Source organism: Erythranthe guttata, chromosome 3, assembly GCF_056151865.1.
Source record: "Erythranthe guttata isolate IM_541 chromosome 3, IM_541, whole genome shotgun sequence".
NCBI classification, from domain to species: Eukaryota; Viridiplantae; Streptophyta; class Magnoliopsida; order Lamiales; family Phrymaceae; genus Erythranthe; species Erythranthe guttata.
In genome coordinates this window covers 13,544,349-13,616,437 of record NC_142535.1, presented here as the reverse complement: position 1 = coordinate 13,616,437, position 72,089 = coordinate 13,544,349, and the positions used below count along the sequence as shown (strand labels likewise).

Genomic DNA, 72,089 nt, shown 5'->3' with positions numbered 1-72,089 from the left:
GTCAAATTTAATCAACTAAACAATTAAACTAATTATGACGCAAATAAATACGAGAAACTATCAATATAAAAACGGATCTTAACGGCCGCAGTTTCCAATCCTGCTAATAGTTTAGCGCATTCTTTATTGTTACTATGGGGTCCTGAAGCACAAGGAGATTTTACTCGTTGGTGTCAATTAGGTGGTCTGTGGACTTTTGTTGCTCTGCATGGTGCGTTCGGACTAATAGGTTTCATGTTACGTCAATTTGAGCTTGCTCGATCTGTTCAATTGCGACCTTATAATGCAATCGCATTTTCTGGTCCAATTGTTGTTTTTGTTTATGTATTCCTGATTTATCCACTAGGCCAGTCTGGTTGGTTCTTTGCACTTAGTTTTGGTGTAGCAGCTATATTTCGATTCATCCTCTTTTTTCAAGGATTTCATAATTGGACGCTGAACCCATTTCATATGATGGGAGTTGCCGGTGTATTGGGGGCTGCTTTGCTATGCGCTATTCATGGTGCTACCGTAGAAAATACTTTATTTGAAGATGGTGATGGTGCAAATACATTCCGTGCTCACTACGCCAAAATGCATTTCAGGCGACGAAAATTTGCGACAAAAAAATCTTATTCGCGACGAAAAAAATAATTTTGCGACGAAAGGTTTGCGACGAAAGAAACGCAAAAAAAGTTCAAAAAAGTGCCCGTCGCAAATTTTTGCGACGAAACATAAAAAGGGTCGCATGGTTTGCGACCTTTCCAGAGAAACGTCGCAAAGATTTTATTTTTTCGTTAGCTGAAATATTGCGACGAAACCTTTGGGAATCGTCGCAAAATCAATGATAAAGTTGCGACTAAAATAAAATGTCGCTCTTTGATGCGACGTTTATTTGTAATTAATTTCGTCGCAAAATTTAAATTAAGTACCATAACTCAATAAAATTATACGAAAATCCTCGTAAAAAGGTACATATTGAGTGTAAAATATACACTCAACAACAACCGACACAAAATGAAGCCTCCACCCAAACTAGGGGTGGTAAACGAGCCGAGCCGGCTCGCGAACTCGACGAGCCGGCTCGAACTCGAGCTCGGGTTTTTCGAGCTCGAGCTCACGAGCTCGAGCTTCGGACGAGCTCGAGCTCGAGCCCAAATCTAGTTGTTCGACAGCTCGCGAGCCGGCTCGCGAGCTGCCTTCCTTTTTTTTTTTAATTATATATATATATATATATATATATATATATATATATATATATATATATATATATATATATATATATATATATATATATATATATATTATTCTTATTATTATTATTATTAACTTAAATAGTAAATAGTCTATAATAATAAATATTTCTAGTACTTAAATAGAAACAAATCTATATTACTTAAAAAATTCATAATAATATAAAATATTATAATAATAATAATAATAATAATAATAATAATAATAATAATAATAATAATAGAAAAATTAAAAAAAAATATATAACTAGAGTTCATTATTTATTTTATAATTTTTTTTTATTTTCCTATAAATTATTTTTAATAAAAAATTAAATGATTTTAATAAAAAATTAAATAATTTTAATAAAAAAATTAAAAAATTAAAAATAAATAAATAAATAAATAATTAAATGAGCTCGAGCTCGAGCCAAAAAAAATTGGCTCGATGAGCTCGAGCTCGGCAACATGGACTCGAGCTCGAGCTCGAGCTGGCCAAAAGGGCCGAGCTCGGCTCGTTCCCACCCCTACCCCAAACAGTTCCAAACAACCACCTCCGCCTAGATATAACCACCGGTTTGGTTAAAACCAGAACCGGAACCGTGGTCAACAGTTTTTTAACCGAACCGGAACCAGTTTGACCATAACCGGAACCGAAACTAGAAAAATCAGTTTGGTTCCAGTTCCCCATTTGTGTAACCACTAACCTTTGAGAAAAAAATTAAATATTGATTATAACTACAACAAATTCCTAAAGTCTGCAAAATCTACTGTTTGACCCCTACTTTTTTTAAGGTTTGCAATTTGATCCTCAAAGTTTCAGAATCTATTAAAATTATTTAAAATTTTATGATATCTCGGTTGGATATACAAACAAAACTATTTCATAAGTTTTCGTTTTTCTAGCTCTGTCGAACCGGAATCTATATATATCGACTTTTCAATTCTTAAAAAAAATTGAAACTGTATTTCTGATTCAATCCGACCAACTTTGAGTGCTACTACAAATATTGATTGATATATACACCCCCTGAGCTATGGTCAAATTACGAAAACCCCCCTCCTGTTTGGGTAATTACATCCACCCCCCTCAACTATGTATTTATCTTACGAAAAGACTCCTCCAGAGGTAAATTTAGAGATGTTAATTCGGTAAAATCGGACCAAAATTTTGGTACGCCAACATTTCATACCGTTTACCGAACAAAATATACAATTTGGTTCGATAAATAACCGAATTACATAAATTTTACGTAAAAATATTTAAAAGGAGGGGGGTGGCTGTAATTACCCAAACAAGAGGGGGTTTTTTGTAATTACATCCACCCTTGTAATTTGTAGATTTATTATATTAACACTCATGTGTAGGCGGTAAATGTAAGAAACATACAAACTGAAAGGGCTGCATGTAATTTCTAAATAATGAGGGAGGTTTTCGTAAATAGACTTTACTTCAGGGAGGTGGTTGTAATTAGGGGTGGTAAACGAGCCGAGCCGGCTTGCGAACTCGACGAGCCGGCTTGAAAAAAGCTCGAACTCGAGCTCGGGTTTTTCGAGCTCGAGCTCGAGCTTCAGACGAGCCGGCTTGCGAGCTGCCTTCTTTTTTTTTTTTTTTTTTCTTTTTACATATATATATATATATATATATATATATTATTCTTGTTCTTATTATTATTATTATTATTACTATTATTATTATTATTATTAACTAAATAGTAAATAGTCTATAATAATAAATATATCTAGTATTTAAATAGAAACAAATCTATATTACTTAAATAATTCATACTAATATAAAATATTATTATAATAATAATAATAATAATAATAATAGAAAAAATAAAAAATATGTATAACTAGAGTTCATAATAAAAAATATAATAATAATAATAATAATAGAAATAATATTAATAAAAAAATAAAATGATTTTAATAAAAAAATTAAATAATAAAAAAAAATTAAATAAGCTTGAGCTCGAGCTTGCCAAAATTGGCTCGAGCTCGAGCTCGAGCCAAAAAAAATTGGCTCGATGAGCTCGAGCTCGGCAACATGGACTCGAGCTCAAGCTCGAGCTGGCCAAAAGAGCCGAGCTCGGCTCGTTCCCACCCCCAGTTGTAATTTACCATAAAATAGATAACATACCAATCTAATTCTTGTTGGATCTTATAGAATTGAAAAGCTATTAATCTTTTATTGGACAAAATTTTGAAAGATAATATATATGGGATAATAATACTTTTGGTTCATGTACTTGCCACCTAAAATGATTTTAGTCCTCAAACTTATAAATTCACAAAAAAAGTCCTCACTCTTACCAATTTTTAATAATTTTGCTTTGTCGTCAATGTTTCCTGTTAAGTTGGATGGGACGGTCATGTGAGCCTCACGTAACGTCCACTTCGCACCCTAAAAATGAGCTGGAATTAAACTTCACATCTTCTTATCCAAATATTTAATGCCTAATTTTCTTTCAAACTTAAAATATGTCATTTCCTCCATCACCTCCCGTCGTCTTCCACCTCTCCACCACTCTCCTCCGTCAAAAAACATAACAAGAAAATCAACATCTGCAAAACTGGAAAAAGAAAAAAAAAATGGCGCCCATTGATCCTCCCTCACTCCCAGACTTAACTCACCCACAATCCTGACCTTCGTGTCACGGACTTGTTCCCTTAACAAAGAACCGTGCGGCCTTAGCTCCTTCTCGCCCCTCGCGATAGCTAAGTCAGCCTCTCCCGAATGTGTTGCGAATACTTAAGTGATGGAAACGAAGAAAGAAATTAAGAAGATAAGAGAGCTGGTAAGAAAGTACTTTATTGCTTGAGTGCTTATTGTATTTGTTGGATATGTTGGATATGTTGGATGATTACAAATGAGGACCCTACCTCTATTTATACAAGACCACCTCCTCAATGGACGGTGGAGATCGATATGATCTAACGGTCGGGAGTGGAACACTCCAAAGAATCCCTAAAATGTCTCTACCTACCTCTATACATATGGGCCAACTTGGGCCTAACCCTATTTGGGCTAAGTCTTGGTCTTCCTAACCTCCCCAACCCAAGGGAAACTGGCAAGGGGTTGGGTCAAAATTAGCGGGCCGTGACATCCTCCCCCGCCTAATCCGGCGACGTCCTCGTTGCCTCGAACAAGTGGAGACGATCATGAAGTTGCCACAAGTCTTCCTTCGTCTCCCATGTTGCCTCAGACTCGGGTAATCCCTTCCATTTAATGAGGTATTGAATACTCGGTGGAACTCCCCTACGTCGCTTCAATTGTCGGCTGAGCACTTCCTCGATCTCCTTATCGTATGACTTAGTCATGATGGGTGGTGCTCGGTGCGACTCTCCTCGGCTCGGGTCTTCCTTGTCTCCGTGATAAGGCTTCAACATACTCACATGGAAGACCGGGTGAATTTTCAAAGAACTTGGAAGTTATAGACGATACGAAACTTTACCGACCTTGGCGATCACCGGGAATGGTCTTTCGTACCTTCGCACAAGTCCCTTGTGCATGCTCCTCAACGCCTTGAATTGTTGGGGCAATAGTTTCACCATCACTTGGGCCCCAACGTCGAATTCCCGTGGTCGTCGTTTGTCGTCCGCCCATTTCTTCATTCGTCGTCTGGCCTTCTCAAGGCATGCCCGGGCTAAGTCGGCTTGTTCCTCCCACGACTTAGCCATCTTCAATGCTCCGGGACTCCTTCCATCGGTTGCCGTAGCCAAAGTATGCGGCGTAAGCGGTTGTTGTCCCGTTGCGAGCTCGAATGGACTCCTCCCCGTGGCTTCACTCCGCTGCAAGTTGTACGAGAATTGAGCCATGTCGAGGAGCTTCGCGCAATCTTTTTGATTGGCTCCCACGAAGTGCCGCAAGTAGCACTCGAGTAGGGCGTTCACTCTCTCCGTTTGCCCGTCGGTTTGGGGGTGAAAACTCGTCGAGAAGCAAAGTTCGGACCCTAAAAGTTTGAAAAGCTCCGTCCATAATCGCCCCGTGAAGCGTGGGTCTCGATCGCTTATGATGTTCCTCGGTAGTCCCCAATACTTGACGACGTTCTTGAAAAAGAACCGGGCTGCCTCCTCCGCGGTGCAATCCCTCGGGCAAGCTATGAACGTCCCGTACTTTAAAAAGCAATCTACCACCACCATGATAGATCCGGCCCCCTCAGACTTCGGCAAGGCACTAATGAAGTCCATTGAGATCGACTCCATTGGTCGCTCGGGGATTGGGAGTGGCTCAAGTAACCCTGCCGGCTGCTTATTCTCCACCTTGTCTTGTTGGCACACCAGACAAGTCTTCACATATGCGTCGACACTGTCCCGCATGTGAGGCCAAAAGTAGGCCGTCTCGAGTAACGCCATTGTCCGCCCTTGGCCCGGATGCCCCGCCCACTTGGTGTCGTGGCATTCCCTTATGAGGTCCTTCCTCAAGCTGCCCCACTTCGGAACGAAGAGTCGCTGTCCCTTCGTGTAGAGTAGGCCGTCTTCTACCCAAAATTGCCTCGTCTTGCCCTCCTTGACGAGTCGGATTAGCTCCTTGGCCATGGGATCATGTTCGAGCCCTTCTCGGATCATGTCGGCCAATTTCCCCCTTGTCGAGCTAATGGCTACGAGTTCGGCTTTTCTATTCAAAGTATCGGCCACAACGTTCACCTTTCCCCGTTTGTACTCCTTTAAAGCGGCTAAAAATGTCGGCTCGCCCCGTCGAACTCCCTTGGCAACTTGCGTGGCCGACAGTTGCCTTGGTTGCGTGCTTTCTTCCTTAGTGGTGCCGTTGATGGCCGGCACCATGCAAGGTGTCCCCTTCTCTAAGATGCAAACCGAATTGAAACAAGGCATCGGGATAGCCATTACCTTGCGGAAGAAGTCCATGCCTAGCACCACCTTGAAGTCATCCATCGGTGCTACCGAAAAATCCACTTGTCCCTTCCAAGTGCCTAAGTGTAGCTCCGCGTCTCGTGCTACACCGTTGAGCGGTTGTGCCTTAGCGTTAACGGCCTTGAGCCTCGTCTGGTCCACCATAGGCCAACCCTCTTGGCCTCGTCCTCGGTGATAAAGTTGTGGGTTGCTCCCGTGTCCACCATCACCTTTGCTGGGGTATGGTTGATGCGGGCCTCCACGTACATCAGCCTCTTGCTTGATGTTGCCGGCATCGGATTAGCCTTTAAGGCGTTCAGAAGTTGGAGCGATCCCATGTTGGCTAGCCCCTCGTTTGTGCCTTGCTCGGCCTCTTGTTGTAAGAGTGCCGACAATGACCCCATCTTGGGACATTGACTCATCGCGTGCGGCCCCTTGCACACGAAGCATCCTCCCTTAGGCACAAACGACCTCTTCTTTTCTTCAAGTTGATGGCGTGAGGATGGCTTGTCTCCTCCCCTCGAGGTTGACGCTCGCCTTGGGTCTCGGTTGTCTCGATAGTCCCGTCACTCTTCTCCACCTTTAGTCGGGTTCCACTTCTCTTTTCGCAACGGCTCTCTCGGTTGATATTCGGTTAAAGACTCGGCGGCGGCAATAGCTTCATCGACGGATTTGATGTCTCGTCGGTGGAGTTCTTGCTTGGCCCAGCCTTGTAACCCATCGGTGAAGTGGAAAAGGAGATCCTCCTCGGAAAGGTTGGGAATTTGAAGGGTGAGGGTGGTGAACTCCTTCACGTATTCGCGGATTGAACTTCGTTGCTTGAGTTCCCTCAACTTCCTTCGAGCCTCATAGACGACGTTCTCCGGGTAGAAGTGTCGCTTGAGTTCCCTCTTGAACTCTTCCCAAGTATCGATTCGGCAAACGCCTTTCTCGATATCGGCGTGCTTTCTACGCCACCATAACATAGCTGTATCGGAAAGATAAAGGGAAGCAGTTCTTACCTTAGTCGTCTCGTCGACTAGACCGATACCCTCGAAATATTGCTCCATCCTCCATAGGAAGTTCTCGACTTCCTTGGCGTCCCTTACGCCGTTGAATCCCGTTGGCTTCGGGCAGTTCACCCTTGGACTCGAAGCAACACCAGTGCTCCCGTTAGCGGCGGCCTTTTTGCACAAGGCCAAGTCGTCGCGCATCCCCTCGATGCTCTCTTGGAGGGATTGGATGATGGCCTCCAATCGATCCAACCGTTCCTCCCGCAACGCCTCATTGTCTCTAGACAAATCGAGTTGCTCGGCGACGTGATTCTCCAACACTTCCGTATCGTGCTCAAGCTTCTCGAATCGTTCACTAAGCTCCGCTATGGCGACGTTATTCTCGAGCCTCTCGAGTCTTTCGCCATGATCCATTAGCACAGCCTCATTAACGGTACTCTCCCCACGAGCCTTGCTGTGGTCCCTCTTCTTCTTGTTGTTTACTTGGGCCTCCCTGCCACGTCCCTCGGTTACGTACGAAATATCTTCAACATTCGCCATCGTTGAGGATTCGATCAACACAAAGCCCTTAGCCGGGCTCTGATACCACTTGTCACGGACTTGTTCAGTTAACAAAGAACCGTGCGGCCTTAGCTCCTTCTCGCCCCTCGCGATAGCTAAGTCAGCCTCTCCCGAATGTGTTGCGAATACTTAAGTGATGGAAACGAAGAAAGAAATTAAGAAGATAAGAGAGTTGGTAAGAAAGTACTTTATTGCTTGAGTGCTTATTGTATTTGTTAGATATGTTGGATATGTTGGATGATTACAAATGAGTACCCTACCTCTATTTATACAAGACTACCTCCTCAATGGACGGTGGATATCGATATGATCTAACGGTCGGGAGTGGAACACTCCAAAGAATCCCTAAAATGTCTCTACCTACCACCACCTACCTCTACCTACCTCTATACATATGGGCCAACTTGGGCCTAACCCTATTTGGGCTAAGTCTTGGTCTTCCTAACCTCCCCAACCCAAGTGAAACTGGCAAGGGGTTGGGTCAAAATTAGCGGGCCGTGACATTCAGCTCCAATTCAATTGAAATGAAATCAAAGGGAATTAGGGATTTGAGAATATAAATTGGGGAAAGCTGCCAAATGGATTGAGTGTATTCCAGTTGGATTTTTTACTGCCCCTTAGACGTCACTTCAGGCGCACATGACATTACTGTCCAAGTTAACTCGGAAAGTTGACAACCGAGTCAAAAGTATCAAAATGTGGTAAGATTGATGACAAATTTCGTGAACTTCAAAATTTAAAGACTAATAAAATCGTTTTAGGTGGCAAGTATAGGGACCAAAAGTGTAATTATCCCATATATATATATATATATATATATATATATATATATATATATATATATATATATATATATATATATATATATATATATATATATATATATAAAATTATGTGTGATAAGATGTTTTAAGAAATTAATGAACTTATATAATATATATTTAAATGGGCAAATGGCAAAAAGGCCCATCACATGGGACTTAAATGCGTTTTGGTCCACAAAAAAACCAGTCTCTCAATTAAGCCCATCCCCATGTCTTTAGTCTAAAATACCCTCAATAATATAATTCTTATCAATTCCACCCATTATACTCTAACTTTCTTAATATTACACATTGACCCCGAATTTAAACAAATATATCACATTAACCCCCAAAACTTTATTTTTTTCAGAAAATAATTTTTTTTCTGAAATGTTTTTTTCCGGACAGATTCCGGCCAGATTCCGGCGTTGACTTTTTTTTTTTTTTGAATTGTTTTTCTTAGAAAAAAAAATATTTTAATTAATATTACTGTCTTGGCTACTAAATTACTGTCTCAGACAGTAATATTACTGTTTGGGACAGTAATATTATGAATATTATTTTTCCGAACAGTAATATTATTAATATTATTGTCTAAGACAGTTAAATTACTGTTGGAGACAGTAATTTAACATCCAAGGCAGTAATATTAATTAAAATAATTTTTTTAAGGAAAAAACAAAGTCAATGAACAGTTAAATTACTGTCTCCGACAGTTAAATAACTGCCGGAGATAGTAATTTAGCAACGAATATAGTAATATTAATTAAAAATATTTTTTTAAGAATAAAAAAGTCAATTAATAGTTAAATTACTGTCTCCGACATTTAAATAACTGCTGGAGACAATAATTTCGCAACGAATACAGTAATATTAATTAAAATATTTTTGAAGAAAAAAATAAAAAAACAAAAGAGTCAATTAACAGTTAAATTACTGTCTCCGACAGTTAAATAACTGTCGGAGACAGTAATTTAGCAGCCAAGACAGTAATATTAATTAAAATATTTTTTTTAAGAAAAAACAAAATTATAAAAAAAAAAAAAAAAAAGTCAACGGGTCTTTATAACGGCCAGTCAAAGGGTTTGACTAACGGATTCAAGAAAAAAGTTAACGGCAGGGGGGTATTTGATTTTTTTCATACAGCAGGGGGGTAAACGATACCTTTCTCATAATACAGGGGTGCAAAGTGAATTTTACCCTTTTTTTAATAAGGGGGATCCAGACATATTTTCAATATTAGTAAAAAACTCACTATTTTAATGATTCCCTAAAACAACCTTCTGGAAACACACACAAAATCCGGAAATTTGATATCCCTACAATCGTGTGTGATTGATTATATCCCAAACAAATTGATTCTCAGATCTTTCCCTAAACCCATCTGCAAACTATATTTTTTTTTATATACAATTTAAATAAATTTAAATTTTCCTTTTTTTATTATTTTATTTAAAAACTAACAATAATAGCTTTAAAAAAATATTTTTCTTTTAATATTTTATTTAAAAAATATTTTAATTTTTTTTTAATTTTTTAATTTCATGTTTTTTCGGAATCAACTATAAAGATTATGAAACCAACTATAATATTTCCGAAATCGACTATAATTTCGATTTTTTATTTTAATTCTTAATTTTAATTTTCAATTATTTTGGCATTTTTTCCAGAAAACAACTATTTTTTGCCATTTTTTTTTAATAAAAAACAACTATAAATTGTAAAACAACTATTTGAAAAAACAAAAACCTATCGAAAACAACTAAAAATAACTGAATAACGAAAACAACTAAAACAAATAGCAGAATAACAAAATAAACTATAAAAATAGGAGAATAGCAAAAACAACTATTTTCTAGGAAAGATACTCAACATCAAAAGCATCACAAAAAAATTAAAAAGAAAACGGTGGCGGGGCAGAGGTGGAAGGGGCAAGATGCGGCGGCGTCGGCTGGGTCACCAGATCCGGCGGCGAAGACGGGGGGTAGAGGTAGATAGGGATTTATGAGTTATTGTTCTTGTCTTGTACAACTATATCGAAAATTATAGCAATTGTGGCAACGGCAACGACATCGAGATCTCCAGATCCGACAGTGAAGACGAGATATTTTTTAGAATGTTTCGTCATCGGAGTGCTGGGTAGATGGAGTGAATTTTTCACCATCACGGTGTTGAAGAGCTGCTTTTGGCGGTGTTGGTCGGATATGGCGACAATGAGATTTTCCACTCATTAAACTTATTTTGGGCGGTCTGATTAGTTTCTCGGAGGAGCGGCTCAAAGGACTTCGGCAGTAGAGAGGCGGCGGCGAGCGGAGGAAGAAGGGAGAACTTGGCGGCATCGGAGCTGATGTGGAAGGGGGAGATCGCAGCGACGGGGCTGAGATGGAAGGGGCGAGATGACGGCATAGAGAGCAAAAAAAGAATAGAAAAAGAAATACAATTGGAATGTGATAGAGTTTGGCAATTTGAGAAATAATAAATCTGAAATAATATAAGTAAATTATAATTTTAAAATAAAATAGTCTTACCGTATAAGATTTTATTAATATCAATCTTAAATGACAAGTGAGGGGGTATGACTAATAATACAAAAATGGTTGGATCCAACATAATATAAGTAAAAGACTTGGAGTTTTTCACTAATTATCCCAATAAATTACACACACATATATATATATATATATATATATATATAGACACACACATGACAGTACAATACACTTCAGCTTCCTAATAATTTCATATATATATGAGTTGTTTGATCAATTTATTAAAAGAATGGTGCAATTTCATTAGTTACATTTTATTGACTTAGGTAATTTTCTGCCACAAATAATCCATGGATTCCATCAGGTACCCTCCCAGGTAATTTAACAGCAGCAACAATTTCAAGTGTGGGTGATTTTGCATCCATAATCAAGAACTTTGACTCTTGACTTATCTCATCATATACGTATGTGATTAGAAAACCATCATCTTCGCCGTCCGCCGGATTATTTGCGACGAAAAAGGGTTCACCGCCCGTGCAGCCCGGCTCGTACATACGGCTACCCACTACACAGTCATCTGAAGATAATGATACATCCAGTTTCACGAGCCCTACTATCTTCATCGGCATCTCTACTACCGGGGAGTAGACGTACCTACACATATAAGACGGGAAAAAAATCTGATTATTTCCATTCTCGCGCATTTTCGCGGCGAGAGTTGGTACCTAGCCTGAAATATTTGGTTTTGAATAATGGAAGTTATGCAATCAGGTGGAAATTGGAACGGAATTTCTAAATTCTGTCGTGAAATTCTAATCAGGATGTTTCCTATTCGGAACAAAAAGTTTCATTCCATTTTCCAAAAAAAAAAATTGAATGGAAATTAGAATACATATTAAATTTTGATTTTCGATCCGACTTTTATTTCCGAAGAAGAAGAGTTTTTAATATTATAATGTTTTTTATAATTTAGGTTACTAAAATTTGGAAACTCCGAATTATGCAGACCCGATCCGAAAATTTCCAATTTTGGAATAACTTCTTTCAAAACAATTTCCAAGATTCGGATTTTCAATTTTTTGAACGGAACTGGAATTCATTTTTCACTAAAAAAAATTGAATTTTTTCTTCCAAAAAATTGAATTTTTTGTACTTTCTTCGTCTTCAAACATACTCTGATTTCCTCCATTCTCGTCTCCACTAAATCTAAGCTCTCAAAAACCATTTCTATTCTCTCATTATTCGCCGCCACCATCACCACCGTATCGCCGCCGTCTTCTTCCCACGCGTTCACCGCGTGCGATATGTTCACCCCGGGAGCATCCACCCACACCATTCCACTGTCATCCTCAGCGTACTTCTCGATCACTCCAATCCTCGGAATCTTCCCTCCGTCCACCCGAACCGGCCGCCGCCCCCTCAGTATCTCCGCCGGGGTTATCACCATCTGCCCCTCGTTGAACACCGCGTAGTTCTCCGTCACGGCGCAATCGTGGAACACCGTCGCCGTCTTAACGGCGTGGATAGCCACGTTAGCCTGCTTTCTTCCGTCGGAACCGATCCTGAAAAACGTTAAAAACGGAGCAAGTCCGGAGTATCGGAATGCAAAGGTCTCCCCGGTGACTGGATCCACTTTCGGGTGGGCGGCCATGTTGAAGAAACCGCCGCCGCCGCCGAAGTCACGGCGGCCGACCGTGGCTATATCTCCGTCGGGCGTCACCCGTATCTCGTACGGAAGATCCGATTCGGTGAGAGCGTAGAGCTTCCCGGCGATGAGTGCCACGCTGACGTTCGCCGTGCCGAACCCGTTCGCCGCTGGCTTGAACTCTCCGGCGAGCACACGCGCGGCAGCAACAAACACACGCGCCATGGAAGCCATGCCTCCGTTGAACGACGACAAAACGCTCGGGATAACGGCGTACCCCAATTCACGCTCCGTCAAGTATTTGTAAGTCTTGATATAACGCCGGCAAAACGTGGCTCCGCCGTCGGATATTCTAACCATCTGAATCATCCCGTCGCCGTCCAATAGGTGGTGCGGGCCCCGCGGCAAGAACTGCGGATTAGGACCGTTTCGTAAATACACACCATTCAAACATCTCGGAATATTCGAGTAGCCCTCCACCAACTCGCATGCCGTCGGAGGAAGCTCGTGGTCGACCGGCGCGTAGTTGCCCGAGAGCACGTGGTGCGGGTCGATAGACGGAGGAAGGGGGGGCGATAGTGAGTCGAGAGAGTTGCATGTAAAATCATCTATGGACTTGAACAACGTCGTCAGAAACGGAACGGTATTCGGTTTGGTCTTATTGATCAACTTGAATTTGATTTTTTCGGCCGTTTTCGAAATAAGTTTCGATAAATGGTCGTTGAATATCGTGAAGGAGTGACTGCGAATAATATTTGTTCGACGGCTGATCTTCGGAGTCGATGCAAAGGATGTGTTGGATTGAGAATATTTGGGAAGGAAGGAAGAAGAGAGGGCATCCATCTTAATTTTTATATACCTTGCTTCTCTACTCGGGTTATTTATAAGTGAACATTTCGTGTCACGGTTGACGGAAATATTGCAATATATAGTTGTATATCTTCTCAAATCTGACTGGAAATATTTTATTTATTGGATTTATAATTAAATGTTGTTGATTCGCGTGTAACTTATTTAATTCATAAATGAATCAGAAAATATTAGTTGGCCTTCTGCTAGTTGTCGTTCACATATAAATATATAATAATGCATATAATAAATCACCAGTCATATATATTATATTCAGGTTATTTGCAGATTGAAGCAAGTTAGCATGGACGATCTTATTCTCATGTCAGGTTTGCACATATATTTGTTTTATTAAATTTATCACAGGTGTTTCCACGTTTCAAACGTCATGGCACCTGTTGGAAATGTTTCGAGGACGTTTCTAGTAATAACGAAAAAAATTGGAAACACGTTTCCACCTAAAACAAATCAACAACCTATTTTAAATAAAAAAACTCGGAATTGTATAAGCTTAAAAAAGTTCCGGGGATGTTTTTAGTAATAAAGAAAAAATGGAAACACTTTTCCACCCAAAAATAATCAAAAATCTATTTTAAATAAAAACTCGAAATTGTATACACATAAAAAAAATCTTAAATCTCATGTCTAATTTTAACTTCTAATGGTGTTCTAATATTTTTTGTGGGTGCTAATTCCATACTAGCATAAATAATGTAATTTGTGGAATAATAATTCATATTGGAATCTCTTAAAATTATATATAAATTGTAGATGTAATTTGTAGATATAATATGTAACTGACTATGTATATAAGTTAAAAAATGAAGTTTCCCCATTTTGCAGTGTCCGCGCCTGTGTTCGTGCTACATAGTTTATATATAATCCAAAAACTCGTGCCCAATAAGGGTAGTGGGTGACAAAACTGGTTATGCATATTCATATTTGATATATTTTATCTTAGCGTTTCATTCTATGATTGTAAATTTGTGACTGTGTGAATGTGATAAATTAAAGGGGTAAGTACAGTTGATTCCTCTGGACTATAGGCTCCGACCCAAAATGCCTCCTAAACAACAAATTGGGACAGTTTATACTCTTCCGTAACTCATTCAACGTATATCTGCCAAAAGCATTAACGCCTGTCTTCCGTTATAACCAAACACGTGGACAAAAAAAAAACGTTTCTATTCCACAAGCGCCTTCCTCCACCAGTACGATTTCGTCGCTATTTACTTTTTATATTCTATCATCTAATTAAAACGTTTTAATTGTTATTCATACCTAAATTTTACTATTATTGTAGCTGGTTCATACAACTTCTGAGTCGAAGAAATCAGCTCAGCTCTACAATTGCCACCGAATTCGACTGATTCTCTTAAGTCACTACAAAAGTCAAAGCAGACCCCGGCGGTGTTGCGGTCACCTCTGGCCGTGGCGGCGGTTGAATTGCCGCCTAAACCACCTCTTCCTCTCCCAATATTCGAATTGAAATCAGGCACTAAGTCATCTCGAAAGTTCAGCAACAAAGCCCCAAGGTTGTCTCGCTGACAGCAGCGCTACAACTGTTGGGCTAAATATCTAACATGCAAGTGCACGTATCGCAAATAAGTAGTAAAAGTGGAGTCGGATGTCTATCCCACAGGGAATACTCAAATTATCTAATCCTAAGTATCAAATTCTAACAATTATGATTTTTATCCAGCCTACGCAAGGTTGTCAAATTTAATCAACTAAACAATTAAACTAATTATGACGCAAATAAATACGAGAAACTATCAATATAGAAACGGATCTTAACGGCCGCAGTTTCCAATCCTGCTAATAGTTTAGCGCATTCTTTATTGTTACTATGGGGTCCTGAAGCACAAGGAGATTTTACTCGTTGGTGTCAATTAGGTGGTCTGTGGACTTTTGTTGCTCTGCATGGTGCGTTCGGACTAATAGGTTTCATGTTACGTCAATTTGAGCTTGCTCGATCTGTTCAATTGCGACCTTATAATGCAATCGCATTTTCTGGTCCAATTGTTGTTTTTGTTTATGTATTCCTGATTTATCCACTAGGCCAGTCTGGTTGGTTCTTTGCACTTAGTTTTGGTGTAGCAGCTATATTTCGATTCATCCTCTTTTTTCAAGGATTTCATAATTGGACGCTGAACCCATTTCATATGATGGGAGTTGCCGGTGTATTGGGGGCTGCTTTGCTATGCGCTATTCATGGTGCTACCGTAGAAAATACTTTATTTGAAGATGGTGATGGTGCAAATACATTCCGTGCTCACTACGCCAAAATGCATTTCAGGCGACGAAAATTTGCGACAAAAAAATCTTATTCGCAACGAAAAAAATAATTTTGCGACGAAAGGTTTGCGACGAAAGAAACGCAAAAAAAGTTCAAAAAAGTGCCCGTCGCAAATTTTTGCGACGAAACATAAAAAGGGTCGCATGGTTTGCGACCTTTCCAGAGAAACGTCGCAAAGATTTTATTTTTTCGTTAGCTGAAATATTGCGACGAAACCTTTGGGAATCGTCGCAAAATCAATGATAAAGTTGCGACTAAAATAAAATGTCGCTCTTTGATGCGACGTTTATTTGTAATTAATTTCGTCGCAAAATTTAAATTAAGTACCATAACTCAATAAAATTATACGAAAATCCTCGTAAAAAGGTACATATTGAGTGTAAAATATACACTCAACAACAACCGACACAAAATGAAGCCTCCACCCAAACTAGGGGTGGTAAACGAGCCGAGCCGGCTCGCGTACTCGACGAGCCGGCTCGAACTCGAGCTCGGGTTTTTCGAGCTCGAGCTCACGAGCTCGAGCTTCGGACGAGCTCGAGCTCGAGCCCAAATCTAGTTGTTCGACAGCTCGCGAGCCGGCTCGCGAGCTGCCTTCCTTTTTTTTTTTTAATTATATATATATATATATATATATATATATATATATATATATATATATATATATATATATATATATATATATATATATATATATATATATATATATATATATATATATTATTCTTATTCTTATTATTATTATTATTAACTTAAATAGTAAGTAGTCTATAATAATAAATATTTCTAGTACTTAAATAGAAACAAATCTATATTACTTAAAAAATTCATAATAATATAAAATATTATAATAATAATAATAATAATAATAATAATAATAATAATAGAAAAATTAAAAAAAAAATATATAACTAGAGTTCATTATTTATTTTATAATTTTTTTTTATTTTCCTATAAATTATTTTTAATAAAAAATTAAATGATTTTAATAAAAAATTAAATAATTTTAATAAAAAAATTAAAAAATTAAAAATAAATAAATAAATAAATAATTAAATGAGCTCGAGCTCGAGCCAAAAAAAATTGGCTCGATGAGCTCGAGCTCGGCAACATGGACTCGAGCTCGAGCTCGAGCTGGCCAAAAGGGCCGAGCTCGGCTCGTTCCCACCCCTACCCCAAACAGTTCCAAACAACCACCTCCGCCTAGATATAACCACCGGTTTGGTTAAAACCAGAACCGGAACCGTGGTCAACAGTTTTTTAACCGAACCGGAACCAGTTTGACCATAACCGGAACCGAAACTAGAAAAATCAGTTTGGTTCCAGTTCCCCATTTGTGTAACCACTAACCTTTGAGAAAAAAATTAAATATTGATTATAACTACAACAAATTCCTAAAGTCTGCAAAATCTACTGTTTGACCCCTACTTTTTTTAAGGTTTGCAATTTGATCCTCAAAGTTTCAGAATCTATTAAAATTATTTAAAATTTTATGATATCTCGGTTGGATATACAAACAAAACTATTTCATAAGTTTTCGTTTTTCTAGCTCTGTCGAACCGGAATCTATATATATCGACTTTTCAATTCTTAAAAAAAATTGAAACTGTATTTCTGATTCAATCCGACCAACTTTGAGTGCTACTACAAATATTGATTGATATATACACCCCCTGAGCTATGGTCAAATTACGAAAACCCCCCTCCTGTTTGGGTAATTACATCCACCCCCCTCAACTATGTATTTATCTTACGAAAAGACTCCTCCAGAGGTAAATTTAGAGATGTTAATTCGGTAAAATCGGACCAAAATTTTGGTACGCCAACATTTCATACCGTTTACCGAACAAAATATACAATTTGGTTCGATAAATAACCGAATTACATAAATTTTACGTAAAAATATTTAAAAGGAGGGGGGTGGCTGTAATTACCCAAACAAGAGGGGGTTTTTTGTAATTACATCCACCCTTGTAATTTGTAGATTTATTATATTAACACTCATGTGTAGGCGGTAAATGTAAGAAACATACAAACTGAAAGGGCTGCATGTAATTTCTAAATAATGAGGGAGGTTTTCGTAAATAGACTTTACTTCAGGGAGGTGGTTGTAATTAGGGGTGGTAAACGAGCCGAGCCGGCTTGCGAACTCGACGAGCCGGCTTGAAAAAAGCTCGAACTCGAGCTCGGGTTTTTCGAGCTCGAGCTCGAGCTTCAGACGAGCCGGCTTGCGAGCTGCCTTCTTTTTTTTTTTTTTTTTCTTTTTACATATATATATATATATATATATATATATATATATATATATATATATATATTTATATATATATATATATATATATATATATATATATATATATATATATATATATATATATATATATATATATATATATATATATATATATATATATATTATTCTTGTTCTTGTTCTTATTATTATTATTATTATTACTATTATTATTATTATTATTAACTAAATAGTAAATAGTCTATAATAATAAATATATCTAGTATTTAAATAGAAACAAATCTATATTACTTAAATAATTCATACTAATATAAAATATTATTATAATAATAATAATAATAATAATAGAAAAAATAAAAAATATATATAACTAGAGTTCATAATAAAAAATATAATAATAATAATAATAATAGAAATAATATTAATAAAAAAATAAAATGATTTTAATAAAAAAATTAAATAATAAAAAAAAAATTAAATAAGCTTGAGCTCGAGCTTGCCAAAATTGGCTCGAGCTCGAGCTCGAGCCAAAAAAAATTGGCTCGATGAGCTCGAGCTCGGCAACATGGACTCGAGCTCAAGCTCGAGCTGGCCAAAAGAGCCGAGCTCGGCTCGTTCCCACCCCCAGTTGTAATTTACCATAAAATAGATAACATACCAATCTAATTCTTGTTGGATCTTATAGAATTGAAAAGCTACTAATCTTTTATTGGACAAAATTTTGAAAGATAATATATATGGGATAATAATACTTTTGGTTCATGTACTTGCCACCTAAAATGATTTTAGTCCTCAAACTTATAAATTCACAAAAAAAGTCCTCACTCTTACCAATTTTTAATAATTTTGCTTTGTCGTCAATGTTTCCTGTTAAGTTGGATGGGACGGTCATGTGAGCCTCACGTAACGTCCACTTCGCACCCTAAAAATGAGCTGGAATTAAACTTCACATCTTCTTATCCAAATATTTAATGCCTAATTTTCTTTCAAACTTAAAATATGTCATTTCCTCCATCACCTCCCGTCGTCTTCCACCTCTCCACCACTCTCCTCCGTCAAAAAACATAACAAGAAAATCAACATCTGCAAAACTGGAAAAAGAAAAAAAAAATGGCGCCCATTGATCCTCCCTCACTCCCAGACTTAACTCACCCACAATCCTGACCTTCGTGTCACGGACTTGTTCCCTTAACAAAGAACCGTGCGGCCTTAGCTCCTTCTCGCCCCTCGCGATAGCTAAGTCAGCCTCTCCCGAATGTGTTGCGAATACTTAAGTGATGGAAACGAAGAAAGAAATTAAGAAGATAAGAGAGCTGGTAAGAAAGTACTTTATTGCTTGAGTGTTTATTGTATTTGTTGGATATGTTGGATATGTTGGATGATTACAAATGAGGACCCTACCTCTATTTATACAAGACCACCTCCTCAATGGACGGTGGAGATCGATATGATCTAACGGTCGGGAGTGGAACACTCCAAAGAATCCCTAAAATGTCTCTACCTACCTCTATACATATGGGCCAACTTGGGCCTAACCCTATTTGGGCTAAGTCTTGGTCTTCCTAACCTCCCCAACCCAAGGGAAACTGGCAAGGGGTTGGGTCAAAATTAGCGGGCCGTGACATCCTCCCCCGCCTAATCCGGCGACGTCCTCGTTGCCTCGAACAAGTGGAGACGATCATGAAGTTGCCACAAGTCTTCCTTCGTCTCCCATGTTGCCTCAGACTCGGGTAATCCCTTCCATTTAATGAGGTATTGAATACTCGGTGGAACTCCCCTACGTCGCTTCAATTGTCGGCTGAGCACTTCCTCGATCTCCTTATCGTATGACTTAGTCATGATGGGTGGTGCTCGGTGCGACTCTCCTCGGCTCGTGTCTTCCTTGTCTCCGTGATAAGGCTTCAACATACTCACATGGAAGACCGGGTGAATTTTCAAAGAACTTGGAAGTTATAGACGATACGAAACTTTACCGACCTTGGCGATCACCGGGAATGGTCTTTCGTACCTTCGCACAAGTCCCTTGTGCATGCTCCTCAACGCCTTGAATTGTTGGGGCAATAGTTTCACCATCACTTGGGCCCCAACGTCGAATTCCCGTGGTCGTCGTTTGTCGTCCGCCCATTTCTTCATTCGTCGTCTGGCCTTCTCAAGGCATGCCCGGGCTAAGTCGGCTTGTTCCTCCCACGACTTAGCCATCTTCAATGCTCCGGGACTCCTTCCATCGGTTGCCGTAGCCAAAGTATGCGGCGTAAGCGGTTGTTGTCCCGTTGCGAGCTCGAATGGACTCCTCCCCGTGGCTTCACTCCGCTGCAAGTTGTACGAGAATTGAGCCATGTCGAGGAGCTTCGCGCAATCTTTTTGATTGGCTCCCACGAAGTGCCGCAAGTAGCACTCGAGTAGGGCGTTCACTCTCTCCGTTTGCCCGTCGGTTTGGGGGTGAAAACTCATCGAGAAGCAAAGTTCGGACCCTAAAAGTTTGAAAAGCTCCGTCCATAATCGCCCCGTGAAGCGTGGGTCTCGATCGCTTATGATGTTCCTCGGTAGTCCCCAATACTTGACGACGTTCTTGAAAAAGAACCGGGCTGCCTCCTCCGCGGTGCAATCCCTCGGGCAAGCTATGAACGTCCCGTACTTTAAAAAGCAATCTACCACCACCATGATAGATCCGGCCCCCTCGGACTTCGGCAAGGCACTAATGAAGTCCATTGAGATCGACTCCATTGGTCGCTCGGGGATTGGGAGTGGCTCAAGTAACCCTGCCGGCTGCTTATTCTCCACCTTGTCTTGTTGGCACACCAGACAAGTCTTCACATATGCGTCGACACTGTCCCGCATGTGAGGCCAAAAGTAGGCCGTCTCGAGTAACGCCATTGTCCGCCCTTGGCCCGGATGCCCCGCCCACTTGGTGTCGTGGCATTCCCTTATGAGGTCCTTCCTCAAGCTGCCCCACTTCGGAACGAAGAGTCGCTGTCCCTTCGTGTAGAGTAGGCCGTCTTCTACCCAAAATTGCCTCGTCTTGCCCTCCTTGACGAGTCGGATTAGCTCCTTGGCCATGGGATCATGTTCGAGCCCTTCTCGGATCATGTCGGCCAATTTCCCCCTTGTCGAGCTAATGGCTACGAGTTCGGATTTTCTATTCAAAGTATCGGCCACAACGTTCACCTTTCCCCGTTTGTACTCCTTTAAAGCGGCTAAAAATGTCGGCTCGCCCCGTCGAACTCCCTTGGCAACTTGCGTGGCCGACAGTTGCCTTGGTTGCGTGCTTTCTTCCTTAGTGGTGCCGTTGATGGCCGGCACCATGCAAGGTGTCCCCTTCTCTAAGATGCAAACCGAATTGAAACAAGGCATCGGGATAGCCATTACCTTGCGGAAGAAGTCCATGCCTAGCACCACCTTGAAGTCATCCATCGGTGCTACCAAAAAATCCACTTGGCCCTTCCAAGTGCCTAAGTGTAGCTCCGCGTCTCGTGCTACACCGTTGAGCGGTTGTGCCTTAGCGTTAACGGCCTTGAGCCTCGTCTGGTCCACCATAGGCCAACCCTCTTGGCCTCGTCCTCGGTGATAAAGTTGTGGGTTGCTCCCGTGTCTACCATCACCTTTGCTGGGGTATGGTTGATGCGGGCCTCCACGTACATCAGCCTCTTGCTTGATGTTGCCGGCATCGGATTAGCCTTTAAGGCGTTCAGAAGTTGGAGCGATCCCATGTTGGCTAGCCCCTCGTTTGTGCCTTGCTCGGCCTCTTGTTGTAAGAGTGCCGACAATGACCCCATCTTGGGACATTGACTCATCGCGTGCGGCCCCTTGCACACGAAGCATCCTCCCTTAGGCACAAACGACCTCTTCTTTTCTTCAAGTTGATGGCGTGAGGATGGCTTGTCTCCTCCCCTCGAGGTTGACGCTCGCCTTGGGTCTCGGTTGTCTCGATAGTCCCGTCTCTCTTCTCCACCTTTAGTCGGGTTCCACTTCTCTTTTCGCAACGGCTCTCTCGGTTGATATTCGGTTAAAGACTCGGCGGCGGCAATAGCTTCATCGACGGATTTGATGTCTCGTCGGTGGAGTTCTTGCTTGGCCCAGCCTTGTAACCCATCGGTGAAGTGGAAAAGGAGATCCTCCTCGGAAAGGTTGGGAATTTGAAGGGTGAGGGTGGTGAACTCCTTCACGTATTCGCGGATTGAACTTCGTTGCTTGAGTTCCCTCAACTTCCTTCGAGCCTCATAGACGACGTTCTCCGGGTAGAAGTGTCGCTTGAGTTCCCTCTTGAACTCTTCCCAAGTATCGATTCGGCAAACGCCTTTCTCGATATCGGCGTGCTTTCTACGCCACCATAACATAGCTGTATTGGAAAGATAAAGGGAAGCAGTTCTTACCTTAGTCGTCTCGTCGACTAGACCGATACCCTCGAAATATTGCTCCATCCTCCATAGGAAGTTCTCGACTTCCTTGGCGTCCCTTACGCCGTTGAATCCCGTTGGCTTCGGGCAGTTCACCCTTGGACTCGAAGCAACACCAGTGCTCCCGTTAGCGGCGGCCTTTTTGCACAAGGCCAAGTCGTCGCGCATCCCCTCGATGCTCTCTTGGAGGGATTGGATGATGGCCTCCAATCGATCCAACCGTTCCTCCCGCAACGCCTCATTGTCTCTAGACAAATCGAGTTGCTCGGCGACGTGATTCTCCAACACTTCCGTATCGTGCTCAAGCTTCTCGAATCGTTCACTAAGCTCCGCTATGGCGACGTTATTCTCGAGCCTCTCGAGTCTTTCGCCATGATCCATTAGCACAACCTCATTAACGGTACTCTCCCCACGAGCCTTGCTGTGGTCCCTCTTCTTCTTGTTGTTTACTTGGGCCTCCCTGCCACGTCCCTCGGTTACGTACGAAATATCTTCAACATTCGCCATCGTTGAGGATTCGATCAACACAAAGCCCTTAGCCGGGCTCTGATACCACTTGTCACGGACTTGTTCAGTTAACAAAGAACCGTGCGGCCTTAGCTCCTTCTCGCCCCTCGCGATAGCTAAGTCAGCCTCTCCCGAATGTGTTGCGAATACTTAAGTGATGGAAACGAAGAAAGAAATTAAGAAGATAAGAGAGTTGGTAAGAAAGTACTTTATTGCTTGAGTGCTTATTGTATTTGTTAGATATGTTGGATATGTTGGATGATTACAAATGAGTACCCTACCTCTATTTATACAAGACCACCTCCTCAATGGACGGTGGATATCGATATGATCTAACGGTCGGGAGTGGAACACTCCAAAGAATCCCTAAAATGTCTCTACCTACCACCACCTACCTCTACCTACCTCTATACATATGGGCCAACTTGGGCCTAACCCTATTTGGGCTAAGTCTTGGTCTTCCTAACCTCCCCAACCCAAGTGAAACTGGCAAGGGGTTGGGTCAAAATTAGCGGGCCGTGACATTCAGCTCCAATTCAATTGAAATGAAATCAAAGGGAATTAGGGATTTGAGAATATAAATTGGGGAAAGCTGCCAAATGGATTGAGTGTATTCCAGTTGGATTTTTTACTGCCCCTTAGACGTCACTTCAGGCGCACATGACATTACTGTCCAAGTTAACTCGGAAAGTTGACAACCGAGTCAAAAGTATCAAAATGTGGTAAGATTGATGACAAATTTCGTGAACTTCAAAATTTAAAGACTAATAAAATCGTTTTAGGTGGCAAGTATAGGGACCAAAAGTGTAATTATCCCATATATATATATATATATATATATATATATATATATATATATATAAAATTATGTGTGATAAGATGTTTTAAGAAATTAATGAACTTATATAATATATATTTAAATGGGCAAATGGCAAAAAGGCCCATCACATGGGACTTAAATGCGTTTTGGTCCACAAAAAAACCAGTCTCTCAATTAAGCCCATCCCCATGTCTTTAGTCTAAAATACCCCCAATAATATAATTCTTATCAATTCCACCCATTATACTCTAACTTTCTTAATATTACACATTGACCCCGAATTTAAACAAATATATCACATTAACCCCCAAAACTTTATTTTTTTCAGAAAATAATTTTTTTTCTGAAATGTTTTTTTCCGGACAGATTCCGGCCAGATTCCGGCGTTGACTTTTTTTTTTTTGAATTGTTTTTCTTAGAAAAAAAAATGTTTTAATTAATATTACTGTCTTGGCTACTAAATTACTGTCTCAGACAGTAATATTACTGTTTGGGACAGTAATATTATGAATATTATTTTTCCGAACAGTAATATTATTAATATTATTGTCTAAGACAGTTAAATTACTGTTGGAGACAGTAATTTAACATCCAAGGCAGTAATATTAATTAAAATAATTTTTTTAAGGAAAAAACAAAGTCAATGAACAGTTAAATTACTGTCTCCGACAGTTAAATAACTGCCGGAGATAGTAATTTAGCAACGAATATAGTAATATTAATTAAAAATATTTTTTTAAGAATAAAAAAGTCAATTAATAGTTAAATTACTGTCTCCGACATTTAAATAACTGCTGGAGACAATAATTTCGCAACGAATACAGTAATATTAATTAAAATATTTTTGAAGAAAAAAATAAAAAAACAAAAGAGTCAATTAACAGTTAAATTACTGTCTCCGACAGTTAAATAACTGTCGGAGACAGTAATTTAGCAGCCAAGACAGTAATATTAATTAAAATATTTTTTTTAAGAAAAAACAAAATTATAAAAAAAAAAAAAAAAAGTCAACGGGTCTTTATAACGGCCAGTCAAAGGGTTTGACTAACGGATTCAAGAAAAAAGTTAACGGCAGGGGGGTATTTGATTTTTTTCATACAGCAGGGGGGTAAACGATACCTTTCTCATAATACAGGGGTGCAAAGTGAATTTTACCCTTTTTTTAATAAGGGGGATCCAGTCATATTTTCAATATTAGTAAAAAACTCACTATTTTAATGATTCCCTAAAACAACCTTCTGGAAACACACACAAAATCCGGAAATTTGATATCCCTACAATCGTGTGTGATTGATTATATCCCAAACAAATTGATTCTCAGATCTTTCCCTAAACCCATCTGCAAACTATATTTTTTTTTATATACAATTTAAATAAATTTAAATTTTCCTTTTTTTATTATTTTATTTAAAAACTAACAATAATAGCTTTAAAAAAATATTTTTCTTTTAATATTTTATTTAAAAAATATTTTAATTTTTTTTTTAATTTTTTAATTTCATGTTTTTTCGGAATCAACTATAAAGATTATGAAACCAACTATAATATTTCCGAAATCGACTATAATTTCGATTTTTTATTTTAATTCTTAATTTTAATTTTCAATTATTTTGGCATTTTTTCCAGAAAACAACTATTTTTTGCCATTTTTTTTAATAAAAAACATCTATAAATTGTAAAACAACTATTTGAAAAAACAAAAACCTATCGAAAACAACTAAAAATAACTGAATAACGAAAACAACTAAAACAAATAGCAGAATAACAAAATAAACTATAAAAATAGGAGAATAGCAAAAACAACTATTTTCTAGGAAAGATACTCAACATCAAAAGCATCACAAAAAAATTAAAAAGAAAACGGTGGCGGGGCAGAGGTGGAAGGGGCAAGATGCGGCGGCGTCGGCTGGGTCACCAGATCCGGCGGCGAAGACGGGGGGTAGAGGTAGATAGGGATTTATGAGTTATTGTTCTTGTCTTGTACAACTATATCGAAAATTATAGCAATTGTGGCAACGGCAACGACATCGAGATCTCCAGATCCGACAGTGAAGACGAGATATTTTTTAGAATGTTTCGTCATCGGAGTGCTGGGTAGATGGAGTGAATTTTTCACCATCACGGTGTTGAAGAGCTGCTTTTGGCGGTGTTGGTCGGATATGGCGACAATGAGATTTTCCACTCATTAAACTTATTTTGGGCGGTCTGATTAGTTTCTCGGAGGAGCGGCTCAAAGGACTTCGGCAGTAGAGAGGCGGCGGCGAGCGGAGGAAGAAGGGAGAACTTGGCGGCATCGGAGCTGATGTGGAAGGGGGAGATCGCAGCGACGGGGCTGAGATGGAAGGGGCGAGATGACGGCATAGAGAGCAAAAAAAGAATAGAAAAAGAAATACAATTGGAATGTGATAGAGTTTGGCAATTTGAGAAATAATAAATCTGAAATAATATAAGTAAATTATAATTTTAAAATAAAATAGTCTTACCGTATAAGATTTTATTAATATCAATCTTAAATGACAAGTGAGGGGGTATGACTAATAATACAAAAATGGTTGGATCCAACATAATATAAGTAAAAGACTTGGAGTTTTTCACTAATTATCCCAATAAATTACACACACATATATATATATATATATATATATATATATATATATATATATATATATATATATATATATATATATATATATATATATATATATATATATATATATATATATACACACACACATGACAGTACAATACACTTCAGCTTCCTAATACTTTCATATATATGAGTTGTTTGATCAATTTATTAAAAGAATGGTGCAATTTCATTAGTTACATTTTATTGACTTAGGTAATTTTCTGCCACAAATAATCCATGGATTCCATCAGGTACCCTCCCAGGTAATTTAACAGCAGCAACAATTTCAAGTGTGGGTGATTTTGCATCCATAATCAAGAACTTTGACTCTTGACTTATCTCATCATATACGTATGTGATTAGAAAACCATCATCTTCGCCGTCCGCCGGATTATTTGCGACGAAAAAGGGTTCACCGCCCGTGCAGCCCGGCTCGTACATATGGCTACCCACTACACAGTCATCTGAAGATAATGATACATCCAGTTTCACGAGCCCTACTATCTTCATCGGCATCTCTACTACCGGGGAGTAGACGTACCTACACATATATATAAGACGGAAAAAAAATCTGATTATTTCCATTCTCGCGCATTTTTTGCGGCGAGAGTTGGTACCTAGCCTGAAAATTTGGTTTTGAATAATGGAAGTTATGCAATCAGGTGGAAATCAGAACGGAATTTCTAAATTATGTCGTGAAATTCTAATCGGGATGTTTCCTATTCGGAACAAAAAGTTTCATTCCATTTTCCAAAAAAAAAATTGAATGGAAATTAGAATACATATCAGATTTTAATTTTCGATCCGACTTTTATTTCCGAAGGAGAAGAGTTTTTAATATTATAATGTTTTTTATAATTTAGGTTACTAAAATTTGGAAACTCCGAATTATGCATACCCCGATCCGAAAATTTCCAATTTGGAATAACTTCTTTCACTACAATTTCAAACATTCGGATTTTCAATTTTTTGAACGGAACTGGAATTCATTTTTCACTAAAAAAAAAATTGATTTTTTTCTTCCAAAAGTTTTAAATCAGATTCGTTCGATATCCACCCATAGTTAGTTTTGCAACTAAGGGCCAAAAGAAGTTCATGAATGAGATTAAATGTTAGAAATAATTCAATCTCTTCTTCAATACTAGTGATTATGTAAGTGATAAACTTCACTAGTGTAATTAAGGTTGTAATTAAGATTGTAATTACCTGTTCTTTTTTCCGAGGTAAGCCGGATTAATGGCGGCGAGATCAAGAAATTGATCGGACAACAAACGCCTCTGTACTTTCTTCGTCTTCAAACATACTCTGATTTCCTCCATTCTCGTCTCCACTAAATCTAAGCTCTCAAAAACCATTTCTATTCTCTCATTATTCGCCGCCACCATCACCACCGTATCGCCGCCGTCTTCTTCCCACGCGTTCACCGCGTGCGATATGTTCACCCCGGGAGCATCCACCCACACCATTCCACTGTCATCCTCAGCGTACTTCTCGATCACTCCAATCCTCGGAATCTTCCCTCCGTCCACCCGAACCGGCCGCCGCCCCCTCAGTATCTCCGCCGGGGTTATCACCATCTGCCCCTCGTTGAACACCGCGTAGTTCTCCGTCACGGCGAAATCGTGGAACACCGTCGCCGTCTTAACGGCGTGGATAGCCACGTTAGCCTGCTTTCTTCCATCGGAACCGATCCTGAAATACGTTAAAAACGGAGCAACTCCGGAGTATCGGAATGCAAAGGTTTCCCCGGTGACTGGATCCACTTTCGGGTGGGCCGTCATGTTGAAGAAACCGCCGCCGCCGCCGAAATCACGGCGGCCGACCGTGGCTATATCTCCGTCGGGCGTCACCTGTATCTCGTACGGAAGATCCGATTCCGTGAGAGCGTAGAGCTTCCCGGCGATGAGTGCCAAGCTGAGGTTCGCCGTGCCGAACCCGTTCGCCGCCGGCTTGAACTCTCCGGCGAGCACACGTGCGGCAGCAACAAACACACGCGCCATGGAAGCCATGCCGCCATTGAACGACGACAAAACGCTCGGGATAACGGCGTACCCCAATTCCCGCTCCGTCAAGTATTTGTAAGTCTTGATATAACGCCGGCAAAACGTGGCTCCGCCGTCGGATATTCTAACCATCTGAATCATCCCGTCGCCGTCCAATAGGTGGTGCGGGCCCCGCGGCAAGAACTGCGGATTAGGGCCGTTTCGTAAATACACACCATTCAAACATCTCGGAATATTCGAGTAGCCCTCCACCAACTCGCATGCCGTTGGAGGAAGCTCGTGGTCGACCGGCGCGTAGTTGCCCGAGAGCACATGGTGCGGGTCGATAGACGGAGGAAGGGGGGGCGATAGTGAGTCGAGAGAGTTGCATGTAAAATCATCTATGGACTTGAACAACGTCGTCAGAAACGGAACGGTATTCGGTTTGGTCTTATTGATCAACTTGAATTTGATTTTTTCGGCCGTTTTCGAAATAAGTTTCGATAAATGGTCGTTGAATATCGTGAAGGAGTGACTGCGAATAATATTTGTTCGACGGCTAATCTTCGGAGTCGCAGCAAAGGATGTGTTGGATTGAGAATATTTGGGAAGGAAGGAAGAAGAGAGGGCATCCATCTTAATTTTTATATACCTTGCTTCTCTACTCGGGTTATTTATAAGTGAACTTTTTGTGTTATTTACACGGTTGACGGAGATTCCTACTTGGCCGATTTGGTGTGGAAATTGGAATGAAAATTTCAATTTCTGCCCACGTGAGATTCCAATTTTAAATTCTAGTTTTAACAGAAACTTAAACTTATAATATCAATATCATTAAGAATTGGAATGTGATAAATATCGTTTCAGTTTTAATAATGTTGTTTTGATTTCAAATGTGATTTTGACCATTTTTAAGTTTGAATTGGGCAAAATTCAGAACATGAAATTTGTAGTTCTTTGAGTTAGCTATCTAATCTAACTTAAATTGCGAATATTGGATGTCGGTTGAAAAAATTATGCATAAATCAATGAACACTGCCCACAACTTTATCACCCTACATCCAATCTAGCTGATTCAAGTTGGAATACAAAGCTAACTGAAAGGACTACAGTTTTTGTCTTTTGAATTTTGCCAAATTCAAACTAGAGAAGGGTCAAAATCACGTTCTAAGTCAAAACGGTATTAGTAGAATTGAAATAACATTTAACATTTCAGTTAAGCATTTTATGTTAGATGACTACTAATTTGGAATAATTTTCAAATTCAGCCGATTACGATATGGAAATTTTTTATTTATGAACGAGTTTTGTGTTCCATTTTTTTTTTCTAATAGATATGTTTGAACTTATAGAACATTCACAAATATAACATGTTCGATTGATAAGATTGATACTTACTCAAACACGCTACAAAAATTAAAGGCCGCTATTAAATACTGTTATTTCATCCTTCAAACTACATATTAATTTTGTTAAATAAAAGATTTTATAGACGAATCACATATAATAATAGAATTTAACTGATTTCATACAATATCTAATCCAATGAAGAACCGAACATTTACTAACTAAATAATTAGTTAGTTAGTAGAGAATTAATCTAGTCTCATCTAATTCAAACTAATCCGAGAAATGTCCTAGAAAACGAGCTATTAATGCAATCTTGATTCAATGAAGTTGACAAGTTCAAATTGATTGCTATGTGAGAGTGAAATTTCGGATTCCACCAATTTTGTTCCAAAAATTTCAAGTTTAGAAAAATGTAAGCTGTGTGATTCACACTCAAGATTTTTTCATTTGGAGGGGCTCTAATACCATATCAATCAAAAACTTAAGTTAAGAGTAAAATGTATCATTTTATGTTAGAGATTAAATTCTGAGCGGATCAGCCGATATTTAATATAAATCGGATTCCACTAATTTTTTGACATGCGACACTTTTAAGTATTAACTCTTAATAACTCACGCTGATTATAATTAGGGTTAGAGGGGTTACGGGTTATGCTGAGTTTTTTTTTTTTTTTCAATTATTAGAATCATAATTATATTTTTATTAAAACTATCCACGTGTCAATCATTCTATGACATCCGATTTTCTTATTAAAACAGGTCATTCGATCTAAGTTTGCACTCTTAATATTAATTAATATCTCCAATAAAATTTCATCTACAATTCTTGATATTTAATTTAATCCAATTTATTTATAGATAAGACAAAAACTCTACTCCTCAAATTCTGGATTCTTCCTATGCAGAGATGTTTGCAGAATATACCCATAAGCGTTGAAATCTGGAGAGATCAATCTTCAGAAAATTAGATGGAATAAAAAAAAAAAATATATATATATATATATATATATATATATATATATATATATATATATATATATATATATATATATATATATATATATATATATATATATATATTCAGATATTCAAATATCGTTTTGGATCTGTTAGAACGTGCTGTGCCAACTGTATTATTAAAATTTATTAAAAATTATAAAACAAAAAGAGTGTACTTTTTTAATTACATTGAATTGTTACTAATTATTTTGAACTCATAAATGATGATCTCGCAATGGCCTTACGCAAAATGTGCATATTTTTACTCCAAAATTTGAATTTTTTTAATGTGAACTAGGTAGCGGGTATAACCCATCAACCCACCCATTCCGGAATCAAGTACTCGGTTACCAACCATCAACTGACCCACAAAGATTGGGTCGACAATGGTTTTCAAATTTGACCAAAATTTGTTTTGTCGGATGGGTCAGTTATTAGGCTGGTAATCGACCGACCCAACCAGTCACAGCCCTAATATATATTATAGTACAGTGAGAACATATAAAATATAAATTGCTTAAACTCGTGAATAAAAAAAATTAAAGGCCGGCTAAAACAAAGATTAAAACTTTATGAGTATAACATCTCTTAGTTGAAGACCATATTTCACCATATTTTGTTCAAATATTTTCTTAATTTAATATCTTAATGTACAAAAATACCCTTCAATGATATACAAATTATATAGGAAAAGAAAAAATAATTTCCTCATTTTTCTCTGTTGAAGACCAAATTTCTATAGAAAATAAAATTAGAAAAACCCTCCCTCAAACCTCCAAACTCGTCGGTCGCACCACCGCCATACCACCACAGCATCACCGCCGATGCAGTCGTCCCTGCCGCGAGACTCATCATCCTTGCCACCATCATTGTTGGAAGATCAAGACTAAACCTCAAACAAACAAAGATATAATTTATTTCTTAATTTGTTTTTTAATTCTTTGAAATTGCTTCCAAAACTTGTTAAATTAGGTAATATAGGATGATTAGTCGCAAAATATGTATGTTGAGCATTAAATGTTGGTTAATTGTTGCTAGGTTGCATTGATTTGGTCGTTTTGAGGTTTGAGGTTTCGCAGAGGTTTTTCGAGGCTAATTCGACACTTATTTGTCAAATTTTCCTAAAAAAATTGACAACTTATCGGAAATAGGCCGTTCAATTTATTTTTTCCAATTGTTTTGTTTGTGTATTGATTTTTTTCCAATTTTCGACACTAAAATGTCGATTTTGTTGAAATCCTCCACACCTGCATGTCGAAAAATAAATAAAAGCGACATGTACTCTAAAATCGACTTTCAAGCACAAAAAAGACATGGATACATAATTTAATGAATTCTCCTCCATATAAATTACTATTTTATTATCTTGTGACTCCATTTTATAGGTTTTGTGAGATTTTGATTTCTTTGAATTCTGATATTGTTTGGAGGGCTTCCGAACAAGAAGAAGAAGGGTGTGAGGGTTTTGTGTGTGGTTTTAAACAAATAAAAATGATATTTTTTAAATTTTTTTGGTATTAATTTTCATTAGGAATATTAAATGTCATTACCTTTTTTTTAATATAATTAAAATGAGAAATAATTGGTCTTTATTTTAAGTGCTCATAGAAACGTTGACATTAGCTGGTTCTGATATTGCAATATATAGTTGTATATCTTCTCAAATCTGACTGGAAATATTTTATTTATTGGATTTATAATTAAATGTTGTTGATTCGCGTGTAACTTATTTAATTCATAAATGAATCAGAAAATATTAGTTGGCCTTCTGCTAGTTGTCGTTCACATATAAATATATAATAATGCATATAATAAATCACCAGTCATATATATTATATTCAGGTTATTTGCAGATTGAAGCAAGTTAGCATGGACGATCTTATTCTCATGTCAGGTTTGCACATATATTTGTTTTATTAAATTTATCACAGGTGTTTCCACGTTTCAAACGTCATGGCACCTGTTGGAAATGTTTCGAGGACGTTTCTAGTAATAACGAAAAAAATTGGAAACACGTTTCCACCTAAAACAAATCAACAACCTATTTTAAATAAAAAAACTCGGAATTGTATAAGCTTAAAAAAGTTCCGGGGATGTTTTTAGTAATAAAGAAAAAATGGAAACACTTTTCCACCCAAAAATAATCAAAAATCTATTTTAAATAAAAACTCGAAATTGTATACACATAAAAAAAATCTTAAATCTCATGTCTAATTTTAACTTCTAATGGTGTTCTAATATTTTTTGTGGGTGCTAATTCCATACTAGCATAAATAATGTAATTTGTGGAATAATAATTCATATTGGAATCTCTTAAAATTATATATAAATTGTAGATATAATTTGTAGATATAATATGTAACTGACGATGTATATAAGTTAAACAATATTATTTCAATGAGAGTTGGTTCATTGTGGGTACCAAGTCCGGGTTCGCTACCCTAACGGACTATTGAGTTACCATGATTTACATTCCTCCATCAAATACTTGTCGGGCCAAGGAATGGGGGTCCTGGGGCGAGGGATTTCGCCTATTGGTACAAATTAAACAATATTATAATATTTTCAGAAATTATGAATGTACCTTTATACTTTTAATATTTACATATTTCTGCATCCAACTTTTTAAAAAATGAAGTTTCCCCATTTTGCAGTGTCCGCGCTTGTGTTGCTACATAGTCTATATATAATCCAAAAACGTGTGCCCAATAAGGGTAGTGGGTGACGAAACTGGTTATGCATAATCATATTTGATATATTTTATCTTAGCGTTTCATTCTATGATTGTAAATTTGTGATTGTGTTAATGTGATAAATTAAAGGGGTAAGTGTTGGCAGAAAACCTACACGCAAGTGCACGTATCGTACAAGTAATATAGTGGACAATTAAGTCCGGATATCGAACCCACGGGGAATATTCAATTACTTAATCCTAGACGCTAAGTTCTACCAATTATTATCAAGCCCACCCTACACAGTCGACTTTAGAGAGAATTAACGAAATTAAACTAAATTAAAAAGCAAGCAAAAACAAGAAAGCAATTTAAAACACGAAGATTAATCAAAGTAAACAAGTCTAGGATTTTATTCTTCCCCCTATGTGATTATTACTCCCCCAATTCTTTCAATTATGCAAGCAATTAACCCGGATTATTAACCTGAGATGCTAAAATAATCATAACCCGCTTCCGCGTGTATTACGATTCTAATACTCTAGATTCAATTACTATATTCCTATGCAATTAATTCTAGAACACAGCATTAAGCACAAATCTCAATAATGGCTACCTAAGAGATTAACTATATTCTTATGTTAATACCACAAAGGCCCTTCTACCACAGTTCTAATTATTAATCCGATCTTCCGATTCATGCAATTAATAATAACATAAAAGCACATAAGTTGATCAAGTTCATGCACTTAATAAAACAAGTAGAAGAAATAATCCGGAATTAAAACTTGCATAAAATCATAGAAAATGGTTCATAAATCCCACATAGGGTTCCAAATAAAATCCTAGAAATAAAGAATTAGCTACTCGTGATTCTTATGATAAATAAAATAAAATAAATAAATTAAATAAGAAAAACTATGCTTGAGTCTTCGTTGATCTTCGTTCCTCGCATTTTGTGGTGTAAAATTTCGTGCTTATGGTGTAGAGACTTGTTGCTTTTATAGGCTTTTCTTGATAATGAAGTAGTGGAAACCTAATAGGAATCAATTTCCGCCACTTTCCCCCATCAGGACTTGTTCTTCGATTTTCGCCATGTTGGAGTCCGAATTTTGAAATGTTCCGTAAATAAGAATTGTAGCCCTTGAAATTAGGTTTCCAATGCTGCCAAAATCAGATGATTTGAAGTTCGTATGAGAGAGATATGCTCTAAATGGTGGACACTGCCAAAGCTGTGGCGAGATTCCTTCTTCCAATTTGATTTATTTCCTTATTTGCAACTTTTTCCTTTCTTTTTGATCTTTTTTCCTTCGTGGACACATAATTCTCGTTTTCACCTATAAAACACAAAATCAATCAATTAAAGCACAAATATAATTAAATCTAAACAAAATATCCACGTAAAGTAAACGTATTGAGCGTAAAATCTACACTCAACAGTAAGTACAGTTGATTCCTCTGGACTATAGGCTCCGACCCAAAATGCCTCCTAAACAACAAATTGGGACAGTTTATACTCTTCCGTAACTCATTCAACGTATATCTGCCAAAAGCATTAACGCCTGTCTTCCGTTATAACCAAACACGTGGACAAAAAAAAAAACGTTTCTATTCCACAAGCGCCTTCCTCCACCAATACGATTTAGTCGCTATTTACATTTTCTATTCCATCATCTAATTAAAACGTTTTAATTGTTATTCATACCTAAATTTTACTATTATTGTAGTTGGTTCATACAACTTCTGAGTTGGAGAAATCAGCTCAGCTCTACAATTGCCGCCGAATCCGACTGATTCTCTTAAGTCACTACAAAAGTCAAAGCAGACTCCATCGGTGTTGCGGTCACCTCCGGCCGTGGCGGCGGTTGAATTGCCGCCTAAACCACCTCTTCCTCTCCCGATATTCGAATTGAAATCAGGCACCAAGTCATCCTGGAAGTTCAGCAACGAATCCTCCACCCCAAACAGTTCCAAACAACTACCTCCGCCGAGATATGACCACCGGTTCGGTTAGAACCGGAACCGGAACCGGGGTCAACAGTTTTTTAACAGAACCGGAACCGGTTTGACCATATGCGGAACCGGAACTAGAAAAATCGGTTTGGTTCCGGTTCCCCATTTTTGAAACCGCTAACCGCTGATTAGAACCGGTCTAACCAGTTTTTTTGAGAAAAAAAATTAAATATTAATTATAACTACAACTAATTCCTTCCTTTTTCTTTTTTAAGCCCTTTGAATTTCTTTACCTTTTCCTTTTTTTAATTTTTAAAACTACAACTAATTCCTTCAATTTTTTTCAAAAGTACAAAAATATTTTTGTTAAGTATTTTAAAAAATTAAGTTTTTAAAGTATTTTTTTCCACTGTTTTTTTTAAAAATTAACTATTTTTAAAGTATTTTTTAAAGTTAAATATAGTAATAATTTTTTTTTATTAAGAACCGGCCGGTTCTACAATTAGAACCGAGAACCATAAATAATCGGAAATATTCGGTTCGGTTCCGGTTCCTCCAAAATCGGAACCGGGACCGGAACTGAACCGAACCGTGGTATGTCTATCTTCGTCGCCGTGGCAACAAACGGTGAGAATAATATTGCAAGTGGCGCCACCGATGGAAATCAACAACACCGATCTCCAAGTGTTATCGCCAGGCTCATAGGCCTCGACCCATACCCAAATTTATCTGATTTCGAACCGGAGAAGAAGCCGGAGCTCCGGCGATCCGCATCGGAATCGGCAAATTCTATTCCAAGTGGTAAACTTAGTCACATTCCTTACATACGCCGCCAATAGACGCACATTTTGCAGATCCAAACAATGATTCATTACATAAAGCAACAGTCAAACCTCCATCTCAGTATTTGCAGGCGGCATATTAACGGAAAGGTACAAACAATCCGAGTTTGTAGTTGAGGGGGCATTTTGGGTCGGAGACTATAGTTTGCAAAATCTGCTATTTGATATTTATTATCAGGTTTTCCCTAAAGTTTGCAAAATCTGCTATTTGATCCTTTTTTTTTTTAAGGTTTGCAATTTGATCCTCAAAGTTTCAGAATATATTAAAATTATTTAAAATTTTATGATATCTCGGTGGGATATACAAACAAAACTATTTCATAAATTTTTGTTTTTCTAACTCCGTCGAACCGGAATCTATATTTATCGACTTTTCAATTCTTAAAAAAAATTGAAACTGTATTTTATGATTCAATCCGACCAACTTTGAGTGCTACTACAAATATTGATTGATATATATGTAGAGTAAACTGCAAATAGTATCCTTGTATAATCTCGAAATAGTGAAAAACACCATGTGATAAATAAACTAGCAAAAAAAAATCCTCTATTTTTTTTTAAATAGCACACTTGACTCATTTTTCATTTAATCGTTAACTGGGCATAAAAAGACACAAATACCCTAGGGGATTTTTTGCAATTAAAAAAGTATACTATTTCTTAGAATGTTGCGGCGAAACCCATAAACTTATAACCTAGAAAGTTAAGTTGCCAAAAGCTCCACTTCTAAAAGGGCTAAAAGCATTTTGCTTGCTTTCAGATAAGAAATGTATTATTACAACAAACATATCGTTCGGAAACAATTCATGATAAAGAAGAAAAACCGATCATTCAACGCAACATAGCTGCTTTAATTTACTTATTTCCGAAAGATAATTAAACGTAGCATCGCAATATTAATCATTAAACACAGCTAGTAGCTAGAAATTAACTAAGGCAAAGTTACAAAAGAACCTGACTAGTTAAATTAAGTTAAACTTGACATTTATTAGAATTCAAATAAATAATATAATCCATTAAATCAAGATCTTCCTTCAGGCTGCAAAGGGAAGAGTTCAAGGGTCGTCGTATCTTTCCATCCTCCTTCTTCTTCTTCCTCTGTACAACGAATGTTATCTTCTTGTAAGCATAGGTCAAATGCCCATGACCTGCTCTTTCTCTTGTATGGATTATCTTTAAATAATTCACCATGCCTCCCTTCGCTCTGCACCGATTTTTTTTTTTTTTTTTTTTTTTTTTATCAACGTATTAAATATAATATTATGCAAATAAGCAGTGGCAGAGTTAGGAATTTGATATTAGAGTGGGCTAAGTGCACGTACAGGCCGAGGCGAACCCAAGGGGTTTTTCTTGCGGGGCTAGAGTATGGGAGTGAGTTAAGAGAATAGTTTTTTTATGGACTAAAGTGTATAAAATTGAAAGTTTGCGGGGGAAAGTGCATTAACTAACATTGGGGGGCGGGGGGCACCATAGGCAAACCTCATAGGTACGCCCCTGCGTACAGGGCTTCTAGGACAGCGCCCCCGAATTTTTTTTAGAAGCTATTCATAAAATACATAACAAAATAAACTATGTATTGTCTTACACGTCCATCCTTATGGTGTCAAATTTATCTAGTGATGAAGGAATTTAATACCTTAATGTACAAAAATACCCTTCATTGATATACAAATTATAAAGAAAAAGAAAAATTAATTTCCTCATTTTTCTTTGTTGAAGACCAAATTTCTAAAGAAAATGAAATTAGCAAAACCCTCCCTCAAACCTCCAAACTCGTCGGTCGCACCACCGCCTTACCACCATAGCATCACCGCCGATGCAGTCGTCCCTGCCGCGAACCCTCATCATCCTTGCCACTATCATTGTTGGAAGACCAAGACTAAACCTCAAACAAACAAAGATATAATATATTTCTTGATTTTCTTTTTAATTCTTTGAAATTGCTTCCAAAACTTGGTAAATTAGGTAATATAGGATGATTAGTAGCTAAATATGTACGTTGAGCATTAAATGTTGGTTAATTGGTGCTAGGTTGCATTGTTTTGGTCGTTTTTTCCTTGAATTTGGTTTGAGGTTTCGCTGAGGTTTTTCGACCTGAACATGCCAAATTTTCTCAAAATTTTCGATACATCCATGTCAAATTTTGAGGCTAATTCGACACTTGTCTGTCAAATTTTCCTAAAAAAATTGACAACAACTTATCGGAAATAGACCGTTCAATTTATTTTTCCAATTTTTTTGTTTGTGTATTGATTTTCTTTTTCAATTTTCGACACTAAAATGTCGATTTTGGTGAAATCCTACACGCCTGCATGTCGAAAAATAAATAAAAGCACATGTACTCTCGAAAAAAAGGCGACAGCTTTTTGAAAAAAAATATATATGAAAATCAACTTTCAAGCACAAAAATGACATGGATACATAATTTAATGGATTTTCCTCCATGTAAACTAGTATTTTATTATCTTGTGACTCCATTTTGTGAGATTTTGATTTCTTTGAATTCTGATATTTTTTGGAGGGCTTCCCAAGAAGAAGAAGGAGGGTGTGAGGGTTTTGTGTGTGGTTTTAAACAAATAAAAATAATATTCTTTTATATTTGTGTGGTATTAATTTTGATTAGGACTATTAAATGTCATTACCTTTTTTTTTAATATAATTAAAATGAGAAATAATTGGTCTTTATTTTAAGTGCTCATAGAAACGTTGACATTAGCTGGTTCTGATATTGCAATATATAATTGTATATCTTCTCAAATCTAATAGGAAATATTTTATTTATTGGATTTCTAATTAAATGTTGTTGATTCGCGTGTTATTTATTTAATTCATAGATGGATCAGAAAATATTAGAGTGCCTTCTGCTAGTTGTCGTTCAGAAAAATAATGTATATATATCACCTTGTCATATATATTATATTGAAGTTATTTGCAGATTGAAGCAAGTTAATTAGCATGGACAATCTTATATATTCTCATGTCTGGTTTGCACATATATATATATTTTTTATTTTATTAATCACACGCGTTTCCACGTTTCAAACGTCATGTCATCTATTGGAGACGTTTCTAGTAATTACGAAAAAATGGAAACACAAAATGCCTCTTCAACAACAAATTAGGACAGTTTATACTTTGGGACAGTTTATACTCCTCCGTAACTCATTCAACGTATAACTGCCAAAAGCATAAACGGCGTTAGGTTTTCCGTTATAACCAAACACGTGGACAAAAAAAAAACGTTTCTATTCCACAAGCGCCTTCCTCCACCAATACGATTTAGTCGCTATTTACATTTTCTATTCCATCATCTAATTAAAACGTTTTAATTGTTATTCATACCTAAATTTTACTATTATTGTAGTTGGTTCATACAACTTCTGAGTTGGAGAAATCAGCTCAGCTCTACAATTGCCGCCGAATCCGACTGATTCTCTTAAGTCACTACAAAAGTCAAAGCAGACTCCATCGGTGTTGCGGTCACCTCCGGCCGTGGCGGCGGTTGAATTGCCGCCTAAACCACCTCTTCCTCTCCCGATATTCGAATTGAAATCAGGCACCAAGTCATCCTGGAAGTTCAGCAACGAATCCTCCACCCCAAACAGTTCCAAACAACTACCTCCGCCGAGATATGACCACCGGTTCGGTTAGAACCGGAACCGGAACCGGGGTCAACAGTTTTTTAACAGAACCGGAACCGGTTTGACCATATGCGGAACCGGAACTAGAAAAATCGGTTTGGTTCCGGTTCCCCATTTTTGAAACCGCTAACCGCTGATTAGAACCGGTCTAACCAGTTTTTTTGAGAAAAAAAATTAAATATTAATTATAACTACAACTAATTCCTTCCTTTTTCTTTTTTAAGCCCTTTGAATTTCTTTACCTTTTCCTTTTTTTAATTTTTAAAACTACAACTAATTCCTTCAATTTTTTTCAAAAGTACAAAAATATTTTTGTTAAGTATTTTAAAAAATTAAGTTTTTAAAGTATTTTTTTCCACTGTTTTTTTTAAAAATTAACTATTTTTAAAGTATTTTTTAAAGTTAAATATAGTAATAATTTTTTTTTATTAAGAACCGGCCGGTTCTACAATTAGAACCGAGAACCATAAATAATCGGAAATATTCGGTTCGGTTCCGGTTCCTCCAAAATCGGAACCGGGACCGGAACTGAACCAAACCGTGGTATGTCTATCTTCGTCGCCGTGGCAACAAACGGTGAGAATAATATTGCAAGTGGCGCCACCGATGGAAATCAACAACACCGATCTCCAAGTGTTATCGCCAGGCTCATAGGCCTCGACCCATACCCAAATTTATCTGATTTCGAACCGGAGAAGAAGCCGGAGCTCCGGCGATCCGCATCGGAATCGGCAAATTCTATTCCAAGTGGTAAACTTAGTCACATTCCTTACATACGCTGCCAATAGACGCACATTTTGCAGATCCAAACAATGATTCATTACATAAAGCAACAGTCAAACCTCCATCTCAGTATTTGCAGGCGGCATATTAACGGAAAGGTACAAACAATCCGAGTTTGTAGTTGAGGGGGCATTTTGGGTCGGAGACTATAGTTTGCAAAATCTGCTATTTGATATTTATTATCAGGTTTTCCCTAAAGTTTGCAAAATCTGCTATTTGATCCTTTTTTTTTTTAAGGTTTGCAATTTGATCCTCAAAGTTTCAGAATATATTAAAATTATTTAAAATTTTATGATATCTCGGTGGGATATACAAACAAAACTATTTCATAAATTTTTGTTTTTCTAACTCCGTCGAACCGGAATCTATATTTATCGACTTTTCAATTCTTAAAAAAAATTGAAACTGTATTTTATGATTCAATCCGACCAACTTTGAGTGCTACTACAAATATTGATTGATATATATGTAGAGTAAACTGCAAATAGTATCCTTGTATAATCTCGAAATAGTGAAAAACACCATGTGATAAATAAACTAGCAAAAAAAAATCCTCTATTTTTTTTTAAATAGCACACTTGACTCATTTTTCATTTAATCGTTAACTGGGCATAAAAAGACACAAATACCCTAGGGGATTTTTTGCAATTAAAAAAGTATACTATTTCTTAGAATGTTGCGGCGAAACCCATAAACTTATAACCTAGAAAGTTAAGTTGCCAAAAGCTCCACTTCTAAAAGGGCTAAAAGCATTTTGCTTGCTTTCAGATAAGAAATGTATTATTACAACAAACATATCGTTCGGAAACAATTCATGATAAAGAAGAAAAACCGATCATTCAACGCAACATAGCTGCTTTAATTTACTTATTTCCGAAAGATAATTAAACGTAGCATCGCAATATTAATCATTAAACACAGCTAGTAGCTAGAAATTAACTAAGGCAAAGTTACAAAAGAACCTGACTAGTTAAATTAAGTTAAACTTGACATTTATTAGAATTCAAATAAATAATATAATCCATTAAATCAAGATCTTCCTTCAGGCTGCAAAGGGAAGAGTTCAAGGGTCGTCGTATCTTTCCATCCTCCTTCTTCTTCTTCCTCTGTACAACGAATGTTATCTTCTTGTAAGCATAGGTCAAATGCCCATGACCTGCTCTTTCTCTTGTATGGATTATCTTTAAATAATTCACCATGCCTCCCTTCGCTCTGCACCGATTTTTTTTTTTTTTTTTTTTTTTTTTATCAACGTATTAAATATAATATTATGCAAATAAGCAGTGGCAGAGTTAGGAATTTGATATTAGAGTGGGCTAAGTGCACGTACAGGCCGAGGCGAACCCAAGGGGTTTTTCTTGCGGGGCTAGAGTATGGGAGTGAGTTAAGAGAATAGTTTTTTTATGGACTAAAGTGTATAAAATTGAAAGTTTGCGGGGGAAAGTGCATTAACTAACATTGGGGGGCGGGGGGCACCATAGGCAAACCTCATAGGTACGCCCCTGCGTACAGGGCTTCTAGGACAGCGCCCCCGAATTTTTTTTAGAAGCTATTCATAAAATACATAACAAAATAAACTATGTATTGTCTTACACGTCCATCCTTATGGTGTCAAATTTATCTAGTGATGAAGGAATTTAATACCTTAATGTACAAAAATACCCTTCATTGATATACAAATTATAAAGAAAAAGAAAAATTAATTTCCTCATTTTTCTTTGTTGAAGACCAAATTTCTAAAGAAAATGAAATTAGCAAAACCCTCCCTCAAACCTCCAAACTCGTCGGTCGCACCACCGCCTTACCACCATAGCATCACCGCCGATGCAGTCGTCCCTGCCGCGAACCCTCATCATCCTTGCCACTATCATTGTTGGAAGACCAAGACTAAACCTCAAACAAACAAAGATATAATATATTTCTTGATTTTCTTTTTAATTCTTTGAAATTGCTTCCAAAACTTGGTAAATTAGGTAATATAGGATGATTAGTAGCTAAATATGTACGTTGAGCATTAAATGTTGGTTAATTGGTGCTAGGTTGCATTGTTTTGGTCGTTTTTTCCTTGAATTTGGTTTGAGGTTTCGCTGAGGTTTTTCGACCTGAACATGCCAAATTTTCTCAAAATTTTCGATACATCCATGTCAAATTTTGAGGCTAATTCGACACTTGTCTGTCAAATTTTCCTAAAAAAATTGACAACAACTTATCGGAAATAGACCGTTCAATTTATTTTTCCAATTTTTTTGTTTGTGTATTGATTTTCTTTTTCAATTTTCGACACTAAAATGTCGATTTTGGTGAAATCCTACACGCCTGCATGTCGAAAAATAAATAAAAGCACATGTACTCTCGAAAAAAAGGCGACAGCTTTTTGAAAAAAAATATATATGAAAATCAACTTTCAAGCACAAAAATGACATGGATACATAATTTAATGGATTTTCCTCCATGTAAACTAGTATTTTATTATCTTGTGACTCCATTTTGTGAGATTTTGATTTCTTTGAATTCTGATATTTTTTGGAGGGCTTCCCAAGAAGAAGAAGGAGGGTGTGAGGGTTTTGTGTGTGGTTTTAAACAAATAAAAATAATATTCTTTTATATTTGTGTGGTATTAATTTTGATTAGGACTATTAAATGTCATTACCTTTTTTTTTAATATAATTAAAATGAGAAATAATTGGTCTTTATTTTAAGTGCTCATAGAAACGTTGACATTAGCTGGTTCTGATATTGCAATATATAATTGTATATCTTCTCAAATCTAATAGGAAATATTTTATTTATTGGATTTCTAATTAAATGTTGTTGATTCGCGTGTTATTTATTTAATTCATAGATGGATCAGAAAATATTAGAGTGCCTTCTGCTAGTTGTCGTTCAGAAAAATAATGTATATATATCACCTTGTCATATATATTATATTGAAGTTATTTGCAGATTGAAGCAAGTTAATTAGCATGGACAATCTTATATATTCTCATGTCTGGTTTGCACATATATATATATTTTTTATTTTATTAATCACACGCGTTTCCACGTTTCAAACGTCATGTCATCTATTGGAGACGTTTCTAGTAATTACGAAAAAATGGAAACACAAAATGCCTCTTCAACAACAAATTAGGACAGTTTATACTTTGGGACAGTTTATACTCCTCCGTAACTCATTCAACGTATAACTGCCAAAAGCATAAACGGCGTTAGGTTTTCCGTTATAACCAAACACGTGGACAAAAAAAAAACGTTTCTATTCCACAAGCGCCTTCCTCCACCAATACGATTTAGTCGCTATTTACATTTTCTATTCCATCATCTAATTAAAACGTTTTAATTGTTATTCATACCTAAATTTTACTATTATTGTAGTTGGTTCATACAACTTCTGAGTTGGAGAAATCAGCTCAGCTCTACAATTGCCGCCGAATCCGACTGATTCTCTTAAGTCACTACAAAAGTCAAAGCAGACTCCATCGGTGTTGCGGTCACCTCCGGCCGTGGCGGCGGTTGAATTGCCGCCTAAACCACCTCTTCCTCTCCCGATATTCGAATTGAAATCAGGCACCAAGTCATCCTGGAAGTTCAGCAACGAATCCTCCACCCCAAACAGTTCCAAACAACTACCTCCGCCGAGATATGACCACCGGTTCGGTTAGAACCGGAACCGGAACCGGGGTCAACAGTTTTTTAACAGAACCGGAACCGGTTTGACCATATGCGGAACCGGAACTAGAAAAATCGGTTTGGTTCCGGTTCCCCATTTTTGAAACCGCTAACCGCTGATTAGAACCGGTCTAACCAGTTTTTTTGAGAAAAAAAATTAAATATTAATTATAACTACAACTAATTCCTTCCTTTTTCTTTTTTAAGCCCTTTGAATTTCTTTACCTTTTCCTTTTTTTAATTTTTAAAACTACAACTAATTCCTTCAATTTTTTTCAAAAGTACAAAAATATTTTTGTTAAGTATTTTAAAAAATTAAGTTTTTAAAGTATTTTTTTCCACTGTTTTTTTTAAAAATTAACTATTTTTAAAGTATTTTTTAAAGTTAAATATAGTAATAATTTTTTTTTATTAAGAACCGGCCGGTTCTACAATTAGAACCGAGAACCATAAATAATCGGAAATATTCGGTTCGGTTCCGGTTCCTCCAAAATCGGAACCGGGACCGGAACTGAACCGAACCGTGGTATGTCTATCTTCGTCGCCGTGGCAACAAACGGTGAGAATAATATTGCAAGTGGCGCCACCGATGGAAATCAACAACACCGATCTCCAAGTGTTATCGCCAGGCTCATAGGCCTCGACCCATACCCAAATTTATCTGATTTCGAACCGGAGAAGAAGCCGGAGCTCCGGCGATCCGCATCGGAATCGGCAAATTCTATTCCAAGTGGTAAACTTAGTCACATTCCTTACATACGCCGCCAATAGACGCACATTTTGCAGATCCAAACAATGATTCATTACATAAAGCAACAGTCAAACCTCCATCTCAGTATTTGCAGGCGGCATATTAACGGAAAGGTACAAACAATCCGAGTTTGTAGTTGAGGGGGCATTTTGGGTCGGAGACTATAGTTTGCAAAATCTGCTATTTGATATTTATTATCAGGTTTTCCCTAAAGTTTGCAAAATCTGCTATTTGATCCTTTTTTTTTTTAAGGTTTGCAATTTGATCCTCAAAGTTTCAGAATATATTAAAATTATTTAAAATTTTATGATATCTCGGTGGGATATACAAACAAAACTATTTCATAAATTTTTGTTTTTCTAACTCCGTCGAACCGGAATCTATATTTATCGACTTTTCAATTCTTAAAAAAAATTGAAACTGTATTTTATGATTCAATCCGACCAACTTTGAGTGCTACTACAAATATTGATTGATATATATGTAGAGTAAACTGCAAATAGTATCCTTGTATAATCTCGAAATAGTGAAAAACACCATGTGATAAATAAACTAGCAAAAAAAAATCCTCTATTTTTTTTTAAATAGCACACTTGACTCATTTTTCATTTAATCGTTAACTGGGCATAAAAAGACACAAATACCCTAGGGGATTTTTTGCAATTAAAAAAGTATACTATTTCTTAGAATGTTGCGGCGAAACCCATAAACTTATAACCTAGAAAGTTAAGTTGCCAAAAGCTCCACTTCTAAAAGGGCTAAAAGCATTTTGCTTGCTTTCAGATAAGAAATGTATTATTACAACAAACATATCGTTCGGAAACAATTCATGATAAAGAAGAAAAACCGATCATTCAACGCAACATAGCTGCTTTAATTTACTTATTTCCGAAAGATAATTAAACGTAGCATCGCAATATTAATCATTAAACACAGCTAGTAGCTAGAAATTAACTAAGGCAAAGTTACAAAAGAACCTGACTAGTTAAATTAAGTTAAACTTGACATTTATTAGAATTCAAATAAATAATATAATCCATTAAATCAAGATCTTCCTTCAGGCTGCAAAGGGAAGAGTTCAAGGGTCGTCGTATCTTTCCATCCTCCTTCTTCTTCTTCCTCTGTACAACGAATGTTATCTTCTTGTAAGCATAGGTCAAATGCCCATGACCTGCTCTTTCTCTTGTATGGATTATCTTTAAATAATTCACCATGCCTCCCTTCGCTCTGCACCGATTTTTTTTTTTTTTTTTTTTTTTTTTATCAACGTATTAAATATAATATTATGCAAATAAGCAGTGGCAGAGTTAGGAATTTGATATTAGAGTGGGCTAAGTGCACGTACAGGCCGAGGCGAACCCAAGGGGTTTTTCTTGCGGGGCTAGAGTATGGGAGTGAGTTAAGAGAATAGTTTTTTTATGGACTAAAGTGTATAAAATTGAAAGTTTGCGGGGGAAAGTGCATTAACTAACATTGGGGGGCGGGGGGCACCATAGGCAAACCTCATAGGTACGCCCCTGCGTACAGGGCTTCTAGGACAGCGCCCCCGAATTTTTTTTAGAAGCTATTCATAAAATACATAACAAAATAAACTATGTATTGTCTTACACGTCCATCCTTATGGTGTCAAATTTATCTAGTGATGAAGGAATTTAATACCTTAATGTACAAAAATACCCTTCATTGATATACAAATTATAAAGAAAAAGAAAAATTAATTTCCTCATTTTTCTTTGTTGAAGACCAAATTTCTAAAGAAAATGAAATTAGCAAAACCCTCCCTCAAACCTCCAAACTCGTCGGTCGCACCACCGCCTTACCACCATAGCATCACCGCCGATGCAGTCGTCCCTGCCGCGAACCCTCATCATCCTTGCCACTATCATTGTTGGAAGACCAAGACTAAACCTCAAACAAACAAAGATATAATATATTTCTTGATTTTCTTTTTAATTCTTTGAAATTGCTTCCAAAACTTGGTAAATTAGGTAATATAGGATGATTAGTAGCTAAATATGTACGTTGAGCATTAAATGTTGGTTAATTGGTGCTAGGTTGCATTGTTTTGGTCGTTTTTTCCTTGAATTTGGTTTGAGGTTTCGCTGAGGTTTTTCGACCTGAACATGCCAAATTTTCTCAAAATTTTCGATACATCCATGTCAAATTTTGAGGCTAATTCGACACTTGTCTGTCAAATTTTCCTAAAAAAATTGACAACAACTTATCGGAAATAGACCGTTCAATTTATTTTTCCAATTTTTTTGTTTGTGTATTGATTTTCTTTTTCAATTTTCGACACTAAAATGTCGATTTTGGTGAAATCCTACACGCCTGCATGTCGAAAAATAAATAAAAGCACATGTACTCTCGAAAAAAAGGCGACAGCTTTTTGAAAAAAAATATATATGAAAATCAACTTTCAAGCACAAAAATGACATGGATACATAATTTAATGGATTTTCCTCCATGTAAACTAGTATTTTATTATCTTGTGACTCCATTTTGTGAGATTTTGATTTCTTTGAATTCTGATATTTTTTGGAGGGCTTCCCAAGAAGAAGAAGGAGGGTGTGAGGGTTTTGTGTGTGGTTTTAAACAAATAAAAATAATATTCTTTTATATTTGTGTGGTATTAATTTTGATTAGGACTATTAAATGTCATTACCTTTTTTTTTAATATAATTAAAATGAGAAATAATTGGTCTTTATTTTAAGTGCTCATAGAAACGTTGACATTAGCTGGTTCTGATATTGCAATATATAATTGTATATCTTCTCAAATCTAATAGGAAATATTTTATTTATTGGATTTCTAATTAAATGTTGTTGATTCGCGTGTTATTTATTTAATTCATAGATGGATCAGAAAATATTAGAGTGCCTTCTGCTAGTTGTCGTTCAGAAAAATAATGTATATATATCACCTTGTCATATATATTATATTGAAGTTATTTGCAGATTGAAGCAAGTTAATTAGCATGGACAATCTTATATATTCTCATGTCTGGTTTGCACATATATATATATTTTTTATTTTATTAATCACACGCGTTTCCACGTTTCAAACGTCATGTCATCTATTGGAGACGTTTCTAGTAATTACGAAAAAATGGAAACACAAAATGCCTCTTCAACAACAAATTAGGACAGTTTATACTTTGGGACAGTTTATACTCCTCCGTAACTCATTCAACGTATAACTGCCAAAAGCATAAACGGCGTTAGGTTTTCCGTTATAACCAAACACGTGGACAAAAAAAAAACGTTTCTATTCCACAAGCGCCTTCCTCCACCAATACGATTTAGTCGCTATTTACATTTTCTATTCCATCATCTAATTAAAACGTTTTAATTGTTATTCATACCTAAATTTTACTATTATTGTAGTTGGTTCATACAACTTCTGAGTTGGAGAAATCAGCTCAGCTCTACAATTGCCGCCGAATCCGACTGATTCTCTTAAGTCACTACAAAAGTCAAAGCAGACTCCATCGGTGTTGCGGTCACCTCCGGCCGTGGCGGCGGTTGAATTGCCGCCTAAACCACCTCTTCCTCTCCCGATATTCGAATTGAAATCAGGCACCAAGTCATCCTGGAAGTTCAGCAACGAATCCTCCACCCCAAACAGTTCCAAACAACTACCTCCGCCGAGATATGACCACCGGTTCGGTTAGAACCGGAACCGGAACCGGGGTCAACAGTTTTTTAACAGAACCGGAACCGGTTTGACCATATGCGGAACCGGAACTAGAAAAATCGGTTTGGTTCCGGTTCCCCATTTTTGAAACCGCTAACCGCTGATTAGAACCGGTCTAACCAGTTTTTTTGAGAAAAAAAATTAAATATTAATTATAACTACAACTAATTCCTTCCTTTTTCTTTTTTAAGCCCTTTGAATTTCTTTACCTTTTCCTTTTTTTAATTTTTAAAACTACAACTAATTCCTTCAATTTTTTTCAAAAGTACAAAAATATTTTTGTTAAGTATTTTAAAAAATTAAGTTTTTAAAGTATTTTTTTCCACTGTTTTTTTTAAAAATTAACTATTTTTAAAGTATTTTTTAAAGTTAAATATAGTAATAATTTTTTTTTATTAAGAACCGGCCGGTTCTACAATTAGAACCGAGAACCATAAATAATCGGAAATATTCGGTTCGGTTCCGGTTCCTCCAAAATCGGAACCGGGACCGGAACTGAACCGAACCGTGGTATGTCTATCTTCGTCGCCGTGGCAACAAACGGTGAGAATAATATTGCAAGTGGCGCCACCGATGGAAATCAACAACACCGATCTCCAAGTGTTATCGCCAGGCTCATAGGCCTCGACCCATACCCAAATTTATCTGATTTCGAACCGGAGAAGAAGCCGGAGCTCCGGCGATCCGCATCGGAATCGGCAAATTCTATTCCAAGTGGTAAACTTAGTCACATTCCTTACATACGCCGCCAATAGACGCACATTTTGCAGATCCAAACAATGATTCATTACATAAAGCAACAGTCAAACCTCCATCTCAGTATTTGCAGGCGGCATATTAACGGAAAGGTACAAACAATCCGAGTTTGTAGTTGAGGGGGCATTTTGGGTCGGAGACTATAGTTTGCAAAATCTGCTATTTGATATTTATTATCAGGTTTTCCCTAAAGTTTGCAAAATCTGCTATTTGATCCTTTTTTTTTTTTAAGGTTTGCAATTTGATCCTCAAAGTTTCAGAATATATTAAAATTATTTAAAATTTTATGATATCTCGGTGGGATATACAAACAAAACTATTTCATAAATTTTTGTTTTTCTAACTCCGTCGAACCGGAATCTATATTTATCGACTTTTCAATTCTTAAAAAAAATTGAAACTGTATTTTATGATTCAATCCGACCAACTTTGAGTGCTACTACAAATATTGATTGATATATATGTAGAGTAAACTGCAAATAGTATCCTTGTATAATCTCGAAATAGTGAAAAACACCATGTGATAAATAAACTAGCAAAAAAAAATCCTCTATTTTTTTTTAAATAGCACACTTGACTCATTTTTCATTTAATCGTTAACTGGGCATAAAAAGACACAAATACCCTAGGGGATTTTTTGCAATTAAAAAAGTATACTATTTCTTAGAATGTTGCGGCGAAACCCATAAACTTATAACCTAGAAAGTTAAGTTGCCAAAAGCTCCACTTCTAAAAGGGCTAAAAGCATTTTGCTTGCTTTCAGATAAGAAATGTATTATTACAACAAACATATCGTTCGGAAACAATTCATGATAAAGAAGAAAAACCGATCATTCAACGCAACATAGCTGCTTTAATTTACTTATTTCCGAAAGATAATTAAACGTAGCATCGCAATATTAATCATTAAACACAGCTAGTAGCTAGAAATTAACTAAGGCAAAGTTACAAAAGAACCTGACTAGTTAAATTAAGTTAAACTTGACATTTATTAGAATTCAAATAAATAATATAATCCATTAAATCAAGATCTTCCTTCAGGCTGCAAAGGGAAGAGTTCAAGGGTCGTCGTATCTTTCCATCCTCCTTCTTCTTCTTCCTCTGTACAACGAATGTTATCTTCTTGTAAGCATAGGTCAAATGCCCATGACCTGCTCTTTCTCTTGTATGGATTATCTTCAAATAATTCACCATGCCTCCCTTCGCTCTGCACCGATTTTTTTTTCATCAACGTATTAAATATAATATTAAACAAATAAGCAGTGGCAGAGCCTGGATTTGATATTTGACAGGGCTAAGTGTACGGACAGGGGTTCTGGGGCAACACCCCTGAATTTTTTTATAGAATTTATTCATAAAATACATGACAAAATAAACTATATATTGTCTTATACATCCATCTTTATGGTGTCAAATTTTCATAGTGAAGAAGGGGTCTTTTTGTAAAAAATACACAGTTGAGGGGTGGACAGTTATAATTATTCAAACAAAAGGGATTTTTTTGTAATTTGACATTTCCTCAAGGGGTTGCTGTAATTTAGCCAAAAAAATTAAAGCTAATTTTTTTTTTTTTTTGATAATTTAGCTCTAAAAAAAATATAAAAGTTACCTTAGTGGATGATGATGATGAGGATAAAAGAGGAGTAGAAAAGGCGGGAAATGGAGAAGGCGGTGTTCTAGGACGACTGCGGCTGAGGCCGAGGCTAATGCGCTTCTGCTTCTGCCTCTCGCGCGCCTTATGGTTTTGGAACCAGTAAAACACGTTTTTACCTTCGATTTTTCCGTATTTTGCGAGCTGAGCTGTAATTTGCTCGATTTGGTTGGCGTTCGGTGTGCGCATTCCGTTCCCGTACAGCATTTCCAATATCCCTATTTGTTCTTGCGTTGGGTTCCACCTTGTGCCACCTGGCTGTGCACCCTCTACCTATATATACGATATATTATACGAGAGTGTGGTTTACCCATGCACCTATATGGTTGGCTGCGGGTTCCTTCATTAATAAAATAAAATCAAAATATATATCCCATATTATATTATGTAAAACACGCTTTTTGAAATAATTCCAATTTTTTGGCACCCTCCGTGCTTCTGTAATAAATGGATAAGTCAAGTGTTTTGAGGAAAATATGGGACAAAATTAATTTATTTTTATATATGTTCAATTGCATGTTATAAGTACTAATATTTACTAATTAGGGTACATATCTTTTCTTTATAAGAATATGATTGAAATAGAACTGCATGGGTATTTGTCTCTTCAGTTATTTAATTTAAACCAGAATTAGGCATGCAAAAAAAAATGTACGGACATATTATATTAATAATTACCTGAGCTAATTCTTTCTTCTGATAATCCGGCGGCGACTCAATTTTCGGAGGACCACTTTCGGGTCTAATGAAGCTCTTGAGATCAAAAGTGGCGGCGGTGGTGGTGGCGGCAGTGGTGGTTAGCTTGGGGGCGAGGGGGCGGAGGCGCTTCTTGCAGCCGAGGGTGAGGGAAGGAGGCTCGTGATCCCAGATTAATGCACGTGCCAAGTGATGAATCTTCATGGCTTGAATTCCCATGTATGGAATTGAGATTTAATTTCATGACAAAATGTGGTGGTTATATATAAAGGTGATTAGTATCATGTGAGAGGGGGGAAAAAGGAAGAAAAAAAGTAAAAAAGGGGAAAAGGGAAAAGGAAATAAAAGTGGGAAGTGAAAGGAAGATTATTATTAACCAAGACCAAATGATGAGGTGAGGTTGACTTAACATTTCCATTACAAAAAAGACAAATGAAAAGTTGATGACCTCTAGAGAAAAAAGAGGGGGGAAATCAAGATATAGTCTAATATTTTTTTATTTTAAAGAAACATACAATGTGCAATTTTTTTTTGAATAAAATCATGTAAAATAGTTTTAGATTGTTGCTTTTCAATGTTCCCACTTAGTAGAGCAAAAATTATGAAATAATATTGTGTAAAATTGTATTGTTGTTTTTCAAGAACCCCCTTATTATTTCAAAGAAAACAAAAACAAAAACAAAGAAAAGATCCTACATTGCTTATGAGGTAAGGTCTATTTACGAAAAACTCCTTGATTTTTTATAATTACATCCACCTCTGCAATTTGTATATTTATTATGTTAACACTCATGTGTAGGCGGCAAATGTAAGAAATTTACAAACCGAAAGGGTTGCATGTAATTTCTAAATAACGAGGGAGGTTTTCGTAAATAAACTTTACTTCAGGGAGGTGGTTGTAATTTACCATAAATAAATAACATAACAATCTAATTCTTGTTGGATCTTATATAATTGAAAAGCTACTAAAATTTTATTGGACAAAATTTTGAAAGATAATATATATTGGATAATTATACTTTTGGTCTCTGTACTTGCCACCTAAAATGATTTGAGTCCTTTAACTTTTAAGTTCACGAAATTAGTCCTCAATCTTACCATTTTTTTTATAATTTTGGTTTGCCGTCAATGTTCCCTGTTAAGTTGGATGGAACGGTCATATGCGCCTCACGTGATGTCCACTTGGCAGCCTAAAAATGAGCTGGAACTAAACTCCTTTCACCTCATCCTTACATCTTCTCTTTCCCAAATATTTAATGCCTAATTTTCTTCCAAACTTAAAATCTGTCATTTCTCCATCACCTATTGTCACCTTCCACCTCTCCACCACTTTCCTCCATCACATCTTCTAAAAAAAATAACAAGAAAATCAACCTCTAGAAAAAGAAAAAAATAGGGATTTGGGAACAGAAATTGGGGACAGCTGTCAGATGGACTGATTGTGTTCCAGTTGGATTTTTTACTACCACCTAGGTGTCACATGAGGCGCACATGACATTTCCGTCCAAGTTAACTGGGAAAGTTGACGGTCGAATCGAAAGTGTCAAAATGTGGTAAGATTGGGGACGAATTTCGTGAACTTCAAAGTTTAGGGACTAAAATCGTTTTAGGTGGCAAGTATAGGGACCAAAAGTGTAATTATTTCTAATATAATATATATTGTAAAATTATGTCATTATGTGTGATAAGATGTTTGAAGAAATGAATGAATTTATATAGTATATATTTAAATTACCATGGTTATTGTAAACGTAAATTATTCATTGATTTCTTTTAACATGTATTTAGAATTAATTGGAGTATAGTGTGTAAAACATTTTACCCGGGCGTCTTAGAACGCATGTTTATTATGATTTATCCTGAAAGATAAATTATCATTATTTGCATCAGCTAATGAAATATAACACTTTTGAGCATGAATAATTTCGAAAAAGAATTGAATTCAAATTTCAATTATTAAAAATATAAATAAATAATTATAACAAAATTAAAAAAAATAAAAAATAAAAAATAAAAAGGAAGAAAGACATAATTGAAGAAGCGTGCGTGGGATGAATGGAGGTACATACATGCGTGTGGTTGGGTAGTCTAATCCAACTCCTTCATTATTTTTCAACTTTCATCATATGGTGTGCCCTTTGCTCTCCCTTTTTTCCCCAACTTTTACATTGGAGGGAATTTGGAAAAAGATTCCTTCAATTCCAAAAAACTTGAAAATTCTACCTACAAAATATATTAATTTTAATTAATTAATTATTTTTTTCTTAAATAATATTTTTGATCGGTTTCGACTTTGATGATACAACGTACTAAATCTATAATTTCTAACTTTACATAATAATACGCTTATGAGTAAATAAAAAAAACTTCCTTCGCCTATTAGGTAGATCAAGAAAACAGCGGTAGCAGTGTAACATGACATGAGCTGAATATGCCACAGCAATCCAATGTCGCATATCTAGACGGAACTAAGTTCCCACTCACGAACCATGTAACAACAAGTTACACCAAGTAAAAAGTGTAGAACAATTAGTTCATAAGGACCACCATTGTATAACCATTCATCAATGGATGTTGCTTCCCATATTGGGTAAGAGTGCAGCGATACCTGCAGAAGTAGGAACAATAGCACCTGAGATAATATTGTTTCCGTAAAGTAGAGATCCAAAAATATTTTCACGAATACTATCAATATCTACTGGAGGAGCAACAATGAATATATCTAGCTTGTTGAATTGATACTGATCTCATTTATTAATTAGAAAGTTAAAACAATTAAGTTTCTCTTTTACATTTTCGTGTAATAAAACTTTAATCTTTAAAAGAAAAAAAAATTAAGATGTACATTGGGTAATAAGAGCATCTCCGACCGGTCACTATATCTGCATGTTTTTACCTAATTTAGGTGTTTCTAGTCTCCCACTCGAAATTTCTATATCACCATTACACCTAAAATTATTAAGATTTAGTTTTAACCTCTAACTGTGGTCAACCCACATATCACCATATACTCAAATCTTATTTTTTACCAATTTTTTTGTGAACAAATTTTTATATCCTACCGATCCATCATTTTCCTATTTTTTTCCACCAAATCCTATTTTTCCTACAAAATATAGAGGTGAAAATAAGATTTGGTGTAATTATCACCATTTTATTAATTAACATATATAATGACGATTTAACTAATTGCACCTTATTACCAACTTATTAGCATATTTATCATAAATACATTGGTGCTAATTACTAAATTAGTTTTTAAAATATAAATACATTTGTTATTATTAATAAAAACATAATTCTAATAATTTAAATATGCTTACTTTTAATTATTTTTTTATAAATGTTGATTAATTAATTTCTTTATTTAACTAATACGCTAATTGCTATTAATAAAATATAATAAGCAACAATAGAATGATTTTATTTTTTATGATGTTCAATCTCCCACAAACCTTGACTATGATATTTCATCCTCTATCCCGCCTGTTGAGCTTTTGATAGATTTTAATAATGCGGTATTTCTTGGTCGATATCGAAATCTGATATATCAAGAAAAGTACAATGAACTAAGGAGACTGGTAGCACACTTGTGGAATAAACATACTCAAATCAATGAAGGTGATGATGATGATAATAATGGTGGATGATAACAATGGTGAATGAGATATTTTTTATGTTTTAAATTATATTTGTGGGATAAACATACTCTTTATGTCTGATTTTATTATATGTAAAATAATTTGAGTTAATATTATTTCATGTTTAGATAGTCTTTTTAAAATTGATAACATAATTTTTAAATTATATAGTTAAAAGAAATTACTTAAAATTGGATCAATAATTAATGTGTAGGAAATAAAATATACTAAAATTACGATAAACATTAGATTTACAGTTTTGGTTCATATATGGTGAAATGCCATGGGAGACCAAATCAAATCTCATTTCCTATAAGTGGTGAAATGGTGAAATATCATTATTTTAATATTTGGTATAAATTTTGGTAAAACTCATGGGAGACTAAAAACACCATTTTTCCACCAAAAACAGTGGAAGAATAAAATGGTGTGCTACTGGTTAGAGATGAACCCATTTTTGTACCACCATATATATGGGATTTGGTGAAAAAAAATGGTGAAACTGGTTAGAGATACTCTAAGAAGGGCCGTCTCTAGTCCCTTTTTTTTTCACCTAAAACGAATTAAATAAATTGAGGATTTTTGTTCTTCTGAATATAAAATAAATAATATTATATACAAATTTCTTTCGGCTTGTAGAGATGTAAGAGCAACTCCAATGGGGGAATAAAATGGAGTATTAAATGATAAAACTTCCATTTTGATTCCCAAAATTTAAAATTCCTTCTCCAACGGAAGCACCAAAGGGTAGTTTTTTTGATACTTTATTTCATAGAGGTGCAAAAATGCACCCAAAAAAACCAAGTATCAAATATTCCTAGAAATTAGGAACTGCAATTTCAACGTAAAAAAAATAATTTTTCTAACAAATTCCTATAGAATAGGGACCAAATATATCTATTAATTTATGTTTAATACATTTTTAAAAATAAAATAATTTATTTTATTCCTACGGATGGGAGCATATAAGTTTTTTCGAAGTACTAAAGTATTATTTCAAGCATCAATTAAGGGTTTAGATGTCTCATTTTAATACCTACCATTGGAGTTGCTCTAAATATATTAAATAAATAATCATAATTGAAGTTCTTCTACCATTTCATTCTTTTTGAATCTATAAAGTGATTAATGTTATTGATCTTTTCTGTGACAGTCTATTATCCGAAAAATAATTTTATCAAATTTAATTTATTTTTTAAAGGGTTAAATACAAAAACACCCCTGTACTATGAACTTTGTATCATTTACCCCCTGTACTACACATAAATACAAAAACCCCCCTCACGTTACATTTTTCCAAAATATGACCAAAATACCCCTACTCAAGCGCGCGCGCACACACACACACACACACACACACACACACACACACACACACATATATATATATATATATATATATATATATATATATATATATATATATATATATATATATATATATATATATATATATATATATATATAATGGTTTGTTTGAGCCATTTTCTACTATATATTTTATCATTTTCAGTCAATTTTACGTGGGAAATTTTGGTATTTATATTTTTCCCTCCAAAACATCCAATTGCTTGGATTTTTTTAATTTTCTGAATAAAAACTTTTATTTATGTCATTTTGAGTTTCTTCATATTTTTTTCTTAAATGTCTTCTGGTAATTCAAACATCTTTACAATCCTATGATTATTGAGAATTTGAACTACCGTAAGATTTAACAAAAAATGAAGAAATTCAAAATGATAAAAATAAAAGGTTTTATTCAGAAAAAAAAAAAAAAAACCTCTTAGTAATTAAATGGTTTGGAGAAAAAAAAATATCAAAAATTTCCAAGTAAAATTGACCGAAAGTGTTAAAAAATATTGTGGAAAATGGCTCAAACAAATATATTTATAGGCTTAACAGGGGTATTTTCGTCATATTTTGGAAAAAATGTAATGTGAGGGGGGTTTTGTATTTTTGTGTAGTACAGGGGGGTATATGATACAAACTCCATAGTACAGGGGTGTTTTTGTATTTAACCTTTTTTTAAATGATAAGTTGTAATTGAGAGAATGAGCTAGGGAGAAAGGAAGAGGGATACATATTAGTGTATGAATATCTCTTCGTTTTTTAGTTTTTCTTTTTAGGGGATTTAGAGCTTTCTTATTAATCGAAAGATGATAGATTTTGAATATAAGAGGTGCTAAATGTCGTTTAATTTTTTTATACTGTTTTGACTTTAAATGTGATTTTGATTAAATTTGTTTTATGAAATTGACAATACTCCAACTCTCTGTGTTTTTAGTCATTTGAGTTGATATTCTAATCCAACATGAAACAATTTTGGTATTTCCAATTTTCTGAAATTCGAAATGTAAATAGTTCATCCATAATTGTGTCACACGATATCCAATCTAGCTAATTTAAAATGTTAACTCAAAATATGGTGTTTGAGTTTTGCCAAATATTCAGACTCAAAAAGTGTCAAAATCACTTGAAGTCCAAACGACACCGATAAAGATAAAACATCAATTAGTATTTCAGTTTAGTATATACAAATATAATAATCTTTATATTTTCTAAAATATATTATTTTTTATGAAGTAGTATTAAAGGCGTAATTTAAAACTGCAAAATAACCCTACAAAAAACAAATTTGTGGTCCGGAAATAAACAACCGGATTGATATTTGGATTATCTTCTGACCGGCCGGTAGATGAAGAGTAGAGGTTTGGAAGCATGCTCGTACGGCAGTGTTTACTAACTTTAGCCTCGTTTCATGACCATTTAGGCCTCGTTTGGTTGTCAGGATAAGATTAAATAATCCAATAAAATACAATTATATTATTGGACCTTCGATGATCCAATAAAAAAAAACATGACTAGAAGGTTAGATAAACCATGATAGCACAATATTTACGGATCGACCAACCAAACGAGGCTAATGTATCAATGAATCTATTAATTTATCAATTTTAATCCTTATAATCCTTCTTGTGACTGAACGTATTTACATTTTTTTTGCTACAAGTGAAGTTGGACATGCGGGTTTGGGTTTGGGTCGGGTCGGGCCTAAATCAGGTCAAATTTAAACTACTAGAGCATTTACCTGTCACTGGAAAAAGAAAAAAACAAAGAAGTAAAATGAGCATATATTTGTAATTAAATGCCACTTTTTCTGTATTTATTTCAGGGTAAATTACAAAAATTATTCTAAGTTTAGGTTAAATTACAAAAAATATTCCCACTTATCCGTAGTTACAAAAATTCCCCCGACGTATGTTTCCGTCTTATACGGACTCCCGTACGGCGTAATGTTTTACGGAATTTTTTTTACTCGAGTTAATATTTCCCGAAAAATGTCAAGTCTACCCCTACAAACATGATATTTTTTTACACTACTTTTTAAAGTCAAAAATTACCCCAGGTCGGTAATGGTGTACTAAAAAGTTGTAAAAATGTCTTTTAAGAAGAAGTAAAGATCTCGTCTAAGAGTAATGTTTGCTTTTAAAAAAGTAGCATAAAGAAATTTCACGTCAGTAGGGGTATAATCGGTACTTTTTCGGAAAATATTACTTGGAATAAAAAAAATTCCATGAAAAATTCCATGAAAAATTACAATATAAGGTCAGTGCAAAATGGAAACAAACGCTAGGAAAATTTTAATAATTACGAATAGATTGAAGTGTTTTTAGTATTTTAGTCTAAGTTCAGCAGGTTTTTATAATCTTTCCATTTTATTTTAACAATTGAAGTGTATTTCATTTCCAATTTCTGTAAGAGAAGTAAATGCAACAACAACCAATAAGTACTCCAAAATAAATTATGAGCCATTAAAAGAAGCTTATAATCTCTTATCAAAGGTTTTGTAAGCACGATCTATAAATCCAATATTAGATTAGACTGGAGATTAGTGGTAAATGAGACACTAATTAAAAGTAAAAACAATGATTTCACGGAGATTAATGATGGGTCAAAGAAACAAGTTTGTTTGGGAGTTGGAGGGCATGATAATATCATAGGGGAGTGAACCCCACAAATCCATCATTACCATTAGCAACAACATTTTGCCATGGTCTGTACGCGAGTTAGATACTACATTAAGTTATTTACATCAAGCGAATTTGAGCCGTGAATTTGATTAACTAACTATCCATTAAACATACATTCACATGAGTATGTGTGTGATTATGTGTAAGTTTATTGTGCAAATTCATACAGTATAAACAACCAGGCGCAACATCTAATTTTCCGTTTGTACTTGTCCACTATACCCAACAAATACAGTTCTCATCTTCTTTAGTTAACTCGATTAAAATGAGTATATTATTAAAAGTTTGTATATACATAGAATTAAAATGTTCTTATGAATCCAAGTAAACGCACATGTTCTATGTAATACGGACATGAAAACTGCGATACAGGAAAACGGCATGTCACAAAAATGAGGACACGAGATTTGGAGGGAACCTATAAATATTAAAAATATAATGACGAAATGGGCAATGTCTTCTGATTCTTGATTTGCACAAATCAGATTGGGTAAGTTCAACAATTATCTAATAATATCACGGAAGGACAATGTAATTTAACTCACTATTTGCTCAAGGGTTATAATTACATTTAAAAAAATATATATATCAAACGGGTTACGTGTTAGCTAATTGGGTTTTTGGGTCCGACTTCGATTTCAGATATTAGAATTTTGGGTTTCGGGTTCCGGGTTTCAGGTTTCAGTTTTGTTCGGTTTTGATTTTCGGTTTCAGGAATGTGTAATGTACCCTTAGATATAATCCCAAATTACATTTAATTTCTTTTATCTTAATATATTAAACATTAGGGTGCAAATTTAGAATAGATGATCTGTTTTAATAGGAAAATCGAATGCCATAGGATGATTAACACGTAGATAGTTTAAATAAAAATATAATTAGGATTCTAATAATTGAAAAAAAAAAAAAAACCCTAGCATAACCCGTAACTAGGGGTGGGCATTCGGGTCGGGTTATTCGGGTATAACCCGACCCGGTCGGGTATTACCCGACCGGATCGGGTAATTTTTTACATAGCCGGGTTTTTCCCGGGTTCGGGTACCCGGTGATCCCAAACCGGGTCGGGTCCGGGTAATAGAAATTCTACCCGGGTACCCGATCGGGTACCCGGTTTAAAAAAAAAAAAAAAAAATTTTTTTTTATATATATATAAAGATATATATATATATATATATATATATATATATATATATATATATATATATATATATATATCTGTAATACATACTATATATATATATGTCTATATTTGTATGTATATATATGTATATGTCTGTGTGTGTGTGTGTATATATATATATATATATATATATGTCTGTGTGTGTGTATATATATATATATATATATCAGTATATGTATATGTATATATATATATATATAAATATATATATGTATATTGCTATATATATGTCTGTATATATATGTATACCTTAAAAAAAAAAAAAAAATAAAATAAAAATAAAAAGGAAAATAGCAAAACCCGAACCCGACCCGAACCCGACCCGAAATAACCGGGTACCCGGTTGCCGGGTACCCGGTTATCTCGGGTCGGGTTCGGGTAATTTTTTTTTTGCAAAAAACCCGAATAACCCGACCCGACCCGAATGCCCACCCCTACCCGTAACCCCTCTAACTTCATTTATGATAGCGTGATTTATTAAGTGTTTAGACTTAAGAGTGTCACATGTCAAAAAATTAGTGGAATCCGATTTATATTAAATATCGGCTGATCCGCTCAAAATTTAATATCTAAACATTATTGTTTAAAGATTGGAAGTTGTTGGAGAAAAAGTGTTTGGTGAATGGTATTTCCAATTATAGTCTAAAATAAAGTGAATTATGAAACTCATAATTGCCTTGATTGAAATTTGTTACCTCTTTTTGTCATACGGTGGAATCCCTTTTCCCTTTTCCACTTTTTTCTTTTCTTTTCCTCACCCGATTGGGAGAAAAAAAGGAAGAGAATGTGTGGGATGATAAAACATGATCTCATCTCGTGGTGAGAAACTTGTCATCTCGTGCTACGGAAAGTAGGCACAAAATAAAAAATAATAATAAATAAATAAAAATTTAATAATACACACACAAATTTCATACACATATATCCACATTGTATACATGTTTGATTGTATTTAATTTTATAGTAATACATGTTACATATTACGTGTGTAATGTATTTCTCTCCCGATGTAGTATCTATAGAATAAGTCAAAACATAAGAGGTTTTTTTTTTTTTAATTATAATACGTGTGAATTAGCAAAATTAATGTGAAAGAAATCAATGGCATCGAATACGTGATGGAAATAAGAAAAGAGTAGGATGCAACGGAAAATTAATATGCACCACAAGGTTCAAAATTTTATTTATAATTAGTACAAAACTTGTGGACTGTCTTTAAAGACGAAAATGATGTATATAAACAACATTACAAGAATACAAAAGAAGGAAATAATTATTTTCCCTTGATCACACGATGATCCTTTCGTACAAGCAATTCTAGACCCTCTGAATCTTAATCTCAACAACGCTCTAAACGTACAAATTAAGTTCTTGTAGAGATGAACTAAAACAAATAAAATAAAATAAAAAAGACTAGGTCGCTAAATAAGTCGCTAAATAACTTCCCTAAAAGTAGGTAGTTCTGAATGTGGTCAACCTGAGTTCTGCTAACGATAAACATAAAAAAAATTCATACCATTAAAATATATCCGAAGAAAAAATTAATAAGAGAAAAATATGTTGATTAATTAAGATTAAAAAAAAGGCCAAAAAAATAATAAGAGAAAAATATGTTGATTAATTCAGATTAGAAAAAAAAAAGGCCAAACAAAAAAAAAAATTTATGAGTATGATCAAATCCACAACTCTAGCACTGCTCAAAATTTAGTAAGAAGTAGTAGCCCAAAATTTCAGCCCAAATATTGCTTAAACCTGTCTCACCAAGTTTAGCTCCTGATTATTTCACATTTTTTATTCTTTTATTTTTTCTAATGATTCTAGTTAAACCCAATGATGCACTTAAGGTAGTTATTATTCAGTAATATTGATTGCTAACAGTTCATTCGAGCCCAAACTTGTAAAACAATTAACCAAATTTGAATATATTTGTTCAATACACTTCAAAAACTAGAGGTGGAAATTGGAATGTAAGTTTTGAATTCCGCCAATTTCGATCAAAAAATATTCGAATTTGGAACCGTATTATTTATTTCGATTCCCAAAATTCTGATTTTCGAATTTTCTAAATTTATTTAGAACGGAATTGGAATGGTATATAAAATTACCGAAAATTCTGATTTCCGATCCAATTTTAGTTCCAAATATTTCTATATTTTTGAAATATATAATATAATCTTATGATATAATTTTATGTTATATTTTATGTGAAAAACGTAAATACCGAAAGGTCAAGTAAATTAAAACCTTAGAAAATATTAATTGGTATCAGAAACTTTATGTTGCATTTTTCCTTATAAGAAAATCTATGTTTCAATTTGTTGTTCCCACATGTGTTTTTTTATTGCATTTTGCCATATTTTCTTTTGGATTTTCTTGCATTTTCCTGCAAAATTTTAAAAAAGATAGAAAACCTATATCAGAATTTAAAACAAGAGATTATAAGCTAATGTAAATTCTGAAATTTTCGAAATTCTGCCGATTTTGAGGCACTCCATAACCGGAATGATTATTTTGCATTCCATTTGTTTGGAACGGAAATTGGAACCATTTTTCACTTTCGGAGAAAATTGTAAATATTCTAAAAAAATAAAAAAAAATCCGAAAAAGCAATTTTCGATCCATTCCGTCTGATTTCCACCCTTTTGCAAAACTCAATTCAATCTCGGTTTTATTATTTAATTCTTATGACAGTAACACAAGTACAATATAACCAAATTACAGTTGATTTTTATTTTAATTGCAATCTATAATTATATTGTATGATATGATGATTGATTTTTTATTTTATTTTTTTATTTTTTTTATTGCAATCTATCATTGTACTGTATGATATGATGGGTATAAATTATTGATATTTAATTTCCATTCTGATGATAGAAATTATTGTGAAGTAACGAATGCTCTAGCAACATGTGAAGGCATTGATTTTGGCCTATTACATTAAATTAGGCCGTTGTGAAACTAAAACTACTGAAAATTAAGGGTAAATTTAGTATGGTTATTGAATCGGAAAATATTGGAGTATCGTTTTCCTCCGTGTATTGTATCGTATCGTTATCATATCGTATCGTACGATATTTAACCAACAATTAAAAATAATAAAATATATATATCTACATAATAAAATACTATAAAAATGTAAAATTTAATATTTTAAAGTCAAACCACTAATTCCTAATTTCTTAAAAAAAATAACCTATCATAAAATATATCATGAAATAGGACAAAAGTCATAAATGCTCATAAAAATAACATCAACAAAGTTCAAATTTTGATCTCTAATTTGTAAAAAATATAATCTATCACTCATAATCTTCAAGATCAATGTAACTTAAATTTTTTCCATCCACCAATTTTAAATAGTGCCTTCATCCTCATGTTCATCAATCTCTTCAACTTCATCAACTCCAACTTTGGCCTTTTCCTATTTTCTCTTATCAATATAAAACTTGGCGTGTAAATTTCTTGGATCTAATATATGTAAAATAAAACATTAAATAATATTGAAATTCGTTTTCAAGCCCTGATAATGTGAATATTTTGGTTTCTTCTTTTTTTCTATTATTTTTTTTAATTTTTTAAATGTTTTTAAATTTTTTTTTTTAGTATGTTGACTAATATCGTAAATATCGTATTGTATCGTGATATGGCGATACGATACGATATCTCGCGATATTTAACGGTATTTATGCATAGCCGATACATATTATGAGTTGTATCGTTTTGATTGGGACCGTACCATCTCGCGATATATAATAATAATAATAATAATAATAATAATAATAATAATAATAATAATAATAATAATAATAATAATAATAATAATAATAATAATAATAATAATAATAATAATAATGATATTGATGATAATGATATTGATGATAATGATAGTAATAATAATGATAATGATAATGATGATAATGATAATGATAATAATGATAATGATAATTGATAATAATGATAATGATAATAATAATAATAATAATAATAATAATGATAATAATAATAATAATAATAATAATAATAATAATAATAATAATAATAATAATAATAATAATAATAATAATAATAATAATAATAATAATAATAATAATAATAATAATAATAATAATAATAATAATAATAATAATAATAATAATAATAATAATAATAATAATAATAATAATAATAATAATAATAATAATAATAATAATAATAATAATAATAATAATAATAATAATAATAATAATAATAATAATAATAATAATAATAATAATAATAATAATAATAATAATAATAATAATAATAATAATAATAATAATAATAATAATAATAATAATAATAATAATAATAATAATAATAATAATAATAATAATAATAATAATAATAATAATAATAATAATAATAATAATAATAATAATAATAAGAATAATAATAATAATAAGAATAATAATAATAATAATAATAATAATAATAATAATAATAATAATAATAATAATAATAATAATAATAATAATAATAATAATAATAATAATAATAATAATAATAATAATAATAATAATAATAATAATAATAATAATAATAATAATAATAATAATAATAATAATAATAATAATAATAATAATAATAATAATAATAATAATAATAATAATAATAATAATAATAATAATAATAATAATAATAATAATAAAAATAATAATAATAATAATAATAATAATAATAATAATAATAATAATAATAATAATAATAATAAAAATAATAATAATAATAATAATAATAATAATAATAATAATAATAATAATAATAATAATAATAATAATAATAATAATAATAATAATAATAATAATAATAATAATAATAATAATAATAATAATAATAATAACAATAATAATAATAATAATTATTATTATTATTATTATTATTATTATTATGCAATATATTAAAATGAACATAAAAAAGATTTGGTCGAAGTTCCCGTTGACACGGAGAAATTGTATACTGGTTAGAAAGTCTTCACATATATTCTTTATTTTTTAAATCAAAAATTCAGATTATTATTATAATTTATAAGTATCAGTTAACGTCAAATGATTGTTTTGAACATTTTAAATATGTGTTTAGGAAGTAAAATACGACACGGAAAACCAAATTAAAATATAAGAATCCAACTGATGACGTTAATGATTATGATAATGCATTATCAGCATCTCTTAAACATGGTTAATGACACAATTATCTTTGACAAATTCTTAATCATTCAGTCCAAGTATAGGGTAACCTATCTTCACCAAATTTCAATTAATCAACATTTATATCTTAAATTTGACTATACTTCAGCCATAAATTCATAGTTTGACTATCTTAGTCGACATGTATTAATAAATAATTATGATTTATGGGCAAGGGGAGGTGAATCCTTACTTTTATGCCTCAAATAATTGATTCAATTTTCTTCCTTCTAAATTTGATTTTTGTCAGTGTATTTGATATCGCGATATACTGTAAATTTTTTTGGATTAGATACGATTTCTATGAAAACGATACAACTCTGCATATATATTGAATGCATTCAAATATCGGTAAATTTAACTCGATATCGTAATATAATATATCGAGATACGGAACGATATTTATTTTGGGGTGATTAGTCAATTTTTAGCAAAGTTGGGGTGAGTTGTGCGATTATCAGCACATTTTGGGGTAATTTATGCAATAATCAACACATTTTGGAGTGATTTGTGCAATTTTCAGCACATTTGAGCGATTTTCAACACACGTTTTAAAAATAACAATTGTGTGTTTTCCTTTTTTTTCTTCAATCAAGCAAAAAAATTCAAATAAATTTTAGGGATAATTAGCAATACCCCCCTCATCTAGGTAAATGAGTTAAGAAAAACCCCCCTCCCAAAAATAATTAGAGAAAACCCCCTTACCTAATATTCTACCCAAATATTATTTAATAATTCCCAAACCACCCTTTCTCACTCTTATCTCTTCTCTCTCTCTTTCTCTCTCTCTCTCTCTCTCTCCTCTTTCTCTCGCACACATAAAAACACACACACACACACAAATTAGTGAGAAATCTCAACAGGAGAAAGCTCAACAGGAGAGTAAGGAGGATTCCGCCGCCGCCGCCGCCGCCGCCATCGTCTCCGCGCACGCGTCAGCTGCTGGAGTGAGGAATCCATCGCCGTCGCCGGTGTTGCGATGAATCTATCGGGTCGAACCGACAACGCCATCAAAAACCACTGGAACTCAACCCTCAAGCGCAAGTGCTCCTCCTTGAGCTCCGACGAAGGCGGTAACTTCGATAACAACGACGGCGGTGGCGGAGATTACGGTGGTGGTGGTCAGCCGGAGCGGCCGTTGAAGAGATCCGTCAGCGACGGGTCGGGTATACCCGTTTCGGGTATGTACTTCAACCCGGGCAGCCCGTCCGGGTCGGACGCCAGCGATTCGAGTCTGCCTTCCCATGTCTATAAACCGGTGGCGAGATCCGGCGTCGTTTTGGTTGAAACCGCTTCTTCCTCCGTCGTTGACCCGACGACCAGTCTCAGCCTGTCTCTACCCGGAGTTGACCCGACCGAGTCAACCAATCACAGGACCGAGTCAACTCAACCCTTAGCTGTTAATCCCATCATCCATCAACCTTAATCGACTATGTACATGTTCATAGTCGATTAAGCTAATCGACTATGTTCTGGTATTCGATTAAGGTTGATCGACTCCATTTTTTTTTATTTTTTTTGGATTTCTTGTTTATTGTTTCAATTGTATAAATCATTTATAACGTTTATATCTTTTTTTTTTCTAACTAAAATATAGTTGATTTTGCATTTTTTCGCAGTTGTAATTTGTTATGTTTAGTAGCAGATTCTTAATCGACTATGCTTCATCATAGTCGATTAATACACGTGATATAGAAAAAAAGAATTAAAAAAACAAAAAAAAAATTAAATAATTAAATAATTTCCTTAATCGACTATGAAGCATAGTCGATTAAGGCTTAATCGACTATGCTTCATAGTCGATTAAGAAAAAACGGAAAAAAAAAAAAAAAAAAAAAAACTGCTGAGCGTGACCCAGTGCTGATGTGGTGGGCGGGGGCAAAGCTGGAAAGCATAATGGCTCAAAATGGGTGTGGACTTTTCTCAAATGGACTAAAATATTTTGGGCCTCCCTCAATTAAAAAAAATAGTAAGGGGGTTTTCTCAAAGAGCCCCTAAATTTTATTGTTCTCCCAAATAAATTTGGTCAACATCACATAAGTCAAAAGCAATTTAAATTATCAAAAAAAAAAGCAATGTATATATAAGTTAAGGTAATAAAACCGACATAGTTTCTCCTAATTAATAATTTAATGTTGAAACTCGAAATTTATTTTTATTTTGAATGAATGATTTGACATTACAATACAAATTTTACATATTTATTGTGTTTTTTTTCTTTTTTACAACAAGAATAGCAATATTATTAGGCCACCATGGCCAAGTACAGAGGCAATGAGAAATCCTCGGTAACAAATAAAAGAGCCTTGAGTAGCTAGTCTATGAGCGAGAAGATTTCCGGAACGTTTAACAAATTGAAATACACAATGAGAAAATAAACGAGCAATAATTAAACCGTCTTCAACAAATGAGCCAAAGGAGTTGAGCGTGAGAATCCCGTCTTTATACGTGTCGATTACCTCTAAGCAGTCTCCTTCAATAATGATTGAGCTCCAACCTTGGATCTGGGCCATTCTTAGTGCGTGAAGAACAACAAAGGGATGGGCCAAAATTCATACAACAATAAACTACATTACTACAAAGCATATACAGACAAATAACCATACATGCATCTCAACCATACAACCTAAAATTATAAAACAAAATGCAATTGACTAAACATTCTCTCAGTTTGCACTAATATTACTTGCAAAACATGACGGAACGCAAAATACTAAGAATAAAATTGCATAGTACTAATTTTCTCTCGTTTCAAATTCCAAAATGCATACAACAATAAACTAGAATACTACAAAGCATAAAATACGAAAAAATAACCATACATGCATCTCAACCATACAACCTAAAATTATAAAAAAAAAAATGCAATTAACTAAACATTCTCTTAATCTGCACTAATATTACTTGCAAAACATGACAGAACACAAAATACTAAGAACGAAATTGCATAGTACTAATTTCCCCCAATTTCAAATACCAAAATTCATACAACAATAAACTAGATTACTACAAAGCATAAAACACGAACAAAACCACTGAAAATCACAATTTTCCAAAAAAAAAAGTAGAGCTATTTCAAACTCAAATAGAAAAACTATTAGACTTAAATATTAGGGTTCAAATTGGATTTTTATTTTTTAGAAATCCAACCTTAAAACTAAAGCATAAACAACGAAACTAACCTGAGAAATTTGTTATCTTTGCTTGGGAGTCGAAAGGTTGCAGATTGTATTTTGGATTTTTTTTCGTTTTGCGGAGTATAATTTGGTTTTTTGATTTATCTTGCATGCATACACGTGAGGGGATTGAAAATAATCTGGATAATTTGGGAGACAAAGAAGAAATGGTAATTTGAAAATAATCTCATATCTCTGAGTAAGTAACTGGGATTGAAGAATAAAGACGAAGAAAGGGTCGGGGATTTGAGCGCGAATTACAATCTTCTACAATGAGTTTAAGTGTGGGGAATTTATTGTACTTTAATTAAAGTGAGGAGATAAATGAAACTTAAATTAAGTGTAGGGATTTTAAAATAAAAAACCCGCAAAAATAAGATTTAAGACAAATTTATAATATTTATAATATGATATGTTGAGCTCATTAGATTTTGTGAGTATTTAAATTAGGTAAAATTATACTAAGATGAATTTATCTTTTTTTCCTTTTTAGATTCTTTATTCTTTAGTATTTAAGTTGGGAAAAAACCATTATTAATTCATAATAAATATTTATATGTTAGTAATATATTAAATATTTAATTTGGACTTATACCTTCTTTGCAGTGACGACTATTCATCTTATTGTACTCTCTCTCTCTCTCTTCTCTCTCACTCTACTGTAAGAAGAAGAAAACACTGACCAAGATTCGGGTTGAGCCATAGTAAACTCAAGCTCGACTCACAACCTTAATGAGCCTAATAGGACGACTCAAACTCAATTCATCTTATAATTTATTAGCTCAAACTAAGGGTGGAAATGTAATTTATTACATCAATGATATGTATTGGCATTAGTTTCAGAATTTCAAAAAACTAAAAAAAAAAATTATAGCAATACACTCTTTTAGTACACGATTCATACTTTCATAAACTAAAAAATAACAATACTCTGCCTTAGTACATGTCTCCCACACTAGTAGTACTGTACAGCTTTATATATAGTACGTATGCGTTGATCGCTTAGTACCCACGCAGGTGACTGGTAGCACTTTGTTGCGTATGGTCTTTCGGAAAAATAGTTATGTTGAATTCCCCTTGTATGACCTACACTAATGACTATGTGATATATAGCTACAACAACATGAAATTTGATAATACCAATATTTATTTAGTTTGTTCGTGTTTAGTACGATCTGCATATACACTTAGTAGTTTGGATTTTTTTTTTTTTTTTTTTTTTTTTTTTGCAAAAATGAATGTAAAAATTAATGGTATCACTCATTATTGAGCATATACAAAATATAGTTTTAATCTAGTTAGAATCACCTCTTTGTTTTTGGCATTTTTGTAATTGAGGGGGTGATTTTATTGATGCTACTACGTATTTCTTCCATCACTTTCTTTTTGTGTCTAAAAGACATGCGGTGTGAATTGATACTATGAATTTTGGTATTAGAAACTGGGAAAATTAGTACTGAGCAATTTTGTTCTTAGTACTTTGTGTTCTGTCTTGTTTTATTAGTGCAGATTGAGAGAATGTTTAGTTAATTGCATTTTGTTGAATAATTTTAGGTTGGTATGGTTGAGATGCATCTATGGTTATTTGTTCGTATTTTATGCTTTGTAGTAATCTAGTTTATTATTGTATGAATTTTGGTATTTGAAAGTGGGGGAAATTAGTACTATGCAATTTTGTTCTTAGTACTTTGTGTTCTGTCATGTTTTGCAAGTAAAGTTAGTGTAGATTGAGAGAATATTTAGTTAATTGCATTTTGTTTTATAATTTTCGGTTGTATGGTTGAGATGCACGTATGGTTATTTGTTCGTATTTCATGCTTTGTAGTAATCTAGTTTATTGTTGTATGAATTTTGGTATTTGAAACTGAGGCAAATTAGTACTGTGTTATAAAATTGGCAGGTGCTTCAAACGCATCCGAGTCAAATTGAAGAATTTTGGGTTTATATGAGTTTCGGTTTAATTATTGTTCTAATATATACATACTGATACAAACCTCGTTTTCTGATATGAGCTATTTTCAGGTGCACTTTGCGTGTCATACTTGATAAATAAGCAAGGGAGACAAGTGCTCCTGATTGGAATTTAGTTACCTTGGAATGTTGAGTACACATCTACACGGGATTTGATAATTAGTTAAAAATAATAGACTTAGAAAATTATATGGATTTATCTGGTTGCGGTGTATTGGGGCTAGTTTTTCACATTCTTGACAATGTTTTAACATTTCTCGCCCGTTTTATTTTATTTTATTTTTTTATTTTTTTATTATTTTTTTGTTTTTTTGTGCAGACTGTATTCATGGCTTAAAAGACTTGTGTTTGATGTATGCCACGGTGCTGATCAATGGCAAAGAAGTGAAGGCGATGGTTGATTCGGAAGCAACACACAACTTCGTTGCCGAAAGAGAAGTCAAGAAGTTGGGCTTGACTCTCTAAAAATATGCAAGTCAAGTTAAGGCTGTAAATTCAGAGGCGGGGTCGGTGAAAGGCAGAACCGATGTTCATTTAGTGATCGGTTCTTGGAAAGGGCAGTGCGGACTGACTACCCTACTACTAGACGATTTCAATGTGATATTGGGGCAAGAGTAACTTCAATCTCTTCTTTCTCGGACTCTTTCCCAAACCCTAATTCGCTCTCCTATCCCCAAACGCCAATTCGCTCTCCAAATCCTATTTTTTTCTCTCCATCTGTAAACTCTAATTTTTGAAATCCTATTTGTTCACTAAGTGCATAAGATTGTTTATGTAAACCATGAAGCTGCACTTTGTTTTTTTCCTTTTTTTTTCGTTGTCGTGATATTAGCTTAATTCTTGTCAGATGATGTTTCACTGCATCTAACTCGAGGGGAATCGAAGCGTAACAGTCCGATAATGTTGTTAGTTTTCGTCAAATCCAGTTACAAACTTCACTGCGTTGATGCTGATTAGGTTTGGGTTTCATATTTGAATTGTTTACACAAATTAATTTATATACACACAAACATTATATATATATATATATATATATATATATATATATATATATATATATATATATATATATATATATATATATATATATATATACATATAAAATAACTTGCTCAGAGCAGGCTTTGGAAGAACACATAA

General features: G+C 34.8%; 4 protein-coding genes and 1 long non-coding RNA gene across 5 annotated transcripts; 2 read left to right on the top strand and 3 right to left on the bottom strand.

Moving 5' to 3' along the window:
- Positions 1-11,142: 11,142 nt before the first annotated feature.
- On the bottom strand, positions 11,143-13,426 carry LOC148771854 (putative carotenoid cleavage dioxygenase 4, chloroplastic). The gene is made up of 2 exons (XM_088815554.1): positions 12,011-13,426; positions 11,143-11,570 (listed from the first exon to the last, which is right to left on the bottom strand). The coding sequence occupies exons 1-2, from the start codon at positions 13,396-13,398 to the stop codon at positions 11,225-11,227; spliced, it is 1,734 nt and encodes a 577-aa protein (XP_088671680.1). The 5' UTR covers positions 13,399-13,426; the 3' UTR covers positions 11,143-11,224.
- Positions 13,427-25,439: 12,013 nt separating this feature from the next.
- On the top strand, positions 25,440-29,177 carry LOC148771853 (uncharacterized). Its single transcript, XR_016030322.1, has 4 exons — positions 25,440-25,620; positions 26,518-26,567; positions 26,668-26,835; positions 27,533-29,177. It is a non-coding gene; the product is annotated as an uncharacterized LOC148771853 (long non-coding RNA).
- LOC105971233 (putative carotenoid cleavage dioxygenase 4, chloroplastic) lies at positions 26,442-28,922 on the bottom strand. The gene is made up of 2 exons (XM_012996084.2): positions 27,511-28,922; positions 26,442-26,845 (listed from the first exon to the last, which is right to left on the bottom strand). Exons 1-2 carry the CDS (start codon positions 28,920-28,922, stop codon positions 26,506-26,508), a joined length of 1,752 nt encoding a protein of 583 aa, XP_012851538.2. The 3' UTR covers positions 26,442-26,505.
- Positions 29,178-50,229: 21,052 nt separating the features above from the next.
- LOC105971297 (WUSCHEL-related homeobox 4) lies at positions 50,230-52,007 on the bottom strand. Its single transcript, XM_012996143.2, has 3 exons — positions 51,726-52,007; positions 51,006-51,320; positions 50,230-50,603 (listed from the first exon to the last, which is right to left on the bottom strand). Exons 1-3 carry the CDS (start codon positions 51,960-51,962, stop codon positions 50,421-50,423), a joined length of 735 nt encoding a protein of 244 aa, XP_012851597.2. The 5' UTR covers positions 51,963-52,007; the 3' UTR covers positions 50,230-50,420.
- Positions 52,008-66,430: 14,423 nt separating this feature from the next.
- LOC105966389 (transcription factor MYB44) lies at positions 66,431-67,487 on the top strand. The gene has a single exon (XM_012990948.2). It carries the CDS (start codon positions 66,782-66,784, stop codon positions 67,226-67,228), a length of 447 nt encoding a protein of 148 aa, XP_012846402.1. The 5' UTR covers positions 66,431-66,781; the 3' UTR covers positions 67,229-67,487.
- Positions 67,488-72,089: the final 4,602 nt, after the last annotated feature.

What these genes read in the sequence shown, in the direction of transcription:
- LOC148771854 (XM_088815554.1), bottom strand. Translation starts at nt 13,398, where the DNA reads ATGGATGCCCTCTCTTCTTCCTTCCTTCCCAAATATTCTCAATCCAAC. An exon ending in TCAATTTTTTTTAGTGAAAA is followed by an intron (nt 11,571 to 12,010) that starts ATGAATTCCAGT and finishes CCCGTCTTATAT; the next exon opens with GTGTAGGTACGTCTACTCCC.
- LOC105971233 (XM_012996084.2), bottom strand. Translation starts at nt 28,922, where the DNA reads ATGGATGCCCTCTCTTCTTCCTTCCTTCCCAAATATTCTCAATCCAAC. An exon ending in TACCTCGGAAAAAAGAACAG is followed by an intron (nt 26,846 to 27,510) that starts GTAATTACAATC and finishes ATATATGTGTAG; the next exon opens with GTACGTCTACTCCCCGGTAG.
- LOC105971297 (XM_012996143.2), bottom strand. Translation starts at nt 51,962, where the DNA reads ATGGGAATTCAAGCCATGAAGATTCATCACTTGGCACGTGCATTAATC. An exon ending in AGAAGAAAGAATTAGCTCAG is followed by an intron (nt 51,321 to 51,725) that starts GTAATTATTAAT and finishes TCGTATATATAG; the next exon opens with GTAGAGGGTGCACAGCCAGG. An exon ending in CATCATCATCATCCACTAAG is followed by an intron (nt 50,604 to 51,005) that starts GTAACTTTTATA and finishes AAATCGGTGCAG; the next exon opens with AGCGAAGGGAGGCATGGTGA.
- LOC105966389 (XM_012990948.2), top strand. Translation starts at nt 66,782, where the DNA reads ATGAATCTATCGGGTCGAACCGACAACGCCATCAAAAACCACTGGAAC.